We start from the raw sequence: 72,089 nt of genomic DNA, 5'->3' as shown, positions 1-72,089 counted from the left end.
GTCTGTTTCTCTGTGTGATCATTTAGGGAAGTAGGAAGGAAGGAGGTAGTCTATTAACTGTAGTGCTACTTGGCCCTGACACCTTTAAGACAGCTGATGATAATCTATTTTTCCCAATGGCCAGCAATTCAGGAACAAGAGGAGACGGGCATGTCATCGAAAGCTTTCAGTCATTTTGACAATTAGCTGTGCAACTGGTTTAAGAAAGCGTTTTTTTTTTTAGTGCAAGTGTTGGTGCTTCTGCCCTGTCAAATAGATGCAAGATGTCAGTTTTAGGCAGTGGACTCTTGCCTTTCAAAGCAAGTGACATCAAAAATATGTACTAGATCAGCAGTCACATGATTTACATGCCTTGTTTTCATTTCATTTTGTTGAAAGGACCTTTCAGGCATAATATAGCATTTTTATGGGGATCAGAGTTCAGGCTGTATGTGACACTTCAGGGTGTGATGAACAACATGCTGTATGTCCCTTTGGCAAAAAAAATAAAAAATAAAATTCATACTCAATAAGTCCAAACATGTTTCAAGTACAGGTCTATAGTTTTTATCTGTGTTGTCTTTTTTTTTAATAAGAAATGTTCAGACTTTGACATCTGTTCAGTTATTTGTTGACTAATGGTCCAAAAGGAAAACAACTAATAACAACGACCAAACAGTTAGAATGTTTAAATTAAACAAATATTTTAATGAAATATTTTTTAGCCTACTGTAATAAATTGTAAGCCTACTGTAAGCAAATTGAAAACACAAACTTGAGACCTTTTAAGACTTAAGGCCAGTGTTGGGGGTAACACATCATGTAATCTGATTACTTTTTTTGATGTAACAAGTAATGCATTATTTACTATTTACTATAGTTTTTTTATGCATTATGGAAAGTAATGCATGTTTACATGTATTTTTAATTTGCTTAAACGTTTTTTTTAACGTGAACATACTAAAAATAGCTACAAAACACATTACTTTCAACTTTCGATAAAGTTGTACAGGTAAAATAATATAACCTGTAATGTTAAGAGATGTTTTTTATGGGTTACATTGCATAGAAATATGCTAAATTTCAAAAGAACATTAAGGTTTATGTTATATAGGCTATGTTGTTGAATGCTGCGTTAAACACTAGCAAAATTTCTCTGTAAAAAAACACACAAAAAAAAACACCTGCAAGACTTGGAAGAAGGCCAGGTGAGAAGTAAAATACAAAATTAATTACTTTTTAGGGAGTAATGCAATATTGTAATGCATTATAAAAGTAACTTCCTCAACACTGCTTAAGGCTGGAATACACTACACAAATTTTTGTTGAGATTTACAATCTGGATAAGTCGAGATAGTGTGTATGAAGGGCACAGACTCATATTTTCTAGATTCAGACTATGATTCCATCCAGTTGTAGGATATCAAACATATTTTGAGCTGATTTTAGAACACTTTTTTTTTTTCTTCTCCAGGTGTCTTCTTGCAACAAGGTTCATGTTTTTATGTGAGTTTGTGTTCATAAAAACTTGAAAGTCTGTTAGTGTGTTATCCTCAGCCATTTAGTGTATGATTTCCAGTTTTTATCTGTAACCAATTACCGGTTGGCAAGTGTATGATAAAATCATATTTCCAAAGTGGTGTGGTGTATTCCAGCCTTTAGTTTTGATAAATATAATTTTAATATATGAACATACAAAAATATTAAATGATAAAAATATGATGGTACTGCTTTGTTGATATAGTTCTCAAGTAAAAGGTTAATGTTGCTTAGAAATGATTTAACAGAAGACATTGTGAGTTGGAATGAGTTCAGGTTATTTTTGCCTGTCTTGGTGCAAAGATTCTTGTATTTGCTTGTGTCCTGTGTCTATGTCCTTCTATATCCTGGCTTGTTCCATCAACATGGCCAAGTAATGACACTTCAGAAACTCCACCTAACACTCACCAGGTACTGTATGATGCCCATGCTCTCCAGGACCGAAGACAGAGGCCAGAAGTTTCTAGGCCAGTGAGCCTTCAACAGAGCTCTGAGTGAGCCAGAGTTTTACACTAAAAGCGTATAGCTGATTTTGTCTCGGGCCAAGCACAACACTGTAATGCATCTTAAAAGCATGACACGTTCAAAAAACTGCAAAGCCGTTGGGTGACTCATTGGGGCCTTTTCACGGGGGCCAATATTAAGATATTAAGACTCAACAGCAGGAGGTTTAAAGTAGGCAAGGCAAGTTTATTTATATAACACATTTCATACACTATGGCAATCCAAAGTGCTTTACAGAAAGGAATTAAATAATCACAAAATAAAAGCAAGGGAAATTAAAACAGTTACAAAAGAAATTAAGAGAGATATATGATACAGTTATAAGATGAATTAAAAGAGCAAAAAGATGATACATAGATTAACTTCTCATCTGGCAAAACACCGGTGTATCATATTTTTCACAACTCCCAGTTTTACTCTGAGATTTTCCCATGGTGATTACACTGTGTCTGTGGTGTTATTTCGGCGCCTAAGAAATCTATTGGACGTTTCCGATGGACCCGATTTGGTGTAACTGGTGTTAACTTGCAATTGCAAGGCTGGACTGGATGGATTCATAGTCTGAAGATAAAACATTACAGTAAGTGCCCATTATACACTATGCAATTTTATGTAAAATCCATCGACTCAAATCTGCAGACTTCTGACTTTGAGTCAGTGACTACAATGTAAAAAATAAAGTTATAAACTAAGAAAGTAAGAAAATACTATTTTAGTCTGTCTAATTCAAAATTTCATGTTTAATTCAACGTGTTACTTGCTAATTCTGAGTGAATTATTATTATTTATTTTTTTGGTGTATATCCACAATTCTGTCAGGACCATTATCGTCAAATACGATTGACAATTATGATACAGTTTGGATTGGCGGTATGGTTCTGTTCTGGGCAAGAACTCCCTGCACATCCATGCAGCCTATCATGGATAAGAGCTGGGAGAGCAGCCATAACCCCCCTTAGGGTAAACAGAACAGAACCAACATGAATGTACTGCAGATATCATTAATTCAAGATTTTAAAGTAGCCTACAACTTATTTTGATTCAAGGGGAATCCGAATCCCAAAACCTGACTGGACGAGAGGAGGTGCTGGGGATGGAGAAGGGTAATAGCTCCTGAGGAACACAATAGCTGTTAATAATACTTAAGGAGCTGACATATGTATACAGTGATAGGAGTGGTATTCCTATAGGTAGACGTGGATCAGCTGAGAGTCAGCTGATGCGAGCTTGACTTATGTGACCTGCCAGAACTGACGCTATGCTTAATAATATTTGTTTTTCTTCTGTTTTTAAGCAGGAGTGACTGTCAAACTGTCCTGTTTGCACAGCAGCTGACATATAACGTTACCATTACTTTACACTACTTTCAATCCTTTCTGTTGCTAACCTTAAATATAACTTGGAACTAGAGGTCTACACGGAGGACCCGGGACGCGTAGCCTACTTGTAAAATTAGGATAAGAAAAGTGTCGGGAAATAAGGGCTAATACAACAAGGGCTAAATAAAACACAAATTGCGATAAAAAGCTCTCCAGGTTCGGGCAGCTAACGCGAATGTGCAGTCTCAAGCACGTCATGTTTCTATGGCAACCAGAGCTTGTGCAGTGACACAATGACTTTACATTATAAAGTTTTGGTGGTCAGACTCGGCGCAGAGAGCACAGAGATGATAGCAAATAAATAATGCTGCGAACGCCAGCGGCCATGGCACTGAACGAGCAATCGATATTAGGCCTAGTTCAGCAAACAGTCAAAGTTATCATGCGAGTTAACTCCAGTCGAAATGCTAATCTGCAAAGTCGCATTTGTCATCCGTCACCGTGACATCAAGTGGACTTTTGAAGCTGAAATAATGAGTGGATTAAGTTTGGAATAACGAGAGGAATAACATGGATATAAAGTTTATTGTCGGAGGATTGTATGCATCAGGTCAGTCAGGTAACGTACAAGGAAGGGAGACAACGGCTACTAAAATTAGGTAAGTTATTTTTCGCAAATGGTTTATTGACTTAATCGCAATTTAGTGTGGAATATGTGACAATCGGGTCCAGTCGGATCTGTGTCTTCCCGCCGGGTTCGGGTCCAGCTTTCAAATAATAGACGGGTCCAGGTTGGGTAACGTTAGAACATTTATGACATTTCTAGGATCTGCACTTTCCGGGTCCAGCTTTTGAAATATTGGACGACTTTTTGTAACGTTACCTGTGTTGACCTCTACTTGGAACCTAGTGAGAGTGACTACGTTTTCACAACAACAATGTACTAAAACCAAAAAAGATTCTTTGCATTTTTCGTGTAGAGACGACAACGTTATCAGAACGATCCCGTTCACACAGATCCACGAAAACGTCTAAAAACGCCCCTCAAGTGAAATCAAAGATGGCGTCCATAACGATGGAACTGTGACACAAAGTGAGATAACAAAGCTAAGCACGCGCTGCTGTTTTGTCGTCTGCCGTTTATGGATTCTAATTGGCTGTCAATGTTTTTATTGTTTATCAGCTGGGAAAAAAAATAATTCTGAAAGGGATTCCAACTATAGCGTTTTTCGGTGCCGTTATCGTTATAGCCTAGCTGTGCATGGTGTGGAACGATTTTTAGAATATTTTAACTATATATTTATCTGTATTTATTGTTCTTGGTGTGAACAGGCCTTAAGTTACTGAAACACACATGAGACTATATGACCTGACAGACAACAAATTCTCTGCTACTATTAGTTTCACACAGTATGTTTTCACAGAGAATGAGCCGTGAAAATTCTCTAATTTACGGGTGCGAGTTAGGTAGTAAAATGCTGTTGTCACTCTCCTAAGAGCTGTGTGTGAACACAACAGTATTAAGCACTTAAATACCGGACTTACAACCATATGGAGCTGAAGTATCTCAATTTATTTATGGACAAAATATTATTCACATATATGCATAAATAATTAATGATCATAAAAAGCTTCATACATAATGTTTTTTTGTGTCATTTTACCAATTTGTTTCCCATTTCCTTTTGCCATTTTCTTTTAAATTACTTAATTCGTTTTCCAATGGAAAACTTGCAGTCTTGGAAAGAACAGGTTTCTCAAGCTTTCAACGTGCACAGGACATTCGAGATGAAAACAAATATTGCTGCATACAATATTTAATGTTGGGTAATTTGTTTACCTCATGACTATTTCCAGATGTTTTTTTTTTTTTTTTGTCCTCTTGATTCCTGTGAAATGGCAAAGAATACCAGGGAATTAATTTTTCTTGGAGTATATGACAGATGTAAGGGACATGTTCAAATATTGAAATCGATGTTCAAATATTGCTCTAAAAGCAAATCTTCTTAATAACAAACAAGGCAGTACCCCATAAAGCTATCTTTTCATCAAATATAATTTCAGTGCTTGCTCTTAGCAAAGTGAAGGACGTCCACACAAAGTATAAACTTTAATGCGAGATACTGATCGCTGATAATTTCTCACATGAGTAGAATCTATTTGTTGTGTATTTGCTCTCTATGTTCAATGTAGAGCACAGTAGTTCTGTATATCAGGAGCCCATAATTTCCTGCATTTCCTCTGGTACTTTGCTGGAGACAGCTGGCCTAGTCTGACGTGCATCTCAGCCATTGTTTCTGCAAAGGATCAGCTCCCAGCTGAACTCACATCCTGCCTGCGAAGGAAGCAAAAGGGACAACACAAGAATGTGCGCGCAGAAGGCTTTTCCCCCCCAGAACAGGAGAGTTTAATGAAGCCTAATGAAGATATATGCGAGTCCAAAGTGGATTTGACTGTTCTGTTAAAAGAGCAAGGCTGTTTGCATTCCTTTAAAGCAACATATTCCCAAAGTTGGCTCAGGTCAGACTTAGAACTTGTTTGCATCACCTGTTTGGAAGCAATGTATATGTTTGGATTTTGTCACACACAGCTATTGTGCATGGAATTGGTTTAAAAATTGAGATCAATAGTGCTGTTAACATATGACCAAAAAGTCCCTCTATCTGCTCCAGATTTATGTACGATGACAAAACATAATGGATCAAAAGGCAACTGTTTTGCTTTCAATGCGCTGAAAATAATTTAGAGCATGCAAAACACAAGTAACCCCCAAGAGTTCTGTGGTCTACACACTTTAGAACAAGAGTACGAAATGAGCAATATTTCATATGGCTTCCAATGCAAACAAGGACTGAATTTTGGCAGCGGCCGCATGCTTTGCTGATACTGTTAATTGTCCTATAAGGGACTTGGTGAAATCTGCACACTGTGTGGTAAGTAAGTGTGCGGTCCTCCTTCTTGCGATAGTACAGGCCTCCTTCCTTAAGCCTGAATAGCACTTTTTGGCACACGTGGGATCAGGTATAATGATGTCTTTGGCTGCCGGTACACTGTAAACGAACTCAAAGCGCTTGTGTTTATGAGTGATCCGGCTGCTTGGGGACAGATCAGAAGCAGGCCCGTAGCTTAAGCTAGAGGTACGTTATATTTTTAGTCAACTGATCTCATATTTTCAACTAAAATTATTTGAAAAGGAATGTCAAAACCGACCAAGCAGTGAAGGATCTATCAGAAGAGTTGAGCCTAGTGATGATAGGAATTGGAGGACCTCTTAGGAATTTTGCAGACTTGAACACCACAAAAAGCACCACATACCGGAGTATGTCAAGATTTGTGTGATGAGGGAAATTCCGCATGGTAACTCTGTACATGTGTGTAGCCTAGGATTTTAAGTTATGTTGAGGACTTGCTCGCATTTAGACATCTTAGAATACACCGTTGTTTTTCAGATCACTGTTTTCTGGCCATTCACTGCTATTTTTCTTCCTTCTGAAAGGTATATTTTTCCTAAAATAACAAGCGAGAGCTGCAGATTTGAGTCTTATTTTTAATAGTCCAGATTAATGTTTTGTGGACCCTTGTGAAGAAACTTAGGAAATTGTGGCATTTATAAAAAGCATGTGAGGTGGAGTGAAAAGACTGAGAGTGAGAAAGGAAAAAGACACACAAAAAAAAGAGAGAGGGGCGGTTTTTGTCATCATATCTCCAAAGCCTCAGTTCTACATTAGACTCATGGAAAACTACTTAGAACTCCAGACGTGCTAGTCTTGCCAGAATCAGCTTCCATTCCAAAAGGAATTAATATTAATATTAGAGAGAGTCGACCCTGACATGTGCAATTTAGGCCAGAACCCGTATAAATCTATCCCAGAAGCCCTCGCTTCCGGTTGGCCGAGACCTGGAAAGCTGCAACTTCGAGAGCTGAGCGTCTGAAATATCCATCGGCCAATTATCTCCCTCGCCCCACTCGGGCTCGGAGCTCCATAAAAACTTGTCTGAGATGGACTCTGAGGCATTTCTGTTCCTCGTGTGGATAGGGCTCTGTGCCTCATATCCCATCTGACAAGCACTTAAATGTGAAGGACAAAAAGAATTCTGCAGTTCATCTATCACCTGTTACAGATCTGGGCTGTAGCTGAAAAGTAATAGTGTAGTGTTACCCGCAGCTAGAAAGAGATCCATGAAGTCTATGTCGGCCTACAAGTGCTTCAGTGTTTATACATATGGTTAGACGTACATATACTTTTTGTGAGTTTGAATTTAAATGGAATTGGCCATGACCCACAGGAAGTTGAATTGGATACACAGGAAGTATAATTAATTGAATTACAATTTTCATAAATCAAGAAAAAATAAAGTAAAACATAATTCTATAGGAGACATTTCTATAAAACTTCAAGACTTTTTAAACGTCCTTAATGGTGGCTTGACAAAGCCTTGTCTGAAAGTTTTTTCTTCTTTCTAATTAAAAAATCATGACATTTCTTTAAAGGGTTAGTTCACCCAAAAATGAAAATTCTGTCAGTAATTACTCACCCTCATGTTGTTCCAAACCCGTAAGACCTTCGTTCATCTTCGGAACACAAATTAAGATATTTTTGATGAAATCTGAGCGCTGGCTCACTCCTCCATAGACTTCTAGGTGACCGAAACTTGCTGGCCCAGAAAATGTATTAAAGAGATCGTTAATATAGTCCAAGTGACTACAGTGGTTCAATCTTAAGTATATCAAGCGACGAGAATACTTTTTGTGCGCAAAAACAAACAAAAATAACGACTTTATTCCACTTTTCATTTCCTTCTCTCTGGGCCTCGAGTTGGTTCACGTAGTGTTTTTGCGCAGCGCGTCTGTGTTGTACGTCACACGCATCACACACATGACCAGCATCGGCCAATAGTGAGCCTACGTGGTGACGTGTAACACAAGACGCGCTACGCTTAAACACTACGTGAACCAACTCGAGGCCCAGAGAGAAGGAAATGAATAGTGGAATAAAGTCGTTATTTTTGTTGTTTTTTGCGCACAAAAAGTATTCTCGTCGCTTGATATACTTAAGATTGAGCCACTGTAGTCACTTGGACTATATTAACGATCTCTTTAATAACTTTTCTGGGCCAGCAAGTTTCGGTCACCTAGAAGCCTATGGAGGAGTGATCCAGCCCTCAGATTTCATCAAAAATATCTTAATTTGTGTTCCGAAGATGAACGAAGGTCTTACGGGGTTGGAACAACATGAGGGTGAGTAATTACTGACAGAATTTTCATTTTTGGGTGAACGAACCCTTTAAATCTCAGTTCATTTTAATTCTACTTCCTTAAATTGGAAGTATATAAAGAATTAAATAAACAAAAAAATTATTATCAATTCAATTGTCATTGGCTTTAATACTATTTTAATAGAATAGTAAATGTCATTGGCTTTAATGGATTTTGCGCAGTTAGTAACTTTTTTTTTGTTGTTGACCAAACTAGGAGAGATGAAACATATTATTTCTGTGCAATGGATGGTTAGTGCACTGTGCAGTCAGTGAATCGCTTCTTGTAGACTCCCATGAGAGACTTTATAAATGGAACATCTAGCTGTTGGAATTACAGTTAATGGAACATCTAGCTGTTGGAATTACAGTTAAAGAATCCGTTTCCACTGGAGTGTTATGAGAATGTGATTTTCATTTCCAGATTTATCGAACTTAATAGATAATATTCGGAACTTAATACTACATCTACAAAATCACTTGACTGAGCCACTAATGTTAGTAATTCCAGAGCTCCGTCAAAACCCTACTGTTCTCGGGCCTTGTTCCACAGCCTCTCTGCAGGTTCAGTGTGTAGCCAATGCTAATATTCTCAGCACCTGTGTAATGTGTGCTAGAGATTTGACTGCTCAAGTTAGCCGTGTCTGTCATGCTAGCTGTTTTCATCTTACCGTTAATTTATTTCTCTTTGCCTCTGGCATGCAACCGCTCGTGATGGAGAAAAGTTGAGGGTGTTAATGTTTTTTTTCTTTTGTGCAGCAGAACTGGCTGGCAAGGAGGAGAGCTGTCCGCCTTAAAACTCAAAATGACTAAGTATGACAAAGTGAATCAAGTGAGCTAATAGTTGAACTTTTTTGAGCCATGATGAATTGACTGTCCAACACTGAGAAATATTTTCATAATATTTACTCAAATACTCCAGGAAATGAATGTCTCCAAATGGCAGTTTCAATTTACACCCTCTAAAAAGTTTCCTTTGCTCCCACACGCTCTTCCCTTTACATCATGTTTTCGTTATATCTTTTTACTTTTCTTATAAAAGGAAATGCTAGATTGTGGGATTGTGCAGATACTTAAAGTGCCACAGCATAGTATAGTTGACATATATTTGAGTATACTGTAGATGACAGAAAACCACATACAACAGGTGAGAAATTCAGAATATAATATAATATAATTATTATTATATATTATATTATATTATTTACTATTACCTGAGTTTCCCCTGAAAATGCCTAAAAACAGAATACATTCATAGAGAGTTTTCACAGACCATCACATAGGAGTATGAAATTTGAGTCTAGTAATCAAAAAAATTTTATATTCATGAATACAGTTTCATATAGCCTACTCAGGAACTGTTTGGCAGTTGGAAATGTAGTTTACCCAGAGTTTATGAAACATAAAAATTACTTATATATGCTAGTAAAAAAAAAAAAAAAAAAAAAAAGCTAATTTAATCAATATTGAAATTATTTTTTATAACCAATTCTGATTTTTTTTTTTCTGTCAGTCCAAATCTGATGTTTATGCATAGGCTATCCAATTGGAATCTGGTCATATTTAGCAAGTGTGAATAGCAAAAAATCACATGAAATGCAGTTTTTAAAAAGTCATTTTGAGCTACATTCATGTGGTTTGATAATCTTTTCAAATTGGAAATCCTTTCAATGTCTGACCGCTCAAATCGGATTTTGCGTGGTTTATGTCACGTTCTCACACCGCGTAGGTAATACGTAAACATGATGTTGTTAAAGGAAACAAGTTGGAAGCTGAGGGTTGTTCTGTTGCAACTGTTGCAACTGCTGGTCGTACGGAAAATTACAATTGAATTACATTGATTTAGACGACAACAGCGTTTTGAAGTCCTGAAAAAAAAAAAAAAAAAAAGTTTACCATTATTATCTCTGCAAACTACAAAAACGTAAATTTGTGAAATCGTGATGATTTATTTTCTTTTTTTTTTACAAAGTGACATCACTAACTACTGGATGGCATTCATAATAGGCCTACAGCGTTTTAAGTCATTTCGCGGATCCTTGTGAACGGGGATCATTTTGACAACTTTGTCGTCTGTATGCGAAAAACGCACAAGAAAAACATTTACGTTTTTAGTACATCGTTGTCGTGTAAACGTACCCAACCATGAAATATGCGCCCCCCTCCCCCTTAAAAAAAAGAGCATTCCATAAAAAACAAACAGTGACACCCCCAGGTTGAGACATCGGGACCCTGTCAACAGCGTGGTAGTAAGTAGGCTACTCTCATATTTTATCTGTTTGTATTGTGAAGCGTTGTGTAGACTGTATTTATCAAACCTGACGAGTCAACTCTGTTATCAAACTTATTGCAAGAAAAATGATCAAATATAGTTATCAGTAAATCTAAACTAACATGTGGGCCAAACTCTAACTGGTTAAAAACTTATTGTAGGCTAAACAACCCTGTTACCCATTCTGCTGTGTTTTTCTAAATGTTATTAGAATATTTTACACACACACACACAAAAAAATCATTAATATGTTTTATTCAACTTTCATGTTAATTTAATGTTTATTGTGAGAAATAATTAGATCACACACTGTTATAATCTCGACATGTTGCTATATTTTGGTAACAGGGTTGTAAATATCCTAAACTAAACTAAAATGGCTTATTTAGCTTGACCTCCAGAGGTGGACAAACAACATCTCAGTATCAGTGTTGGCTGTACCCCAAAACAAAAAACAAATAAAACCATAAAACACAGAAGATTAATTTTTACTCAATGAAATAGTGTATCACAAAGAACATTTAGTATTTTGTGTAAAAAAGAAAACTCTTTCTGAGATATGTCAAACATGCTGTCATATATAAGTATGCCTGGAATGACATTGCATTGTGCGCTCAGTGTTTATCAGACATTTAGTGTAAATGTCTGATACAGTGTTGTGTGGCTTTGTGCTGTATACTGAGTGGTTTTATTAGATATATGCTATGTATGCTGTGTACCATGAGTTGGAGTACAGTGTGTAGTGATCCTGGTATAGGCTCGGGGCAGAGGAACGGATCCAGGGCAGAAATGAAGTGGTTTAACTGAACGTGTAACCTTGAGAATTCGGGTAGAATTACAGGTGTACTTCCTTTCCCAGGCTCAAAAGAGGGAGTGTAAATCTTTGTGACTGAGGAGAGATGCAGCCAGGCCTGCTATTGTCATACACACATTCACACACAATGAGTCAGGCAGGTGAGCGAGTGGGTCTTGAGATTTGGCGCGAGTGAGGGAGAAAGAATGAGAAGTGAAACCAGAGGCGCCTTGCTGAGGACCTCACCTGGGGATGGAGCGGCGTTCAGGCTTATTCAGGTGTGAGGAGGGGTGTGTTGCCTCACCTTCACACACACACAGATACATGATACTTCCTCTGGTCCCACATCCCCACATGGCTCATTTCGCATGAACACCATCTTGCCAAAACATCAATGCACAGATTAGCTCTATTCAGACGCATGTATTTATAGTTAAAGATATTATTTGGCACAGGTTTAAAGGGGAGAGTTCACCCAAAAATTAAAATGCAGCCACGTCATTCCAAATGTGTACGACTTTACTTATTCTGTGGAATACTGAGATATCTCAGTGTATTTGTTTGTTTTTTTTGTTTTTTTTTTTCATGCAATGAAAGTCCATAAAGTAAAGTAAGTCATGCAGGTTTGAAATAATTATGGTAATTAAAAAAATTTAAAGGCAGTTTAGTATAACTTTCTATAAAAATGTAACTTATACTGACAATTTAATGTAACTAATGTAAAGTTATTTTTTTTAAGCTGAATTTACTTGAGCCTTTAATATTTATGTAATTGACTCTCAATGTCAGTAATTATGTTTTATTTAATTGTTATCTTTATTACATTTTAATTGAGAGACAATGAGATCACAAACTCTTGCATATAATCAGGCAATCTTGATTTTTTTTTTTTTTTTGCATAAAAAAAGCACATGATGATGCATTATAAACATGCTCCACTAAGCTAAACCCTTTGTGATCATCTTCTTGGCTGCTGTTTGCAGTCTTTATGTGGATTGATTTCAGAAGAAACGTGATTATCCTCATCACTTTAGCGTCCACAGCCTCTGCGAGGCAGTTTCCCTTTTCTCAGCGCTGCAACCCAACACCAATATAGCTAGAGTTTATTTCACCCGTTTATTTTTACTAGCAAATCTCTTCCTTCTCTATTCCTCCCACTCGTTAGACTTCCATTGTTGGAGAGGAAGAACGGAGAGGATGAGAGTTTGCTAAACATGTGCGCTGTTGGAATAGTATTCTGGCTTCCCTTTCCCTCAAACTCTCAAACTTTTCTTTCTCGTCAAACATGTTGAACACAACAATACTTTTTTTTTTTTAAATCATGTAAAGTAAATTGAGTGAAATGTAGTGTTTTAAGTCACTATCTTCTTAGTTCACTTCACACAGATGGCCTATGTCTTTGAATTAACACTCAAATCATAGCTGTTTTCAGTATGTTTCATTGTGTGGTAATGTCAATAACATCTGACTAATATTTTTCCCTGAAAAGTGTGCTTCAGCAGGCCCAGATGTGCGATCTGTGGATGTTTATCACATTTTCTGTTGAATTTGGTAGAATGGATTTAAATAAATTTTTCACATTTTAGTTCATTCTACTGTTCAAAAGTTTGTGGTCAGTAAGATTTTTATTTTATTTTATTATTATTAAATATTAATTTAATTTAATTGATCAAAATTGATAGTAAATACATATATAATGTTGCAAAGAGGTGATATTTTAAATAAATCCTGTTAATTAAAGAATCCTGAAAAAAAAAAAGCATCATATCCAGACAGCAACATAGTGTCGACCCAGATCCGGCCCACATCTGGTACACGTGGATTGCACACAGCCCAGATGTGGGCCGGATCTGGGCCGACAGTCCCAACACTATGTTAATGTCTGGGTAGTTGCATCATATTAAGCAGCACGACTGTTTTTCCAAATTTATTATAATGTTTCTTGATCACCAAATCAGCATATTAAAATGATTTCTGAAGGATCATGTGACATTGAAGACTGGAGTAATGATGCTAAAAATTCATGTGAATAAAAATATTAAAATAGAAAACAGTTCTTTAAAATTGTAATAATATTTCTACTACTATTTTTTTTTCTATTAGCTTTGGTGAGCATAAGAGACTTCTTTTAAAAACATTTTAATTCCACAGAATTCAGCAAGTTTTCCCCTAGGAATTAAACCTATTACCGTGCAGTTTCTAGTGTGATGAACTGTTTGAGCTACAGAAATGCTTTTACTACATGCTTTACAATGCTATTCTGCACATTTTTCACCTGTATGAAGATGTCTGGGTTGGCCAGGAGTTGATGTGCATTTACATTTACATTTATTCATTTAGCTGACGCTTTTATCCAAAGCGACTTACAATTGTTATATATGTCAGAGGTCGCACGCCTCTGGAGCAACTAGGGGTTAAGTGTCTTGCTCAGGGACACATTGGTGTCTCACAGTGGATTCGAACCCAGGTCTCTCACACCAAAGGCATGTGTCTTATCCATTGCGCCACACCACCCCACAATGTGTTAGATTTTTTGTTGGTATGAATCTTACATTTGATATTTCTAGGCAGTGCAGATGATATTTAGCAAAAATAAAATACATGTGCGTCCAGTGGCTAAATAGAACAATTTATTGGAGATGATTATGTCAGTGCTTTGCTTTGTCACCAGTAGAGGGAGATGAAGAAATCAGTCTCTAGGGAGTTCAACAACACACTGTATGTGCTAAAGTGAGACGTTGTTCTTTCATGAACCAGAGGCCTTTGAGAATATAAGTTCTCAAAGGCCGCAAACATGTGTTTGGGAACTAGATGTCCTGTTGGGCACCTGAAAGACTGTCTGAGCGGCATGAGAGAGGTGTGATGCTTCCTGCATCAGAGTTTGTTCAGACTTGACTCTTCTGGCAGCTTTTCTCATCGGCTTGGATGAACTCTTGCTGACATTAGTCTGAGTGTAACGTCTGCCATGACTGCATTCGTATTTACACACTCACAAGACCAGTGACTGACTGAATGCAGGTGAGAGGAGAGCCTGAAGGTGGATCGTTTTAAGTAAAGATGAACAAAAGGCAACCGATTTTTAAAGAAGACAGACCCAGCAAAGCCTGCAAGACCTGTTAGACCTAACTGTCACCGATTAGGAACAAGGAAACGAGACAGAGTGTTTCCTTTTTGTCAAGCCAAATCATTTAAAGAGCGCATGTATGTCTGGAAACACATATTTGTACAATGAAGGTACTGTATATGAGTGTGTACATGCTCTTCTCAGGTTTCCCAGTCAAATTATTCAAACCCGGTGTCTGTTTCATAGCAAGAGACAATGTCTACACGAGATGAATAATAATGTCTTTGTTTGGCTTGTATCTGAGTTTTCAAAAATGATTGGCATATTAAATATTTTCGTTGAACATGCACAATGGCAACATAAAGTTTGGAGAGTAGAAAAAACACGATAGGCTTATCTAATTACCTCGCCATATGTCTACAAAAGTTTCACTCGGGATTAGAAGCACTTGAGGATCTCAGAGTTTAAAGAGGCTATAAGAGAGCTTTTAGGCTCCCGTATTAAGGGTGCTGACAGGCCGGAGCTCTGTCGTGTGTTGGAGTGATGGCGAGAAGTTAATGACTACCTGTTCAGGTGAGAACAGCACCTACTGTGAAACCAGTCTGAAGACTCTCACTGACAGCTTCTCATGGGAGGGTGGGCTGAGGCTGATAGGCCAGAACTTCCTCTGAAAGACAAGGTAAACAGCAGGGTGAGGATGACAGCACAGGAATGTGAAAAATGCACTTTAATGGATCCTCTAGTGTTCTGCAGGGCAGGTCAGTGAGGGAGAATAGAGACGTAAAAGTGATGGGCTGAGTCTTTGGAAGAAGTAGAAAAAGGGAGGATGGAGGGAGGGGCGTGTGATGAGAGACTGGCAGATTGTCAAACGCATCTACAGATGTAGGTGAGAAAGGAGGGACCCGCTAGATGTACCAGAGATGGGACTCTCTACACAGTTACTTATTGTTCAAAGGGAAACGGCTTTCAGTAGACCTTTCGCACACAGTCATGCTCGCTTTGCACTGCTGACAGATTTATCTTGGAGGACGTTAGCGAAAGGCTTAAGCTTTTGAACTCTGCTCTTGTGCCAAAAATATTACTCAGCTATGGCATTACATCATTAGGACTTTGTATTTTTAGGTGGTTGCAATGACTATGTTGGCAACTTATTTAGGAACATATTACAAAAAATATGCTTGAATTTAGCATGAACTTGCTTATATTTTTACTTGTTATGTAAAGACTTAATGCGATTTAAATTTGGCTCAAGAATAACAGCCTAATTCTGTGATTAACTATAAACATTTCAGTCGGAATTTCTGTGCAATTCTGATAAACAGAAAGACTTGTTGAAATGCAGTTAAAGGTGATTCATTAATCCATAACCAAGTTTAATATAACATTTTGCTGAAATCTTTGAATTCCCAGCTCTAATCCAAGCAGATCTGCTATTGTTAGAAATGTGATTTCAGTTGTCGACAATTGTGCTTAACCGCCACAGGATATCCAGTGTGAATGGGGTGTTAATGGGTTTCTTTATTGCTAGCGTAATACCATTGGTCTTTTTGTGTTCAGTGACACTTTAAAGAGACAAAGTGGAACTATTATGTACTAGCCTAATTCTTAAATTACATAGATTCCTAGGTGGCATAGAGCAAGACTTGCAAGACCATTTGATGGGTGTACAGAGTAATTGGTGTAACTGGTTTTGGTTTCTCTGACCTTTGACCTTTGACCACAGAGGGCTAAGATGCACCTGCAACTGTGTGTCACGACCCATGTAACCTCAGTCACGTAGGCTTCCCTTCCACATGAGAATACTGGTCAAGACAGCAGATGGATCCTAAAACAAAAATAGCTTTTAATGGTTTACTCTCTCCTCTGTCTGTAAGGCCATAAAATCAAAATCATGCTTGAGTCTGTTTTAAAGGGATACTTCACTTAAAAAAAAATACTGTCATCATTATTATGTCTTGTGTCATTCTAAATAAAGTGTTTTCTTCCAAAAGAAGACGAAAGTGAATTCAGTGAAAGTGAATTGTGATCAAACTCTGAAATTGTCGAAAACAGTATCATCAATGTAGTCCATACAATTCATTAATTATATTCCAAGTGCACTTAATCTATATAATAGCTATGTGTGAGGAACAGAATACTATTGCGAAATTCTTTCCTTATTTGAAAATTGGTATTGTCACTATTCACTTTCATTACATGGAAAAAGTGCTATACTTTTGAAAGAGGATACAAACATGTCATATAATAATTGTATATTTCAAGTGTTCTGAAGGCAAACAGTAGGGTTTGGCGAGAAACAAACCGAAAATGTAAATTATAATTAAGCACAAATCTTAAACTTGGCCGTTGCACTCATGTACGTTCATGCGAGTGTGCAGCAATTCCTCCCTGTGTGCCCAGGAAAAGAACACAAACAAATAATTTGAAGGTATCAATTATAATTAATTTTAATAAAACACGAGACGAAACATGAGGCCTATAGTTTAAACCTCAGTTGTGTCAGAATGACAGTTCTCATGAGAACGAGTTAGGGCAAATAATGTAGGCCCCTAGACCTATAGTATACATAACTGAACATATTATTGTTTTCTGTTTCTGTCTTTATTTAAAAAAACAACGAATTGAATCATTTATATCTTGATTCATTTTGGTATTTATGATTATTTCTTTAGTACTGACGTGTTTTAGTGTTTGTGTGATGGATCAGGGGATGTGAAGAGAGAGTGTGAGGTATTGGTTGATATTTCCATGGTGTGTGAGTGTTTGTGTGGAGTGAGAGAGAGAGAAGCAAGATGTGGAAGTTGATGTTTCCCTCAGGGATGTGACATCCCTGCAGAGGAACAAAACCAATGCAGTATTAGTAACAGGATACGCCGCTAGCGCAAACTGGAAACTTGTACCTCCTTATCTAGAGGGCAAGTGAGTCGCTTTGTATCGCTTTCCCATACATACCTGATCCACCCAATAAGGTCCTGTTTGTGTCTGTGAGCTCTCAATTTACAGAAAATTCCCCAACGATCAGCCAGCACACAAGGAAACAATATGACTTTTAGTCTTACACAGACAATAACAACTGTTTGTGTAATTGAAATCATTATCGATACCAGGCAGATCGCTACTTTAATAATGTTTGCACAAATAACACAATGAAATTCTATGTGAATGTACTAATGTGACTATTTTTTCTCATTTCTCAGTTTTTTTAACTAGTGTATCTTGACATAGCAGGTTTAACCTGACAGTCAGCTGTGTGTGGACATGATTGTGTCTATCTCCGTGTTTACCATGGCTGTTTCATTGCTTTCATTTCCTGAGTACTTCTGATTTCTAGTGTGAACAGTTGCAATGTTTGTAATAATGGTCATTTTATGTTTTTTTTCCCCCTCAGAATAATGGGTCAGTGATGTGTAAGAATGTCCATGATAAAGAAAACAAAACATATTTTAAAATTTTAGTTTAAATGACATGTGCCAGTTCTCTTTGTATTAGTTTTTTTTTTCCACTTTATACCATTTTCAAAAAGTTGAAATTTAATGTCATGTGGTGTAACCATCAAATAAAAAGTAACATTTTATCTACACTTTAAATATAAGAGATCATTAATATATGTCTTAACTCATAATATTTGTTACAAATTAATTTAACTTTCAAATTTCATTGTTTTTGGGGAGTCACATCACATGTTTTCAATCTGAACAATTTATCTGATATTTTAGGAGACTTCAAACTTAATATATAATTTCCCATATAGATTTTTTTCTGCTTGTTGCTTGCACCATTACTTTTTTGTTGCAGCACATTACTTTTATTTGGAGTTTTTCCAAATAAAAGCAGTGAAGCAGTTTTGTAAAAAAAAAAAAAAAAAAACATTATATATATATATATATATATATATATATATATATATATATATATATATATATATATATATACATACATACATTAGTGCTGTCAGATCGATTAATCGCATCTGTGTGTGTGTGTGTAAATATACATATACACGCATATATATTTATGTATGCATACATGGGTGTGTACACACACATATAGATATAATAAATATACACATATATTATATAAACAAAAAATTTTATGATAGATGCAATTAATCACGATTAATCGATTTGACAGCACTTGTTAACTCTACAATAATTAAATTAGTCTTCGACTCTTCGATGCCATTGAAATATATAGAGCTACCACAAAAATGGAAGTTCAAACAAAAAATTATACAAATGGCAGCGTGCTTGTTTCTCTGGGGCATGAGGTCTATAGAAGAGGTTGTTGGATGTTTGACTTGGACTTAAATAGATCAGACAAAAAAAAAAAAAAAAACGAGCATCATATCATTGACCCTAATTCTGTGCTACACTGAAATTACATCAGCTCAAGGTCTTCAGCGTTAAGCTTAAGGTGGATGTTGCTATAGATTATGATAATAGCAACCAGACGTTAGCAGGGAAGTTCTGTGGTGAGACACAAATTAAGACACAATTGAGAGCTCTATTTGTTACCTCGCCTGAGGTTATACTGCTCAACATGACATCTTTGTTCACCCGTTCTCATCAGCTCTCACTGCCTTCGTGTGTTTCTGTTTCACACCGAGTTCCAGAGGGTCTTTGGTTGCGTGTTTTTTCACCCTTTTTCCTGAAAAAGTAAGGCGATCTGATCCGGCTTTCACTTTTTTTTTCTCCCAGAACAATTGCAGAAGGTCTGTGCAAGTGCAGACGGTGGAAAGAGACAATGAAAGAGTTCAGGGCTCGCAGGCTCATCTGTAAAATCTCCCTCCTCTGGAGGATGTCCATCTGCCTAGTATCTGGTTGCAGAATGGAGACACACATTTTGTCAATTTTGACAGGGAATTTCACTTAAAGTTAATAGTAAATGTGTGTTCGGTCAACTAGAGCCTCGTGGTCCAACCTACCCCTGAATTCAAGACATGCTTCCTCAGATCTCAAACCCTGGGGTGCTCTCTATTCACGACTTTGTCATGGTTCAATTTAATTTCATGTATCATTCACAACTCTTCAGTTTGTCCGCTCCTGAGGATTTCAAGCATTCGTACTTGCTTCAGTGGGAAGGGAGAGTTTGTTGTTTGTGAAGTGATTTTTTTTTTATTGATAAGCGCCATGCTAAAGTTCCTGTATGAAGTGACTTGTACAATATAGATGTGTTTATGTAAATAGAGATTAGAATGAATATCCATACAGTGCAGGTTTATCACTGTACACACACACACACATTATCTATTAGTGCTGTCAATCAATTAAAAGAAATATCTAATCAAATTTTTGGCTACTCTAAATTGAAATGGATTAATATGTGTATATCAAACAAGTCGTTATACCAGTGTTTTTTAGTTTTTTTTTTCATGTAATATTTTAAGTAAATAAATGTGTTGACAACCAATTATAAAATCTTCATCATCTTAAATGACGTTTTTCTGTCATTACAAATCTCAACTGTTACATATCTTGTTTGACCTTTTTTTTTTTTCCTTTGAGGAATGTTCTCCGTTTGATGAATGTTCATTTGACCCAGAGTGTTCTCTAAATCTGAGCACATTTAAAGGGAGCGTGTCAAAAGGAGATTGATTTCTGTGCATTTGACTCCAGTCTGCTGTGTTTATGTCCACTATACACCCAATTCCCTACACAGTGGCCGTGCGAGGACTCTCATAGATTTGGATAGGCTAAATGGCAGTACTCTGTAAGTGAATGAAGCAGTGGTTAGCATCATGATAAAATATAAGACCCTTTTGGCCAGCTTGCAGGCAACATAGACAGACGGCCATGACTCATTGCTACTGGAGCCAACCTGTCTGCAAAAGTACTCAGAACCTGGACCCTGGGTCAGACGCCCCCCCCTGCCTTCTCCTCTGTCCCCCAGCTGCTGGCCCTTGACAGGACCATAGGCGGCCCCGTACATGGGGGTGTTATATGGGCTGTTTGATCGCCCCAGTTTCATTTGTGTGTGTGTGTGTGTGTGAAACGGAAAGTGGGTGTGATAAAGATACCTGATGTAATTTGCTCCATAATCTCCTGGTTTCCCCTCCTTCTCCTATGTCTTTATAATGAAGGTCTAAAGATTTTTTAAAACCCTTTCCCCTGGGTATTTCTTCAGTGCAGTAGAAGAAGGGTGTTAGGTCACAAACCACCATGTCCAATGCAGTCATGAGTAATGTTTCTATTTTAAACCACAGCTATAAACAACATGCATATTTTCTTACAGTGAAAACAAATAGACCAAGTTGCTGAGAAGCCATTAGCTATCAATAAACAGTGAGCGGCAATTTTTTTTTTTTTTTTTTTTTTTTTTTACTTTTAGCTGGAAGTACTTTGCAAGCAATATTTGTTTTTTTCCCTGGAAAGCCATTGGGAGATACCTGCTATCATTTCATCAATCAATCCTCAAACCAATAAGAACCTGTTCCGCATCTAACATGATATTTGTCTGTTTGATTTGTCTACCAAAGTAATTTAGTTGGAAAAAGCAATATCTAAAAAATCAAGGAAGTATTTCTCACTGCATTTCACCCACGGAATTAGCACTCACAGAACATTAGCATAATTATTCTTTATTCTGGTTTAATTTGGATGGCATTGTTTGAAAATAATTGGAAAAGAGAGAAAATTCACATTACTTAAGATAGTCTAAGAGTAGTACATCAGAAATGTTGTGAAGACCCAGGCTAGTTGTCCAACTTTTTACGACTTTTTAATATTTATCAGGGTACGTCAATTTCTGTAATATGACTGATTGACTCCTGTCTGAATTTGTCAGATTGTCAGTGATTTTTGTGTTCACTTGATTACACAACAGATATAACAAGTCTGATAATGATGATACTGAAATTTGTGTTCTGAGAACATAATTCAGAAAAAATTAGCTTAAGAAGGGTTTAAAATAGATGTTTGAATCCAACATACAAAACCATTGCTAGAGAAACATTTTTGCCTCAAAACCATATAGTTTCTGAGATACAGCCCTTTGGACAACTTTTGTAACAACTAGCCCCGGTCACCCCAATATGTGTATATCCCATAAGTGTGGAGGATATTTGCTTACAAAGATACGACCAGACTTTTCTTCATTTGCTTCTGCTGCTCTGAACCAGTCGGGGAAACTAGTCACAGCATTTCTAGTTTATTTTAAAAAAACACAGACACACACATTTAATAACTGTTTCACAATGAAGATATGCAAGAGTCGTAAAAACATGCATTAGAGTAGCATCAGCTGCATACTTTGTCAAATTAAGGATTGTCAAGGCGGCAGTGAAAAGAGTGCTAAAATCTTTTTTTTCTCCTTTATTTTTTACCCTGCATTCGAAATTCCAGGCTGGAAAATCTGAACATAATCCGAAAACATGAAAAGGAAATGAGTGTGAAAGTGAGACGGTGAATAAACAGGCTTGGTATATTTCCATAGGGTTCTACATTGCTTGCTGTGTGCGCAACTGGGTCCAGGCCACATATGTCAGGAATAATTAAGGCTCCGTCTCTCAGTCCACTGCGTCTGTCTACCCTTCTGTAACAGAGCTGATAAAGCCATGCCTCTCATGGTGTCCCTGATCATGACCTTTGGCCCATACCTGACCTCTACCTCCACATGCTACTACCAGCTATTCAATATCTAGCCTAGCCTGTGACTTCTGTTGGTCTCTGACCTTAGCTGGCACATAACCCTGATAAGCATCACTATTATGACAGCTTGATGATATAGATACAGCAGTACTTAGTACAACATTTGTGCATACTGATGGTAAGAAATGCATCGTCTCGGAATAACCTGACTCTACCTTGAAATACTCAATTATATGGGTCACTATAATTTAAAACAGACATTTAAAAAAATATATATATATATATGTACGTTATAGGTGCATTTCCGGTTGTGAATAATTATAGAGTAAAAAAAAAATTCTCATGTTCACCAAGGCTGAATTTATTTGATTAAAATACAATAAAAAGTAGTAATATTGTGAAATATTACTATTTAAAATGTAATTTACTACTGTGATGACAAAGCTGAATTTTCAGCATCATTACTCCAGTCTTCAGTGTCACATGATCCTTCAGAAATTATACTAACATGCTGATATGCTACTTAATTATTAATAATGGTTCTTATTATTATGTTGCTGCCTAATAACTTTGTGGAAATCCTGCTACTTTTTTTTGCGATTCTTTGACGAAAGAATCCTACGATTTATTTGAAATAGATTTTTTGTCACATTATAAATGTCTTTACTGTCACTTTTGAGCAATTTAATGCAAATAAAAGTATTCATTAAAACAATAAATTCACCCAAACCTTTTGAATAATAGTGTATCACGGTAAGCAGCAAAAAAAATTCAACATTGATAATAATAAGGAATGGTCCTTGAGCAGCAAATTAACAGAAAACAGTTTGTTATAATTGTAACAGTATTTCAAATTATTGATGTTATTACTGTATTATTTATCAAATAAATGCAGCCTTGGTGAACATGAGACTTTTTTCAAGAACATTAAAAAAATCTTAATTGTTCCAAATCTTTGACCCATAGTGTATATAAGTATTTTTAAATTAATATAAAATTCATAAACATCATTGTTTTGGGTATTCAAACCTCATGACAGTTTACAACCTGTCATAATAAGGTCAAATATTCAGATTTTTAAAGAAATTTATGGACAGTCATTGACTTGACCTTTTCTTTTCAAGAATTTTAAATAGGGATTTGTTCATTCATTATAATACCCTACACTGATTCATCAAGACATTAAAATGCACTTTATGAAGATAATTCAAGACAAAAAACGAGTGTCATCAACCCGGTTGTCACAGTTGCGACAATACGAAACGTTATGTGGACCTGTTTTTCACTCACGCACTGATGTCAGAAGACTGACTTGGACATTAGATACTAAAGGCTTGTAACAGCCTCAGCACTGGCAAATATTTTGCTTATAAGAAACACGCTGAAACATCATGTAGATGATGGGATCTCGTCAACAGTACATTGCTGTGCCCGCTCATTCCATGCAACCCGTCAGCGAGGTGATTGCATCACTGAGTCCTGGAAGACCCATCAGCCTCCTGGCTCTGGGAATAGTGGGGGCTTCCCTCTCACTGGCAACAAGCAACCTGATCAGCAGGCATTATCACCTCATAATTACAGTCCTTTTGGACATATTAGCGTAGGCGCTGTGATCCAGTTTCTACGCGGAACCCAATTCCTCAACACATTCCCCACCTCTCCAGTTTTTTACAGATGCCTTCTCAACAAACAAGCCTTGTATAAAAATATCCCCCGGCAGTAATGGTTCTCCGATGCGGTTGGCCAGAGCGTCAGGCATGTGGTGTGATGCGGCCAATGGGGAAGATGGGGTGAAACGTGTTTGGTTACCTGAGTGGGGCATGATGATTTTGCATGGCCATGGTATTTATATCAGCAGTGAAAGTGTCATGGCGAGAAGGTCAGAGGCTTGAGTAAACACATGGGTCTGCCGTATCAGAGAGAAATCTGCTTGTTAAATGTGCAAGGCCTGTGTGAACACATTTACACAGAGCACATATGCTCCTAGCGCTTGTGGTTTTCTCATATCAAGAGGCCTGTCTGACTCGATGAGATCACTCAAAGAGAAATCGAGAGTTACATTTCCCCACTTCTTTATAGCACAATTTATGTCGATTGAAATTGAGTGGAACCAAAATCAAATGTACTGAGTCTGACTGAGGTGATAAAGTGCATATTTCCCCAGTGTAGTAATATGGTAGAGTTTCTTTCACACTTTCTCACACACATACACACTTGTCTAACAAGTCACACATGCAAATATCTGACCTGCAGAGCGAGGATAAAATAAAAGCCATGAGAAATAGCAGGTTATCATCGTGCTCTCTATGGGGTTCGCATTTACTTTCTGTGTGCTTCCCTTGCGTATCAGTTTCAAATGACAACATTGGTGTAATTGCACCATTCCAATGTGTGATAGATGAAACCCTTATGTCTTCGCTCGGTTATATGATGAGAAGAAAGAAAAACCTGTGTTTATTTTCTCCAGGCAGCTTCTTGCTGTCTCAAATGGAAACTATTACCTAAAGCTGTGTTGGGCCAAACAAATATCTATTAAAGCGGAATAATAAAACAAACTTACGTAGGCTGTGAACAAAATTTTTGAGCCTTAAACACTAGTTTTGAACTCTAGATTTATGCCATGTTGGACTCAAAAACAGACTTTTGCCTCCAAAGCTGAGAAAGCATGAATCTCTGCAGTGTGTGTGAACAATCGCCTCCTTTTAAAACTAATTGCCACAATCTATATCCAAAAGCAGGAGATTTATTAATGTTATTACCTATATTTTCAGGCATAAATTATGAGTGGGTTTTCAAGCTTTAACGAGTTAAGCGTTTCAAGTTTCCTCGCCCTCCTCTCATATCATTCCATAGATGGCTTTCATATTTGTTGAGTTAAACGCGTCAATCCTCATTCAAGCTCTTGGACTCAAAGCAACTGTGGGCCTCCAGGACACCTGTGTTGACCATATCAAATGTGCCACTCGGTCTGTCTAATACACATACTGTACACATATGCACACTCACTTACTAAGACAAGCTTGTATGTATGTATGTATACATATAGTTCAGTCACATTCACTTTTTCTTAGTCAGCTTTTATTTACTTATTTGAATTCTCTGCTTTTTTTTTTTTTTACCAGTTTGTCATAGTTTGCTTTTTAGTGGTTGTATTGAGTTGCAGGTCTCTTGCCAGATTAACCACAGGCATAGTTCATTACATAAACATATTTCAACATTTGACAAAAATAATTATTTTGATTTGAGGGTTTGTGAAACATTTAGCATGAAAACTGTTTTTTGTGTTGTCTTTCAAATAAATGGCACTTGGATTGATATTTTGTAAATGAACGCACAGACGTTTTTCCTTGCAGGATAATCAAAATGCATATGGAAATCCTAAATCAATTGTAAGTGGGTCTCTGTTTCAGTTTGCAAAAATAAATTTTGGTTTTATTTTATTTGAGGACTTGAAAACAGACTAGTGCCTTAGTAGCTTAAAGGCAGAATAGAATGCTATATCAGATGACATGCACCCCACTGTGCATGTGAATTGTTCTGTTACCCAAATTTTGTAAGCAGTCAAGAGTTTGTTAATGACTCTTCCTTTACTCAGGCAAAATTTGATGGTGCTAGTCTGTATATTTAGCAATTATACTGTAACGGATCTTTATTTGTGGTGGTAAAATATACCATTTAACAAGTGCTTTGTAAAGTGTGCTAGAATTCTAACTCCTGAAGGAAAAAGCTTTCAAATCCAGAGAAATGATCTTTTTTCTTAGAGGTGGACAAATAAAGCTGTCTCCAGCCCACAGTAAAAGCTCCCGTTAGAGAGTGCGACTAACTCATCTTAATGGAGTGTTATTTTTCTGTTCCGTCTCTCTTGGTAACATCATAACATTTTCCTTTTCCTCCCACAAATGTGAGCCCTGCCGTTGACATGGTATTAGTCAAGGCTCGCTGTCAGAGTCTAGCTGTGCAAATTCAGACGCAGGTCTTCGGCACCTGTCAATCAACGCTGCAGCACTGTCCCGTCCCAGTCCAGCCACAACAGTACGTGCACACCATCTCTGCAGCTGCTTTGGCCTCTCCCACCTCACCAACCCCACCCTTCGCAAATGCTCGCTTTTTATTAGCAAAATAAGCACATTCTGCCAGTTCGCTGATATCTCTGTTACCTCAGAACAGCTGAAGTCAGGTGATAAGTTCATGTTAATGTGAAGTTTGAAGTTCATCTGTGGGAGACGAAAGCGCTAAAGCTATTTTTGTTTTTTCTTTCAGTGCTGAGTGAGTGGACACAGGAGTATAATCGCTCCATAAGGCGGTATATATATTATGCCGACCTGCGTATTCCACATTGTGTAGTTGCTCCCCCGTCGCTCATCTCTGGGTTGCAAATGTTCTTTTACTACTTAAATAGTTCCATCTCCTCCCAAAAAACATCCCATATGGTCCCCCCATTGTTTCGACTGCCCTACTCCCTGGTGTCATGCCTTGTCACTGTTATTATAGGCTTACACTCACAAGACGCTGTGATTTGTTGTACTCCTCTGGCTTTGAAGATCTAAAGAGTTGTGCAGCGTGAGATGAAGATGAAGTCGACAGCCGTGGCCTTTCCCTGAAGCTCGTACGGCCGCACACATAAACACACGACGGAGCATGACTATACACAAACTCTGACAACCCCGAGTCAAGAGGCGTGGGTCAAGTTACGATTTCCCCTTTGTGTCTTTAAAAATCCACAGATGACAATTACGGCAGATTTGATTAACTGAGAGGGCGGCGCAGATAGTCCGGCTTTTTTACTAAGGGCCGGCAGCTCTGGTTTCACTAGCTGTCATTTATACGGCCAGAGAAAGGCAGGGGGAGTCCCTTTACTGCTGAGCTGGGGCCTGGGCCCAGACTTCAAACACTACTCTCCATAGCTCTTCACTTTTATAATGCGCAGGGAATGAGAGAACGCGCATACACAGCACTTGAAAAGCTACATTAGGGGAGTTTTGAGGGATAGTTTTTGAACTACTGAAGCACTCGTGCTTTACTTGAACCATTCTAAGTGTAATTTCTTAAAGGAGAACTCCGGTCAATTTTAACATTGAGCTCATTTTTTTGTAAATTTGGAGTGCTGTCAGTACAAAGAACAACGACAAACGAACAAAATCGGTGTTGCCTACACCGTGTTATCCTCTTTTTTAAATCTGCACCCTGTTGACTTCAATGGGGCAAGTTTTAAACCTGCTTTTAGCCTCTTAACATCCTTGATGTGTCATTACAAGTGCACCAGCCATGTGAGTGATTCCTTCAGAGTGAACACGGGTGAATCTGACTGCAGTAGATGTGAAAGATATGAATAAAAGTTATGTTAATTCAGTCAGCGCACATACCTGTATTTACTTCCTGTTTTCGGTCGAAGTCCACAGTAGTCGATTGTCGAGTTCACGCGCATAGGTTTAGTTACCTATGATCACGCGCGTGAACTCAGCAATATGTCGACACACTTGTAATGACACATCAAGGATGTTAAGAGGCTAAAAGCAGGTTTAAAACTTGCCCCATTGAAGTCAACAGGGTGCAAATTTTAAAAAGAGGATAACACGGTGTAGGCAACACCGATTTTTGTCGTTGTTCTCTGTACTGACAGCACTCCAAATTTACAAAAAAATGAGCTCAATGTTAAAATTGACCGGAGTTCTCCTTTAAAACCTGTCCATGTGACATCTTTCGTCTCTGTCGTAATCCAGTATAGTATAGATCTTTATTTTATTTGTTTTTCTAATCTTTTTTTTTCTTTTTTTTCTTTCTTTTTTTCGACGGTCTCCGAGTTCCGCAAACAAACAGCAGCTGCCTTTTACAGTTTCTCCTGAACCAAAACAACGAGCTTATGCTGCTTTCACGCATGTTGTCACCGTAATAATGAGATGTAAACTTGCGGCGTTCTACCTGGAGATGTTTGCGTCCTCAAACTCGGAAATCAACGCCCAAATAAATCTACAGCAGTCAGGTGGTACAACTAGAATACAACTAAGTTGTTTGCATTTATTATTATTGTAATGTTATGTGCTTTGAGACATGAGGTAATTTAATGCTGTCTCTCGTGACACACTCTGCTCTGGCTGTGCACGTTCATGTTTTAGAGGAGGCGTGGCTTTGGAGACGCTCTGAAGGGAGGGTGGGATCTTGTGCTTTCAAAGCTAGCTTACTATTGCTAGCCTCTCTGAAATTGCCAACTATACCTTTAAGATCAAATGATTTCCGTACTTCCCTCTAATCAGCAAACAGCAAATCCAATCTCTTCTTAAAGCCCCTTTTCTCCTCTCTCTAAACCAAAACCCCCTTTTGCCAGACCGTCTGTGACAAAGGCGGCCTGTAGTCGCTTGCGTTCAGTCACGAATGGTTTGGGCCCACTTGTTTTTACAAGCACCCCGTGTCAATGGTCTAGTTTATTGAGACAGGTCTCCCCTTGGCCTGTGAGGCGCTCAGCCGATGGACGGCACGGATGAGTTACCCTTGTGTATAAATAGCTTCCTTCATTAAATCAGTTGTTCTCTTAATTGAACTTAAATAAAGAATGACTTATGCCGGCCAGCTGGTTTTAATAGAGCAGACCGGCTTGTGGTGTATAAGAGGAGCATTATTTCAGTGCACCGGGCCAATTGCAGGGTGTACTGGGTGTTATCAACATAGAAGGTGAAAACAGCAGAGGCCACCAGCCAGCCTAATGCATTCTGAGGTTTCATTGGTTTATTTTCCTAACAATGAAATAAATGGTTTGGTAATTAAATATTCGCCACTGGCTTTAGACCTAATGGGAATCTATGACAAGTGTTAATGTATGGTGAAGAGGCTGAAGGGTTTGACACGAAACACGCCGTCTTCGTTTCATACTCTCACACTTTTCTCTGTCGTCTTCTAAACCTGCAAGCAATTTCGCCATGGAAGGCCAATCAAACCCCTCTGCCAGGGCACAGTTTGCATAAATCTGCTAACCTAATGCACCGAGCTCACTCAGCTGCACTGTGATACTTTTCTCCAGCCATCTTTTTTTTCTCTCAGTCTTTCTCCTCCCTGAGACAAGAATTCTTGAAGTGAGCCGTTGTTTGAAAGCGTTTTGTGGTCTCTGGCAGCAGCAGCTGATGGAAATTTGCTGAGTTGGAGCCCTGAAATGTTGCAGCTGTCTCAGAAGAGCTCGGCCACAGCTCTGAGTCTCGCTGCTTGGCCGCTGGTCAAACGAAGGGAAAGCATTGATTGACTTTCTCCTACCCTCTCTTGATTATTCTCTTTCTTGGTATCCCTTTTACGGCCAATCCCACTTTATCATATAACACTCTCTGTGTCTTTTTAACTTTCACGTTTTCAGACCCCCAGTCTAGTCCAGCTTGTAAACCAAGTAAAGCCATTACCTCATCCGTGGGTCAAAAAATGATGAAGATTCCTTCCGCCCCCTCGTATGGTGGAAATCGAATAAGGTTGCATTACTTTACCCCATGTTAACAGGACCTCCTGAACCACAGAAGGAAATGGAGAGCCATTTCTTGACCATAACTCACTCCAGAGAGATTTAGAGTTTAGGGGGAGATGCTCCAAAATAGTGTGAACTCATTTGTATGTGTGCTGCGCTCCACTAAGAGGAAAGCAGCCACTTGTCGTCTGGAGAGATTGAGTAATGCAATCCTTCACAGCCCAGCAGCACCACTGCTACATACCTCACTAATAGCAGGTTGATTATCAACAAGACTGTCCTTTAACACATTCCCGACATCTGCTTTCTGTCTAAGCGTGGAGGGTGGATACACATAGACGTTGCAGAACACTCGCACACACCACTTTCATTGTAAGTGTATTGAAAAAACACCTTCTGGTTCAGAAATTATATATACGCACATTTACTGCATGTTTGTAAAATTGTGCACACATTTACACTCAAACACTTTCATGTGCTTAAATTTAAGTATTTAGACTGTCAAACGCTGCTTCTGCTGTAAAAGACACTCACACACTCTATTTCATCCATCTATAGTATACACACTCTCAGTGATATCCTGTAGACATTGTTTGACACCATTTTGATTGAGAGAGTTTTAGACGTGCAGATAACGTGCCATATCCTCTCACTGATGAGCTCTGGGTTTTGTTAGTGGTACTTAATGGGTAGAATTTATAAACTTCAGAACTGTCCTGGAAGACCCTTTGGTCTAAGAGCAGTTATTGCAATTGGTGGGATTGAAGTCTTTTTTTGTGTGTGTGTCTTTTTGTTAAAAAAATGTTTGGTCCAATGTCTCGGTGTAGGACTGCATCCAGTGTAACATAAATTCACTCAGGCTAAAACATGTATGTAATCATGAACACACACACAAACTTTTTACCAAATGGCTCCAAAATGTCAAAATAATTTGGTCCTCACTGTGTAGATTAAATAAGCACATGCGCACACACACATACACACATTTGTATCACTATATTAGTGAGGACATTGCATAGACGTCCATTGATTTTATATCAGGTTAATTATTTTTTCTGATATATCGTGTAAGCCAACCCCTATACCCATCACAGAAACATGCAAAACACTAGATTTAAATAAAAATCGATTTATAAGCCTTTTAAAATAAAAATGTGTTCACTAGTCGGTTACCATAATATTTCACTATAGTTTAGGACATTTGGGCCTCACAATAGTTTAATCTGTACACACACACACACACTGACTGTATATACAATCTGTGTATATATAAATATATATATTAATGCATATAATTTGCTTTTTAAATGCTGACATTATCAGTCCCCTCTTTTGTTGCCTCAGACTCAACAAAATGGCAAAGCAATTTGGATTGTTTACCTACACATCAACAATGATATCAGACTATTCTAGCACTCTACCCTGCAGATGTTCTATGTAGACTTTTTTCCCCCTCTTACCCATCATAATTTTGTCTAACGCATTAAGTGAGCCAAAACTGCCATTGGTGTCCCATCCAACAAACAAAATCAAATAGTGCAAGATGCCCCTGGTCTTATGGTATTATTGACAGTCATATTAACATTAGTGCAGCAAAGCATCTCTCAGTTTTGCTTTAATGATGGCTTAAAAGCCTTACTACTGATTTACTGGTTCCCCACAAACCCACATCCGTTTGATTGACACATGCCTCCCTGGTTGTTGGGACATGTTGCTGATTGAGGCATGGCATGCGATTTCCCACTGAACCCCATCCCTGATTTTCACTCATTACAAAGCCCTCTGAAAGTCCACCGTGTCTCTTCTCAGAACTGATTTCTCCAGCTTCTCGGTTTTCCTCTCGTATGGCTCCCGCGGCCGAGGCCAGTTGCTTGGGCAGGCAACAAATGGAATCAATGTATACCCCTGGAGCAAGGTGGTTTTGATGACATTTAAAATGTTCACAACGTAAACTCTGGATATAAACATTTCAGGTCAGGAAGAGTTTAGAAATGTCTTTCATAAACATACACAAGGAAGATTTTTGACTTGTTTTTGATAGATGGCCAGTCGTGTGTTCAAAATGTAATTCAATTTGTCATCCTATGTCCTGACAGAGAGAGAGGAAGGGTATGGAAGATGCAGGAATAAATCGGAACTTATTAGATCTGACCAGATGTGTGTGTATTTGGAAGATTAAAGCAGATTGTGATATCGGCCTTTAGAGAAACTCAAAGTGCATACATATATATGCTCAAATAGAGGTTGAAAAATACAGATCTTATACATGAAGGGGATAGTATTGTTCGGTAAACACAGAAGAGTGATATAAGCAATGAATCTTTCAGTGAAAACATGAATGTTTATTTTAGCAATGTAGCCTCCTGCGACTTAGAAACATTCCATTGATTTATTTTAATTTATTGAATTTGTTGTCCAAGTTTTCTCTGATACAATGTTTAAAGTGTTTCATTTTATTTCAGTATAATGACAATTGAAATGAAATAACTTTTATGTTAGATCTTTTTTATTATTAAATAAAATGTAAATGTTTAAATCTAAACTAACTCTTATATAATGCAAGCTACTCTGTAATAAGTGGATATCATAAAATCAGTATATAAAACATTAGTTGCTGATGTCACTAGGGGTGTGTGTGTGTGTGTGTGTGTGTGTGTGTGTGTGTGTGTGTGTGTGTGTGTGTGTGTGTGTGTGTGTGTGTGTGTGTGTGTACACACAAACATAACTCCCAAAACAAACAATAAAAATGGCATAGGTATAAAGTAAATACAGTTTTTATTTACATTGTAAAAATGCAGAAAGTTTTCTGTTAGGGTGTATACAGTTAGGGAATAGAATACTGTATACAGTTTGTACAGTATAAAAGACCATTGTCTATGGAAAGTCCCCATAAAACATGGAAACCCAACTGTGTGTGTGTGTGTGTGTGTGTGTGTGTGTGTGTGTGTGTGTGTGTGTGTGTGTGTGTGTGTGTGTGTGTGTGTGTGTGTGTGTGTGTGTGTGTGTGTGTGTGTGTGTGTGTGTGTGTGTGTGTAAAAGCAGCATATTGTATCATTTTTATTCTATACTAAAGCAGGTAGGAATTCTCCTCTTTTATATTCTTATACAAACAAATATACTATATCTTATAAATAGCTTATACTTTTTTTTTTTACTGTTACAGATCATAAGATATTGGTGATGCATTGGAATTACAACTAGGCTTAATTTCCCAGCCTTGTGGTTTTAGCGTAGTGTTAAAGGACAAGGTTAGTGTTAAAACCCTACACTGTAAAAGTCTCTTTCTGCAGCTTGACCATCTTAATTGATCCTCCATTAGTGCTTTATAGACACTGTGTCCTTCGTCCTGTGCCTCTTTTATAGATACTAATAAAATGTTCAAAGTCCCTGTGCAGCTCCTTATCATGCAGCAGTGTTTTTATGCCCTGCTTACACCGGGAGTGTGACTCTGTCTCTCTACTGTACAGTCTGATGATGAGGGTACGGTTTCACGGCCCCTGCCTTCATGCCGCAGCCTGGCACCATTTTATGACTGGAAAAAGAGAAAGAGGAAAAGAGAGAGGCATTAAAAAAGAGATATATAAAGACGGGATGGGGTGGGGGGATGCATGGAAAAATAAGCAAACTTTATTTTCTAATTTGTACAAATATGTTTATGCTAAATGATTTTATTAAATACACACATTTCACAAAAGCATTTACCGTTTTCCCAAAGTTATATAAATAAAGCTTATTTCATATATGGCTGACTCTGGTTCCTTGGCCAAGCAGCGCACTGGAGGAAATAGTGATTATAATGACAGGCCTCTGATTTCAGTCTGTGCGCATTGAGTTACTTGTTGTTATTGGTTTAAATCCTATATTTCCGTTTCTACAAAAAAAAAAAAAAGTGAAATATGGTGGAATTAATAACTCTAGAAGGATATGATGTGAGCAATTCCTGTATGTACACGACTGTAAATGATAAAAGCGGACCTTGTCCTGTGTATCAACAAGTGTAGTATCTCCAGTGCTGCTGCAGGGAATTATGAAGTTTTGTGGCTCAGTTATGACAGACTAAGAATAAGATCATAGAACATCATTATATCACATTTACGTATTTATATATTTCCAATGCGCAGCTGCATGATGACAATGTTCACAATGATGCATTTTGCTTGAATGTTTTTGCAGATGGTGAGACTTGTTTTTAGGTCAGTCACTGAAGGTTTTGAACTGACTTTTAGATTTTTAAGTTTGTTCACAATGAGAAATGCGCTGTAGATCACTGAAAGTTATGCACTTGTTATTTATTTTTATTATTAATTTATTTATTCTGGTTGCATAAACTGCTTAGAATGGTTTTACGAGAGAGTCATCTAATATTTTTCTTTAAGACTGGTCACAAATTTTAAAACTCAATAACATAAAAAGGTAGATTGGTCTAATTTGAATCTGAAAAGTTAGACTCATTATCCCTAACCAACTGCTAGCTGGTCTGACTATAGTTCTTAAGTCACAGTCTTAACATAGTATGTTTATGCAACTGGCCCCAGAACAGCAAATTGTGTGGAAGCAACAATGTGTAATCAGTGTGTGTTTGGTATTGAACAACTGTTTCTGTGAATTTTATGTTTTTTAGAAAAGTTACAATGTTTATCAAAATAATATTTATGCATTGTGGGGAAAGAAGGGATGAGAAAGTGTTTGTAAGTGTGTAAATATGGTGCATTGGGTGTAATGTTTTGATTTATTAACCCAATCTCCTTTGTTATATCAACTCAAATTTTTTATTTCAATGAACTCAAAATTTTAAGACAACCAGGTAACTTACTTTAAGTTAAACCAACAATATTTTTTTTAAGTGTAGTTTTCTGATTTGGTCCACAATCCAACAACCTATAGCAGCCCTGTAGCACATATAGTAGGCTATATTAGAGTATATTATCTTGACGTAGTCTTGCTTTCCAAGAAGAGATGCAAGAACAACTAAACCTAAGTGAATAATTTGCTTAAACACCTTAAGCCCCTTTCAAACTAAATTACAAAATCAAAGTAGCACTTACAAATAATTATGCTTGTGTTTTTGAATCATAGTACGAAGGAAAACAACAATTAACAGTGAAAGTTCCCTCATTCACTAACTTTGTCGATTCGCTCTGATAGGAGAGGAAGTATCTGTTTACATTGTGATTACGACAATTTTGCTGTCGCGAGGCAGCAAATTCAAACCAGTCGCGAGGCTAGATTACTCCAGACAACATGAAGCCCGTATACGGCCGCGCACATCCAGTCCTCCGCCATCGGCTGCGATTTCTTCAAAGTAAAATAAACCTTTATACATAATTACAGAGAATTCTGTATATTTTTCTGTCCGTTCCCCTCTAACAAAAAGGGTATATTTTAAGGGCCAAGCATGTCACGCTTAACCACCGGCCTACAAAGTAGATCACACATCGGAGGACCTGACCCGAGTCTCTTGTTTATTCAGAGCAAATTCTAGAGAGAGGGTAAAAGGAGCCCTATTCAGTGCACATTCCAAATCGCATGGACTGTCATATTTAGACAGTTCATATATCCCCGCTTCAGAGTTGCCATGTCGTGAAAACATTATCAAAGTAAATATTATGACTGTAGACAGGTTCTTTTATGCAAAGAGCGCTAGTGTGAAGTCGGGTCCAATCTTCGGGCCTTGGGCCGTGAACATGAAAGCACTGAGGTCGCTTAAAAGCATCACTGAGTAATCAGCCGGGTCTTGATTGCGTTATTATTCTGTGCTACTGTTTTTCTTATCAGTCAGTCAACATTTTATGTCAGGAAACAAGCTGGAGAGACGCGTTTGGCTGTGTGCCACGTAGAGCTGTAAGCATGCACCTCAGAAACCCCACACGTGTGCGTACGGTGAGATCTGGACAGTGTCCCCGTGACCAGAGAAGGATGTGAACAATTACCAATTCTCAAAACACTACTTTACCGTAGTTAAATGTATTACACGCCTTACACCCGCGGCTGCGGCCCTCTCTCGCTGCAGCCTGGGATACGTGGACCTTACAGAAATCCAGCCACCTTCAACAGGCACAGTCTACTGCAATTAACCAATCATCATAATCATCATCATCATTACCATCATCATCATCATAATCATAAACTCACTGAACGTGCTTTGTACAAGCCAATGTTAGTTTTTGTTTTATTTTCACTTCTCTTATTGGGAGAGAATTTTTATATATGAAAATATCCAAACACCGTTTTGGTTTTACAGACATGGTGTAACAAGGTACAAAAAAATATATATATATATATATCTTGCTTATAGTTTGATTTGACCTATTAATGGATGTTTAATTATAACATCATCCTTTATATTTAAATGTTAAGTATCACGGCTGAGCAGACGGAGAGGGTTTATAACATTACTTTATGTAAATTTACTGGACACACTGAGATAATAAGTGCATAAACTACATTTGACAGAGCTCTGAGAGTGACTAATACATACACACACATCGGCTGTTATGTACGCCTATATTTTAGAGTTTGTTAGCCTGTTTATGTATTTGCATGTATTTTATTGAACCAAAAATTTACTCACCCTCATGTTGTTCCAAACATGTATGACTGTCTTTCTACTATACGGAACACAAAAGAAGATATTTTGAAGAACGATTCAGCTGTTTTTGTCCAAAACAGCATTAGACCCCCTTTGACTTTTTGGTCAAGAAAAGACATCTTTTATGTTCCACAAAAGAAAGAAAACGTTGAGAAGAGTTGTAAATCATGACAGAATTGTCATTATTGGGTGAACTCCCTGTATTTTACTTACTTTATGGGGATGGGGAGGAGATAAAAAGTACAAGTGACTACCACAATAAATGAAAGCACAAAATGTATTTGTCTATCATTTCCAGTTCGTGTTAACAACCCAGTGCGGTATTGTAACACAGCACTCTACTTGATGCCAATTTACACAGTTTAGAAATATGCAGTATAGATTTCTAAAATAGGCCTTGTTTAATTTGTAACAAGCAAATAGCCTATAGGAAAACTAAAGTTTGACGCATAAAAAAAGGGGAAACCACACATTGAAACACCACCCTTAAACCCCGCTCTCCACGCAAAACGGGCTAATAATTAATTGTTGATAATAAGGCTATTCCATACACAGCACTGAGAGTTTTATATAACTTAATCTTGTTCGGGGGAAAATATCCACAATATTCTATATGTTTCGGAACTGCATCTGCGTGTGGTAGACATGGCATGCCCCTGCACATAAAACCTCTGCAATAAGTCCGCATGAAATAAATACAGACACAATCCCTCCGGCCACGTGGGTGTCCAACTGTAATCCCAACTGACTGATCCACTCCGTATTCAATATGGGGAGTAATTGGCCCTCAATGCGAGGAAATGCGCGGCGCAGCACACAGGCCCCAGTGACACTCGCTGCTGTAGCGCTGGAAAAGGCGGAACTAGCTCATTTCGATCCTGGATTTAAGAGATGAAACTAATCCTGGTTGCCACAAATCAAAACCTGGACTGTAGCCTAATTAGTGAACGCGGATATGGCTCCATGCATCAGAGACAAGTTAAACAAACAATTATATCTGTACTACAGAACCGCTTCTCGGAAGCTCAAGTTAAACCGTCGGTCGTCTGACACACGCACATTAATAAAGCTAATTTACTGAAGCTGGCAGACGCAATAAGAAACGAAACGCAGCAGTGTTTATTGCGATTTTTTGGTGATGAATATTGGCGCTTTTGGGAATAGAATGAACATTTAAATGACAACAAACAAACAAACACTGAAAATAAATGGTTTTAATCTGGTAAATGCTCTAAAAAAATGGTAAAAAAGCAAATTGTTTAATAATAATGTAACAATCATTTAAAATAATAGCTAATTATAATGTCTATATAATTATTAGGCTATTCAGCATTTATCCTATGTTTCTAAAATTACGTCCAACCTACGTAAGCAAAAATGCAATAATAATAACAATAACCTATTAAAAAACAGGCTATTGTTGTTGTTATTATTATTATCATTATTGCATTTTTGTTTACGTAGGTTGGACGTAATTTTCTATCAGTTTCTATGTAACAGATCTCTCAGGTTTAAATGTGGGCATTTTAAATGGTCGCAATCTGAGGTCGTTTCTGATTTATGGACAGTCAACGGGATTGCGGGCGCCGTTTACACTCAATCACTAGTTGAAGCTCCTCCGACAGCACGGTAAACTGAGGGCATAATGTGTCCACTTGGGCTAAAAGCCGGTGTACGGTTGCATCGCAGTAGCATCTGCCTAATAGATATTGCAGAGACTGAACACAAATGGGCTTCGTATATCACTTCACACCGCTCACAGGTAGAGTCTGTCTGTATAAATGCTTTATCTTAAGTTATCTCTAAATGGCCCGCTTTAACCGTCCTGATGAAAACAATCACTGAGAGTAATGTGTTTAGCTTTAGCTTATTTTACAATTTAACATCCGCTTATACCGAAATAAGGATCCACGCTGTAGTCTAAACATTGCACGTGTTATTCACGATTCTTGAAAGATAAACTAGGCGAAATCTACATGTAGCAAATATAAGAAATCCGCTTTATTTGTCGTTCGGCTGTTAATATCTAAACCTAAACTCACTCATTCAGTTAGACGCTTTCCAGAGCGCAGTTTTAATGATTGTTGTCAAATCATATGATTAATGACTCCACAACTGCAGCATTAGCTGGAACAGTGAGTTTTTTTTATTTTTTTTACTTTTTTTTGTTCTATGGCACAGAGTAAGAAAGTATTTGCTTATAATATAAAACAAAACCAGCAAAAATATATAATTACATTGAAAAGATTGGAATAACAAAATTATTAATTTTGAGGTGTGTATGTGTGTGTGCAAAAGTTTGATTTAATTAATCATCCTCAAATCACTAAACCTCTAAATTAGAGCAATTCTGGAGATAATTAGTCATGCATTAAGTCCTTTGCTGAGACCAATATAATCTGGTTTTATTGCTTTACATCTGTGGTACAGAGTTACAAATAATTCTCATTTGAATATTATGCAAATTCCCAGCAGGCATCACACACATCCTCAGGGTAGCTTTGAGAAATAATTAAAACGAATGAATACATATAAACACTCATTGCATACAATAAATTTAAACAATATTTTCAAAAACACAATTCATGATGATGATTTGCATTGCTGCAGGCGGCAATGGTTTGTAAATAAAGGTGTTTGTGAGCAGGTGTAGAGGGGGAGTGTTAGTGTGTGTGTGTGTGCGTGTGTATGAGAGAGAGAGAGAGAGAGATGCTTCACTTGTGGTATCCATGGTCATGTACAGGTTACTGAAGGTTACTGTCTCTCTTGTGTCAGTGTGCAGGTTACTGTTTCTGTGGTCACATTGGCCTCTATAGGTTTAAGTGTGTGTGTGTGTGTGTGTGCACGTGGCCTGGTAAATCCTTATTGTCCTAGGGACAAAATGTGTGCACAAAGATGGCAATATCCGAAATCCTTGTCCTTGTGGGGACATTTTTTGGTCCCCGTGAGGAAAACGGCTTATGAATCATACAGGCTAAAGTGATGTTTGTTTTTTTTAAATGTAAAATGGGTAAGGGTTAGTAAGGAGATAGAATATACAGTTTGTACAGTATAAAAATGATGGAAAGTCCCCATAAAACATGAAAACACAACGTGTGTGTGTGTGTGAGTGCAGACTTTGGCTCAGTCTTATTCTGATATATTACCATTTGATCCTTCAGTTTCCTGCCATTGATCAAGCCCCACCTATTCAGCTGATGGGCCAGAGGAGAAACCCGATCACCTAACAAGAAAGAAGCAGAGGAGAGAGGAAGGAGAAAATGAGAGAAATGGTACAAGCCTTCACCACAGCCTCCTTTTCCCTTCTTACCTAAAATACATCCCACTCTGTGCATCTCAGTGTTTCTGTACCGACTTTAGATTTACACATAATTCATCAGCGGCAGCTTGTCACCATAAGCTGCCTGTGATTCACATTCAGAAATGCTACCAGGCGACTAAAAATATTATCCTTATTTAGCATCTTCCCAACTTGTACGAAGTGTTGCAGTGATCGCACACAGCAAAACTGTCTCGTATATATGTCGCTAAACCACAGACAGGCATTTCGGTATCATATTAACTCGATGATTATTAGCTGACACATCTGTCATTAAGTCAAATATCAGGAGAGTGGCAATTATAGTCTGTGGATTCCTTTTACACTGACATACATCATCCTCATCTTCTCTTTTACACATACACACACACACAAACACTGAGAGACTGAGTGACAGTAGATCAACTAGCCTGGCCCCGTGGAGGTCATAACCCACACCATCTGGATCTGATCGAGCTGTGCACAGAAAGGTGCTGCGTTTGCAAGGTATAGCCCCTTTAGCAGTGGGAACCTGCTACGCTCTTGCTCTCATATTCGACTGTTGAAGCTGGGCATCCCAATGCATATTCATACTTTGGTACTACTGAAAGACGAGTGTAATGTTTGGAACTGCTAGTGTATGGAAAATTCAGATGCTGGCAGGTTTAATGTGATGATTTAGCCATCCAATGTAAATGTACAAAACATTATATTCTCCCATGTGAGGGGATAAGAAAACAATGACAGACTTTTAGGTCTTTTTTGTGTAAAAGAAAACGTTAACGTGTGTCTGTCGGGAAGCTGTTCAAGTCTATGCTTGGCCTGAGAGAGCTCAAGTCATTCACTCCAGCGGTGTAGCTGTCAATTACTGTCCTTATCGGCTTACAACTGGGGAAGGTGAGCGAGCGACAAACCTCTCTTTGAGGTTTTAGGTTACACAATATGGTAACAACAAACTGTCACTGGGCTTGAGAGGCCTCATCGAAGAACCTGGGGAAATTCCGCCCCGGGTCAATGCACGTAGTGTCTGATTCCAGGAGTTTTGGGTGAGATTATCTCTTTGCAATGAACTTAAACTTCAAAATCTGCGCTAGTTGACCAATATCCACAGTGTTGGATTGAGCTAAAGTCTTTTTTTCCCCTCTTGTTGACCGGATTTTTTTTTCTGTGGACTGATTGAGCACCACTGAAGTAAATCTGTGGCACTTTAAATGCTGACGGATACGTCTCACACCCGATGATATATAAAGTTGGGTCTCAGTGGACCATGTCCTTCTGTGGAGTCTCGTGGTGCCCTTGTCACAACGCCACTGACAAATGATCAGGCTCAAATAACGGCACACTGCCGCTGTCAGTTCCACAGAGACATCTAAACAATATTTTGATGAAACTAAATTAAGCGTGTAAACGTTACACTCTATTCTACCTGTCACTGCTGTTGCATTTCACATTTCTTTCTCTTTGTATATAACTTCTGAATTACTTAGCCTGAGAGTAAGCGAACAGAGTCAGGCTCTCGGGAGGGACATAATGCATGTAGATGGGAAAACTGTGCCAATTTGAATCTTAAAAAAAATGAACTCATTAAATAGGGTAGTTTTGCCACTATAGTTTCGCCAGAGTTCTAGATAGCTATTTTTAAGATGAATATTTTTACTATAATATGCTGATGTTTATGCTTTTTGTAGCATTTTTGTACAATTACATCCTAATTAAATCTTTAAAGACTTATAGGATATAGCCCACACTATGAAAAATGAAAACTTCTGTCATCATTTACTCTTTCTAATAATGTTTGACTTTATTTCTTATGCAGAACACATAAGAAGATATTTTGAAGAATGTTGAGCAAACAAACAACATTGGAGCCCATTGACTTCGATTGTATGGAAGAAAAAACACTGAGACTGTTTTTAAAAAAAAAAAATATATATATACTTTTATATTTCACAACAGAAAGAAAATAATACAGTTTTGAATCAACAGCAGGGTGAATAAATGACAATAAGGTTTGTTTTGGGTTGCAGGAACAGCTTAACTGGCATGATGAAGGGCATACATTATTATTTAGATAATGAAACTCACAATAAATCACATAAAACTATGATAAAGTCAGATACTGGTGTTTAATTATATATTGTTTAGCAAAGAAACCTCTTAATTGTGCAGTATTGTTGTCATATCAGATTATTTCCTATTATGTAAAGACGTAAGAAATACTTTTACTAGTATGTTTTTGGTATTTAAAGGTCAAAATATGAATTCTTGGACAAAATAAAGCATTTTTTGAATGCATTTTTTTACAGAAAGCAGTAAATTAAAATGTTTTTCACTAACAAGCTATAAAGTATATCAACTTTTATGTTTGCTAAATTTATTCACTAGTGATTCCTGCCAATGTCAATGTATCAAGTTATATGGAAGATATGAAGGTACAATTACCAGATACAAACCATCTCAATTGTATATTTAGTTTAAAACAAAACATTGCTGCAAATGATCTGTCTGCAAAGGTCTGTTAATAACCTGTTTCTAATTGGTTGAAAAAAAATGTCGCCGTTGACCAAAGATCACTTAGTCTAAAGCATCAATGGTCGCCATTGTTGGTGAGGAAAAGCTGAGAGCGCATGAAAGACATGGGAAGCAATAAAACCACCCAAGGGCTCAGATTTCTTCCTCTTTATTCATATCTCCCTCCAAAGCAATTATCCATTTAGTTTGCTAATTTAGCTTTTCCTTTAAGTCTAGCATGAAGCAGGGTTGAAATTAAGACCTCAAACGGAGAAAATACATCTTATCAGAACACACCAGCCTGCCCTCACAATGATAAGTGATGGTTATTACTCCAAGGGTCATTTCGCTGTTTATGCTATTTCACAATATTGTTAAGCGGCTCGTATTTTACATGTGACAAAACATGAGTCTGTATCTTTTCAGCAGAATCTTAAAGTAAATAAACGGGGCCCTACCATAGCACTCCCCTACTGAGAGCAGCTAAGATTGCCCCATCACTCTTTATTATTTTTTCTACTTCACTCCTTGCTTTTATGCATTTTATTAAGAGCTGTAAAGCTAAGCGTCTTTTGTATAAAATATATACAAACTTCATTTTATGAGACCACAAGCCACAATTTCACTGTTTAACAAGAAAATAAGTTGAAGTGAAAAAAGTCACATTGCTCAGCTCCATCTAGAAGGCATTTAAAATGTCACTGCATCTGACCAAAGATATCTTTAACAGCATCGATGCATCAACAAAGGCCGGATAGTCGGGCTAATGTAAGACTAATGCAGCATGCGGGAGCTTGTTTTTATTACCGCGCAGCCCAGTGTTTGTGCAATTTCTCGATTTTCTAAAGCCCACGTTGACAGGCCCACTCTTTGAGCCAAGCCCCAGCAGATGTCCAAACATCGGTTAAAGTAACCAGCAGGACCCGTGCACCCAGTGCACAGAAGAAAAAAAAACATGGTGGCCAAAGCGGAATAACTCCAATGGAATAGCCAATAAGTTCACACATCCAGGAAACAGAGAGTTTAATGTAATGTTGTGGTTTAACAGATATAAACAAAGCAGACATCTTCAGCCCAGCGTAATCCTGAGAGGACTCCTTTATGTGACTTTCTTTGCAGGAAACGTTGTGATGAATCACTTGACCTCTGATCCGTAGGCAGCGAGGGAAGTGTGTGCGTATGGGTTTCTGAGCCGTTCAACCAAAGTAAGTGTATTGCAGTATGTAGAGTGTGAACAAACATTTTTCTTGTTCCATAAACAAATACTTGTATACACTCAAAATACCTGTTCAATATTTTTTTGTGGAAACTGATACTTTTTTGATTGATCTAATGGGTTAGTTTTATCATTCTAAAAAATGAAATCATTTTACTCACCCTCATGTCGTTCCATATAATGGTGTCGTTCATAAAATTGAGGTTAAACCACTGGAGTCACATGGAATACTGGATCTCTATGGAGGGACAGAAACCTCTCAGATTTCATAAAAAATATCTTCATTTGAACAAATGGTCTTACTGGTCTTAATGGCCGAAGATGAACAAGGGTCTTACTGGTTTGGATCGACATAAGGGTGAGTAATTGATGACAGAATTTTCAGTTTTGGGTTAACTAAACCTTTGCTGATTTATAAATGTTACTGACCCCAAATGGTAGTGTGTGTGTGTGTGTGCGTATGTACTTCTATCTGAGATGCTTTAAATTATCTATAATGTGCCTTAGACTTATTTTGAGCTTTTTGTAGTGTGTGTCATAATACAGGCACTGTAAAAAGTGAACAGTTGGATCAACTTTAAAAAATTACTTCAATTGGTAACACCTAAAGAAATTAAGTTTTCTCAACTTAAATTATCACGGTTTATCGTGAAAAACGTGATAATTTAAGTTGAGAAAACTTAATTTCTTTAGGTGTTACCAATTGAAGTAATTTTTTTAAGTTGATCCAACTGTTCACTTTTTACATTGCAGAAAAACTAAGGTCTGAATAATGAGAAGTTCTATTTTTGTCTAATTGCTAAACATTACTTTTTTTGTGTTCCCTTTTTTCATGAAAATAAATATATAAACAAGAAATCATTAGAGTGACCTTTCTTGGTGTTTGCTTTTGATCCTGTCTGCCTCCTAATGTAGAGTTTGAGGAAATGATCCAATAAAACAGGATCGTCTGTCTAAGAGCAAGACAGCTATGAGCAAATCAATATGATACTGTATACTTCAGTGTTGACTCACCTCAGAGCAGTTCTTCAGCCTGTGCTCCTATCTGAGGGATTAATAAATGTGTAAATGTTATACTTTACTTCTACTTACACATCTATCTATCTATCCTTACAAAAACCCTGGGTTGATGTACAACAAATATATTTAATTGATATGTATAATGTCATACAATGCCTTTTGCTTTCTGCTCCCTTGCTGTGAAAAAAATTATAATAATCAAAACAAGAGGTTTTAAGTTTTATGTAGTCTAGTCCAGCAGGTCTAGTCATCCTATGGTCAACAGTTTTTAACATTTTGTTTATGAGAAACAGGAAATAATGATATAGTTCAGACAAACAATCTGATTTTCAAACTCCCTTTGCAAGTTATCATCATCATCATCATCATCTTTTTTGATGAAGTCCTAGTCAGACTTAATTATGGCATAAATATACTGATTGTTCCATACAGCAGATTTTTCCGTTTAGGAGGGAAACTATATATCAAAAGCAGAAATTTTCACTCTTCATAACCAATTTATGGTAATTGTCATATTGATGAAAAGGCAGTTATGAAATCTGTTTTTGTAAATGTCAGGTTTTCATTTCAGTGCAACCCACTGCACAGACTTTCATGTCATGGTTCTCTATTATTTGTTTTTCCACTGCCTGTTGGGTATCTCGGCACAGGACAGTGATGCTTTCGTTTGTTTGGGCCTCCACTGAGGATGAGAAGCTCGTCTGAATCAGTCATTGTTTGTTTAGTCGCTATCTACCCTCCATATTTGGTTTACAACTAAACTTTGCAACGTGAACTCTCTGCATCAAAATGATGGTTCACTTGAGCAAACCAAAAACAGATCTGAAACAAATTTATGTGATGTTAGTTTTCAAACTTGCTCTCTTAAAAAGCACAAAAACATGCAATTGTAAAAGCCCCAGGTTTGGATGTTAACCAAAAATACTCTATAATAATCTAGCCTTACTTCAAATATCTGTACATGTTTTTTGCTATTGCATTGGAGAATGAAATAAACGCAGAGAGAAGTGTAACTGTAATCTTGGCTGTAGGGACCCAAGGCCGTGCCGTTGTATCCCCAACAAGTCATCAGGATCAAGTTGCTATCCACTGAGGGGATTCAGAGAGGATTGAGTGTTAACCATCATGGCTTCCCTATAAACATGCAATCACACTGACACAGAGCCTATTGTGCAAAGGAGCAGAGAAAGTATGGACAATAGGGAAATGTTGGATGGAGAGAGAGATTGCAAGAAAGTGAGAGTTGAAAAAAGCTAAAAAAAAAGACGATAGGAAGAAAGTGAGAGAGTGACTGAGACAGAAAGGGAAAGGGAGCTCTGTGTGGATGGATGGGCCTGCAGGCCGTAGGGACTGGTGTAACAGCCTCTCGCTCTCAGGTGTCCAGTCGATAACTGATGCATTAGTCTAGAGCTCTTTGCCGGTTTTGGGTTTAAACACACATTTTCTTAATACAACATGACCCCATTTCCCTCTCTCATTAATCATGAAACACAGTTAGACTGGCCCATTCGGTCTCTGACAAAGGGGGCAAACCTACTGTTGAACCCCTTTCACACTGCTCACATTGACTCTTATGTGCCTGTTGACTGATGTTCTTCTAATACACAGAGTAACTCAAAGTTAAACTATGCATTCATTTATGTGCTGATTTGTGACCTCAATATACAAGTTTTCATATTTGTTTATATTTATATTTCCTGTTAAGCCCAAACCTGGACATCCATGAAGGGATAATACGGAGCAACTGGCTACAGCATCTCTTAAGGTACAGAAAAAGTCTTAAAATACATCTGCCTCATAAACAAATTCCTGTGGTTTGTAAAAGTTTCATGAAGGTTTGTCTACAGACATCCGTGACACATGCACATAGCTATAAGACACAAGTGAGCGAGGATTTCAGGTCAGACTTTGTCATGGATTCTAGTTGTTTGCTGTTTGCCACTGGTGTATTTCCAGCCACCCACACAAGCTCTTACCCAGCAGCCCTCAGTCCTTTGGTATAGTCACATGTGTCAGATGTTCCACTGTGACTAAACATTTCTGCTCCCATTGGTGTACACAGTTTGAATTCCTCACTTCATGTTATAAACTTGTTTATGAAAGTAAACACTGTGCCTTACGGACACAGGTCATGATCATTATCCATAATTTCAACAAAATGGTGCAGGCAGGACTTCAGAACAGAGAGTAAAATGAATTCTGCTAATTCATAAAGAAAAATCCCCATGTTGCCAGTGACAAAAGTCTGTTGTTAATTTTTATATATTTTATCAAAAGACCACAAAAAATGCCAAAACCATAAAAATAAAGTGAACATACTATACCAGTCAAATGTCTGGACACACCTGATTTATATATATTTTATTATATTTTTAATAATAAAATAATTTTAAATAAATTGCATTGTTATTATTATCAATTATTAAAAATTTATATAAAATATTTTTTTTTTTGTCAAGGTAAAGGTTGGCTTTTTTGCAGAGTTAAAATGTTTTGGTCATTGCATAATGTCTATACTTCCATATGTGTAGTTTCATAGCTTGATGATTTAATAGCAAAAGTAATAGCAAAGAATTTTGTATCTAACTTTTTTTGGTAACTAATCAAGTTATGTATTGCACTTGCATTTGTAATATACTTTATTTTTAATATTTTAATTATATATATATATTAAAATTAAAAAAAAATATTTAAAAATATTCATAATTTTTTATACATTTTTTTCAGTAATACCTATTTGTAGTGTGCTGTTGAAAAAGACATGTAAACACATCAGTCTAATGAGCTGTCATTATTCCCACAGTATAGACTGATGAGAGACTGTGACCAGTACATTCATCTTGTGTTCTCAAAGACTACAGAGCTGAACCTGGGTGAGGTCAATACTGCCGTACTCTCTGTGGGTTAAAGCTGCATGTGTGAGTGACTAGCGGCAGCTCTATAAAGGCTTGTGAGATTGTGCAGGAAATAGAGGAAACTGGAGTCTGAGGGAGACTGGGAGACGGAGGCCACAGCAGAGCAAGGAGGAACAGGTCAGATTGGGTTTACTGGCCTGTCAGTCTGTCAGTGATACCCCCACTGCATCAGTCTGTCAGCACTGCGTACAACACACACACACACACACGGGACACGTGCGCAAAACTTAAAAATACCCTTTTCATAACTAATTTTCAGAGTGCTGCAAAATGTCATTTTCCAGCTAACCTAATTGAGATATAATATAATATAAAACAGAGCTTGCTGATTAACACCCATTCTGAGTAGTTGCAAATATTGTGGATTTTAAATTTGTTTTGGAAAGCTGTGTGTGTCATCATCAGTGGCAAAAACTTTGGAGAAATTCAATCCAAAACTGTGGCCGTATCGATGAGAGACAGGATGTTGCGGGAGAAGCAACACCATGTACACAGATACCTTTCGTGATACTGTGAATGTCTTCCAATATACACACTCATACACACACCCCCACAACACACTCTCAGAGATGGTATTTCAATACACAGACTGGGCAGTATGGAGCGCTTTCTGTCTGTGTGGTTTCCTGTGAAAGTTTAGCAGCTGATTTTACCATCGACCACAACAATAGGCCTGACACCAAATACTCCTAAACACACACACACACAAACACACACATACAGAAAAGATGAGACCGAGAGAGAGCTCAGTGGATGTGTGTTGTTTTACAAGGTCAATAAGATCAGAATGTTATCTTGATATGTAGCCGACCCTTCTTTCAAAACATTGCTTATTACCTATTAAGGCATTAAGTTAAATAGTTCATAATTGTCTGATAATCTGCCCTCTGCCACCATATTCAATATCATGATTTGTGAAGTTCCATCATTGTTGTCTTCTGTCTACTCAGGGACACTATCTGGCTGTGAACCTGCTGGACAGATCAATTTAGACCTTGAGATTCTATCGATACCAATCCCCATGTAGCCTCTTACCCAGTAAAGGCCACTTAAGCACAAGAGGTCCCATCAAGTTAACATTGATTCCATCATCAATCACCTTCTGGATGGACGGACAATGGGCTATTTTAAAAGTTGCAAAGCCCATGTGTAATGTCGGATGGCCAGACACTGAGGTAACAGTGGCAGTATTTTAAGCATGGTGCTGTGTCAATAGTTGTAATGTTAGCTACATGCTACGTACGTGTACATGTACATGCACTTTAAACGATTGATTTCTGTCAGACTAAAGCGATAAAAAATTTAAATAATTTGAAAAGCACTTTAGTACTGTATATATTACAGATATTAGGGGTGTAAGAGTACATGTATTCGTCCTGAACCGTCACGGTACGGTCGATCCACACTCCAATCCAGAAGTAATGCAACACTGTTTGCTAACCACCACAACAGGAAAAAGAGCAGAAGAAGAAGAAGAAGAGACGATCTACGGGCCAACCCAAAACCAGCGTTCAGGTGGCAAGCAAGAGCTTGCTATATACACTGAGTTTTGATTCATTTTTGTGACGCACTCCACAGACTTCACAGAAAGAAAACCAGGACGACAGACAGCTGTGTTTTTTTTTTTTTTTTACAAAAGCACAATGTTTCATTTTTATTGTGAGTATACACAAATAAAAATAGACCCTTTACAGTTTCAAATGATGTTTATCTGAGTATTTTAAGTTGTTTCCGCTGTCATAATGAGACAAAATCATTTGGCATTGTGCCGAATTACTACTGTCCAGTGATGAAATATGCTTATCCTGGAAATGGGAAGCTTCATTTGCCGCTTCATTCGCTGTCTCCTCATGGGAATGTGAAGTAGACTCAGATGTAGATGGCACTTTTTCTTCCCCTCACTCATCTTTCCGTGATTTCTTGAAAAAGTATAATATTGAACTGTGTGTATCTACCATTGTCACCGCATGTTAATGAACTCTCACATGCAAAGAAAGCTAATCCTTACACAAGTTACTGTACTGTATCAACTACCTCAGGGGGGACTAAATGCCGCTCGGTGTAAAAAACTGTAATTTGCACTATTGTCTGTTCAAAATAACTAACTTTTACTAGCATTGGGGATTTGTTGCTTTTTCCCGTTGTACCTGCTGTACCATTGTACGTACATACCTCAGGCCTCAGTGTTGTGTTTGCTTGCTCTTGAAGACAGAGGTCCTGCGACTGTCCGAAAGATAATCCTTTCAATATTTGTTTATACATTTATGTCATGTACACTTGGACAGACAGGTAGTAGCTTGACAATGCAAAAACCCACTGTAGCTTGAATATATCTGTGCATATTAATGTATTTATTATAATGGTGGATGACAGATGTTGTTGCAGCTGTGAATGGCGATCTTTTAAATCAATTGCCTGATCATTAGAATAGTGAACAACTAGTTACCGCCTAATTCATCATTCTCTCTCACAAGTTATGCTTTCACCCCACATCTTCACGGAAGTCTCTGTTTTCTCTCTCTTCTGGAACTGGGACTATCCTTCTCGACCCCCATCCGTTTCCCTTACACAAACTGTACCACTGCTTCGTTTCTCTTTTTCCCCTTGCTCTTTCTCTCTCTCACTCTCCCTCTCTGCGTCCTCCCTTGGCGCTCACTTGGGCGGGCAGCCGAATTCCTGTGGGGTATCCGGTTACCGGTTGCCGTGGAAACCAGTGGGAAGGCAGCTCCATTAATCATTTAGAGCGCGCTCGAAGTGGAGGTCAGCCTGATTGCAGCGGATAGGGTATCATCCCTGTGTCCCACCAGGGACCTCCTTGATTTGAATTAAAAAAGATTAAGCTCGCCCCCCCATGCACCCCTACCACCGTGGCCCACCATCATCATCGGCCCAGCCGTATCATGTGACCATGCTCCACGGAGCCACGCGGATTAAGAGATCGGAGCTGTGCGTTTGTTTTTCAGAGACTCGCTGAAACATTAGACGCGCACAGGTGTCTACAACAAGGAGTCCAGGAGCTTGTGTAAGAAACGGACAAAGACCGCGCGCACCCCTCCTGGGCTTTCTCGTCTTATCCTCCTATATTGTCTTTCTTCTTATCCTTCTTTTCTTATATTCTATCAGTTACTTGTTGGAAACTGGAAGCAATAACTCAGTTTTACTCTGCCACTGACATTTCCCTCTCTTTCAAGCCTATGAAATGGTGCATTTGTTGCAAAACCTTTTTATAACTTAATAGGAATATGATTTTTACGAGCGTGTAGGACAGCTGCCGCTGGCCAGGGAGAACCGAGGCAAGACGTGTGCGTGGGCGAAGTCAGTGTGACAGCTCTAGGGTCACAGTCTACCAAAGCCTGAAGCCTGTCTGGTTGGGGTTGGATCACCTTGTTGAAATGTAAAGAGCAGTGAAATGACCGAAAGCGTTAGTCCATGTGAAGTGGCCCTTGGGCCTCTGCTCGCTAGCCCCCTGTTCCCCAATGACGGCAGCATGAGTTTAGATTTACAGGGCCTCTGTGGGAACGACACGGAGAGCCATGAATCATCCAGGCTATGAAATAGTGGCACAGCCAGCTCCGCTGCAGTGGCTCCCAAAGGTGCCCGCCAAATTTACAGGCGCCTGTAGCACTTCAAAAACGTACCATAACTTAAATCCAGACGATTTTATCGTTCCGTAGAAGCAGAAAGGGAGATACGAGGAAGGTGAGGGGGGAAGATAGATGGGTTGGGGGAAAAGTACAACCTCCTTCATGTTAGTCAATTAAAATTCCAATGACAGCCACTTTCAGGAGTTTGGGATTCTGCATTCTGTAATAGAGCTTAAACTAATACTCATACGTAATGAGTACAAGCTGTGTTGCCTTGATAAGCTGAGGGATTTATCCTTGTATCCCAGTCATATGGGGCTAGCCCAGGAGAGTCATGTCAGTAAAATAAGAGCTCCAATGAGATTATTATCGGCTCTCCTTGTTAAAATTAATGATCTCGACACCTTGCTCGTCCAAGTTACAAGGAGTTTGGCTGGTACACCGCCTTGTTAATGTCCACTTTAATAAGTGTTTCGGTAGCACCAGCCTCACAGGGCTTGAACAGATGCTGGCCAGCAGGTCAAGCTGCTATGAAGAGACAGAAATCAGACAGGCAATGTGAAATAATGTCTGTGACTTATGACCTGTGTGAGAATTGTTCAATTTTCAGATTTATGCATTTATTTAAGTGAACATTAGTAAGATTGCAGATGCGATGTAACAGAAGTAGCGACATATTTTTCTTCCATATTGTGAAGTACATCCGAGTGCAACAGATTATCGAAAAAGAAAAAATGAAAGGAGGAGACTTGGTTTAATCCATCTGTTGTTGATTGGTCGAAGGCTGATCTGAATGTGAGCTTGCAGTCGATGTATTTGAGAGGACTAAATGATTGAAAAAAGTTTGGCACACATCACCACAGATAAGTCTGAATGCATGAATGAATTGTTCAGAATGTGATCAATTACATGCAATTAGAAAATAAATATGGCTAATTTTCATTTCATGCCGACTAATACACTAAAACTCTCTTTTTGTTTCAATCAAGTTGCAAATCTATTAAACCTTTTCCCCAAAAAACTTAGCATATATGCATGTAAAAAGTACCATTCAGAAACCATCATAATGTCTTCACGGCCTGCACAGTTAACACCATGTGTTTGAAAATTGATCACACTCCATTCTGAACCTCAGGATGTATAAAAATAGCCACATTTGGTTAGTTGGTTTTGCATCCTAACGATGTTCAAATTACATGAAGAGTACAAGTACTATAAAGTAGAGGAGGAAGATAAAGACCAATGAGAATGTTCTCTGCTAAGATCTGAGTTACTGTAGTTGAACATGTACTTTGCTTTGGAACATTGAAGATATATGACAAATATCCATATGAGCAGGAAAATCTTCTCCAGCCAGTGGAGGTGCCTTTTGAGAAGAGTGGAGCTTTCCTGAAGTTCATAAAGCATACAGAAGCTACTTCTGCTGTCTAGCCAGATAGTTCCTGCTGTCTATAGTAACATTGCATGTGATGGAAATAATTTTAGTTTTAGTTTTTGTTGTTTATTTTTACAATTTTCATTCAGCGTGAAATACACTACAGTGCATTCAGGATGTTTTGATGTGCTTATTCACATCCAGTTTTTTTTTTCCAGTAGTAAAAATACATTTCCTCAATTGATTCTTCATTGTCCCAGAACAATATTAATATTGTGTTCAATTGATGTATTTGTTACCAGCATCCTACTGTAATTTATGTTGATTAATTGTAGTAAAATGTTTTAGGCTATGTGATTAATTAAGACTTTGTGTTGAACTTGCATCAAGCCAGACACAGATGTCTTTTCTCAAACTATTGTAGTTGTTCGCTCCAGTATTTTGTTCCGTTGCAAGTCGAAGAATATTCTGTTGGTAATGAGGTCTACCGTTGCATTTATTTGCATATTTTTGAGAAATGTCCCTCTCAGTTGAGAAAAACGAACTAATATTTACTGATGTGTGCTACACGTGGAGTCATCACACCTGTCTGAGCCAGGCATGTTTGATATCTTGTTAAGCTGTTCTTTGTTGTGGATGGGACAGGTAGTGTCAAAGCGTTAGCTGACATTGGATGAGCAGCAGATGGCCTGTTATCTCTGTGAACTAGAACTCTGTTGCTCTGATCACTTTACAAATACTTCAGTCCACCCACTGAGTTGGTCACTCAAACTGAACATGAGCTGATAAGATAACATTTACCGCCAGACAAGCTGTAGGTTGACCCTTGTGTTGATTGAACTAGAGCAGCAATGGTAAAAAGAGATAAAGGGGGACCAAAAAGAGATTGAGAGTGTAGCTGCAGTGGAAAAATGTTTTTATAATTCGAACATCGAGATGTTCTGAATACTGTGAGCCGTTATTCATAATCTTTTTTTTTTTTTTTTTTTGAGTAGCCTAGTATGGGTTAGTTTATTTCAATAGTCCTCTTTAGACATTCTACTAACTATACAGTAATAACTTCACAACTGTCAACAAATTCATCATTTGCACCTACATGTCAACTAACTCATTAGAGTATTAGTAGACTGTTAGGTTACAGTTAGGGTTAGTAGAATAAGTTGGCATGTAGGTGCAAATGAATCAGTTAGTTGACATAGTTGCGTAACTAGTAACTTTTTACATAAGTAACTTTTCAAGCAGCCTGCATGTCAACTAACTCTCATTAGAGTATTAGTAGACTGTTAAACTCACTAGAGTTACACAGCTAGGGTTAGTAGAATAAGTTGACATGTAGGCTACTTGAAAAGTTACTTATAGTCAGTACTAGAAAGTCTGTTGAGGAGCTTAGAAATAAAGTGTTAGCAGATATTAAGCACACTCTACTAATACTCTAATGACTGCTAATGGGCATGTAGTTTCAAAATTACTTATAGTTAGAATGAATGAAAGTGAGGACTTAGTTTATGAGGACATCAGGCTGTGTTTCTGAAAACGTGATGTATGTTCTGGTCTTCATCTCCAATTTATTTGTTGAGTGCTATTAAAGACTAAGTAGAGGGGGAGGCTTGATTTTCTGAACAGGTTGATAAAAGACAGAGACCAGCCGAGCAGAAGGGAGAAGAGTGCTTTTTCTCAGCATTGTGGGGACATTCCCGTAGTTCAGCTTTAATTGAAATGAATTTAAACCGCACGAGCGACTAAGGAACAATGAGACATCTGTGTGTGTGTGTGCTTTTGTGATTCTGCGGTTAAAAACCACAACCAGGAGCAGGTCTGCTTCAGTGATCGCAGGTTGCTGTTACATAGATTCTAAAGCCATGTAGGTGTTGCCATACTTGTTTAACTGAGTCATCGAGACGTGATTCACAATTCACAAGCCGAGACAGAATGTGACGATAATGGCCAGCGGTTCCTGTGCTTGTGAAGTCTGTAGAGTAGATGTGTACGCTGTGTAAAAGATGGGTGGATGGGTAAAATCCGACTTGTTTTATGTCTTTGTGGTGGTCAAAACTATTTTTGATCCAGTGAACTCCTAGAGACCAGACTGAACGCTGATGACAGGCCCTAAAGCTACGACTGCTATTTATTACCGCTGTAGCATTTCAGCACTCTGGTAAAGTGAATGTGAGCAGGTAGAGCTCAAAAATGTATCATCCTTTGACTGATAAAACAACAGAGAGCAGAAACAGGGCGGCTATAAATCGCAGATTGATTCCAGACCTGGATTTTATAGTCCAACGGTTATAGAATATCTGGTCAGCGCGATTCTGCCGTGCCCCGTCTATTATCCAGATGACCAAGTCCCATAAACCGACTTTTCACGTAATACTTCATTCTTTCTTTCGTGACAGATTTTTTTTTTCTTTTCCAGGGTTTATCCTCTTTTTCCTTTGCTGTCCCTCTAGTGGGATCAATGTTCTGTATTGACTTAGGATTTTAAAATCCTGCCTTTTGTTGCATGGACTTTGCTTTTATTACAGGATGGGTCTCATTTTACCTATCAATCACTGAGATGTCACAACAGCTCTGAGCTCTTTAGCCTTCTCAGAGAGAGGGCAGGAGGAGGAACTCCTTTAGGCCAGGATCAAGACCAGACACAGAACATCGCTTTAGCTCTCTCTCTCACTTTTCCCTCTGCTCTCAGTTCATGTGAAATGTGCATTGCAGTGGCATTCGTATTGGTTGTCTGTTCCTATATTAGATGCTTGCTAAGTAAAATAATCGTTTTGATATAAATTTGCATCATTCAGGCCTTTTACGTGTGAAAGTTGTAAGTTGCAATAGTGAGTATTACGTGTCACAGAGTGTATAACTTCATCTCAATACATGTTTTTGGAATGAGATCCTATGAATTAAGTTGAGCTTTCACAAATTGAACTTGACTCGCCAATAAACCCCCCCTATTCTGCCGTCAGGTCGACTGCAGGACAAGCCCCTCTTGCCAATCAGGAGAGACTGATCTGACTTAGTGTTTTGCAAAAAACACAAACGGTGAAATTCATACTTCAACAATGTCAGCTTTCCTCCGCTTGCCTGTCACTCAACGGAAAAGGCCGCAAAGCTTCGGTTGCAGCCACTGAAAAAAATACAGATGCTCGAAAAGAAGATCCTGTGTCATTTCCTGTTCCTTCATTCACTTCCTGACCTTTTCTGTGATCGGCTCTATGTTGCTCGCCTTCCCACCCTGCGCCATCTGGTACTTCCTGTGCCCGGTGCTGGCTTGTTTGGTGTGGCGGTCGCCTCTGATAACCTGACGGAGCGAGTCGCTTGAGCTTTTTGCTGGGCAAGGTGCCAGCCTCCTCTCCACTGAACCTATGTTTGACCGAAAGCATGAGGGTGTTTTTTTTTTTATTTCTCTTGGAGGCCTCACTCAAAGGCCGGTTCTCACTCTGTCTAACCTGCACCGAGGCCTTTCGCAGCTCACAGAACAAGCCCTGACAGAACAAGCCCTTCTGTATGCAGAGAGTCTTGCAAAATGTTGTCTTTTTAAAATGTGCAAATCAAAGAAACAAAATAGATCCTGTCTTTAATAAATGCAGCATTGAAAGCTGTGGCGAATTTAAAAGGTGAAAAACAGGTGAAGGCCTGTCTTCATTAAATTAGTATTGACACACATAACCCTCCATTTACGCTTTTCTCAACTAAGTCAATGTCTTCCTTTCCTGTTCCAAGCAGTCCTGAATGATTGAATTAGTGACTAGATTAGACCGGACAAAAACTACAAATCTGCTGATCCAAAAGCACTTTAAATGCTTATTTCCAGAAAGGACACTTCAAAGAAACCACTATTTACTGCTCAATTCTTTATTTAAAAACAACAACAACAATAATAATAAATGTGCATTATTGCTGATTAAATAAAAAATGCTATTTGATTTGCCTTTTGACTTTTTTGGCTGTAATTTAACAATCCACATTGATTTGTTTTTTTTGTTTTTTTTTGATAATGGATCAGTTCTTGAGTCTAAAAATCTATTGTATAATTGGTGGTACTTACATTGTAAGCAGTGCAGGATTATTATTTTTTTTACACATATTTACATAATTGATAGTCCTATCTTGCTGCAATCAAATTGGTATTTTGAAGATGTAATCTCAAGGAAAATAAATGTAAGGCATATTAAATAAAGCACAAATTAGTACCCTTGTATCTATAGGCATTTACAAGCTCACGAAAACAGCACCAGGCCACGCAAATAACACCCTTGATGCTACAAATGCCCACGACTGCAATAAACACTCTTACGCCCCTTGAAAAGAACCGAGCATTAATGAGTTTGCCAAAGCGTCAAACTCCAATGTTGTGTTTGCTTTTCCGCTCCATCAGGGAATATAAAGTTTAAGGGCCTTTCGCTATCAGTGACCCAAGAAGAGGAGGCATTTGTTGAAGAAGTGGCTGTTTAATTGCGGAACTGCAAGGCTGTGCAGAAGGTTGCTAATGCGCCTCTGAACAATGACACCTTTGGAAGTACAGTTACAGGAGAACAAGGCCCCTAATTTATGTCAGCACTATTGCAGGGTTGAATTTATTGATGGTAATGCAAGCTGGTGAGATCTGCTTAAAAAGCCCCAAGGCCTCTTATTATACAACTTGTCTGTCTTTCACACTAACCTGAACTGTAACTGTAGAATCTTAGCTGACGTGAAGGACATATGGCATCCAAAGAAACCATTAGAAGGACAGTACCCCTCTCGCTCAGAGGAACGTTAATGAACCCCCCTTCCACTCTCATACTGTTGAAGTGTTGCTAAAGTTAGACTGTGCATTTTTATAAAAGGAACTGTGGAAGTCATTTGATGGAAAGTGAATGCTAATTTTCTGGTCGCTTAAGGATTATTATTCAAACACGGGGAGAGGAAATATCAGGATGGAACTGGAGAACAGGACGAATGCAGAAAGCATCTGGCCTGTAACCGAGAGGTCAGCTGGGAAAGCCACAGTCCCACATACACGGCTGGGTGTATATATATATTGTTTTAATGTGCAGGCCTGCACTCTGTCTGCATACACTTTTTTTTTTTTTTTTTTGGAAAAGTGATTTTTGTCAAGGGTTAAGATGAAGACGTGTTCTATAGGCATGTTGACTCTGAACCCCTTTGACCCTCTAAAAGACGCAAGAATGTACTAACTCTCAATAATTTCACCTTTGTGTTTTACTGCAGTGGTGGGAGAGGAACATCCAGCTTTATTGGCCATTAGAGGCCCTAAAATTTACCCAGTACCAGTCACTTTGCTCTTTGAATATTAAAGTTCCTCTCAGAACCTAATCAGGAAGCACTGGGCATCCATTTCATATATTCGTATCACATTAGAGGTCAACCTCATCGTGACTGTGAGGTTATCGCAACAAATACAGACATGTCGATACCAGTATTGGTTATAGCTTGTAATCTGCCGACTCAACAGTTCTGTGAGGTGTAACTTACTACAGGCACTGCAATCAAAGCCATAGTGTCTCTAGAGGACAATATTGATATTTTGTATATAGTATCCACACAAGTGTAAAAGCCATATACTGTTAAATGGATAGATCACCCAAAAATGAAAATTAATTCATCATTTACTCACCCTTGTGTTGTTCGATACATCCTTGGAAAAGATATTTTAAGGAACATTTTAACTGTTTTTGTCCATACAATAAAAGTCAATGGGGTTTAAAACAACACTGGACCCCACTGAGTTTCATTATGTGGACCGATTTTATATTCTACAGAAACAAGAAAGTCACTGAAGTTTTGGAATGACTTGAGAGTGAGTAAAGGATGACCGAATTTACATTTTTGGGTGAACTATCCCTATGGCCTAGGCTTCTGAACTCTCTGCTGTAACTGTACATCTCCTCTAGTGCAGACCAAACCTTCCCCCATTCTTCACAGGACGCCAGGAAGCCTCTGAACAGCTGCTTAGACACTTGTCTGAACTGAGTTACTGCAAGGTGCCTTTCTTTCTGCTTTTATTGATAATATTACTGTAGTTGATGTAAATATGGCTTTGGCGTAGTGTCTTTATATCAGCGTGGGCCACGGCTGGCCGGCAGACCAAAATCATGACCCCCGTTCCTCTCTCCCTCAGGTGAGGCTCAGGCAGGGGTCTGCAGGAAGCCATAAGCATGCTGGGCAACAATAAATATCCAAATGCTCCCCTTTCATTTTTTTATATGCTTGTAGTTGATACTCGGTCATAGCTTCATACAAGAACATAAATAACTCCACAGGCTTTATCTTGAAGGGCTAGTTCACCCCAAAATGAAAAAAGTCATAATTTACCCACCCTCAAGTTGTTCCAAACTTGGATGAATTTCTTTCTTCTGCTGAACATAAAAGAAAAATGTTTTGTTGATGGGACCCATTGACTTCCATAGTATTTTTCCAGCAACTGTTTGGTTATCAACATTATTCAAAATATCATCTTTTGTGTTCTGCAGAAGAAAGAAAGTTTACATTCAGGTTTGAATACAGGTATTTTTTAAATACAGGTTTTACGTTTAAATACAGGTTTGGAACAACTTGAGGGTGAGTAAAAGATGACAAATTGGTGAACTACCCCTTTAATTAATCATTTAGGAATTTTTCACACAGTGAGGATTTTTGTGTGTGTGACATAAATAATATAGATAAAATAAATCATTTTACTTGAGATAAATTGTACAGGCATTATTAAATCTTACTTGAAATTAATTTGGAATGTCATATTCAAATTAGACATTTGTTGCTCTTTTTCACAACTTTCTCAAATGCCTCTCTTTAGTGGAGGATCACAAAATTATTACAATTATGTTAAATTATCAAAATGGTTTCATTTTATTTTGATGGTCCCTTTGACACATTCTATTGACTACTGTATAAGTAACGTTGCACCTACATGTCTACTAACCCTCATTAGAGTACAGACTCAGAGTAGGGTTAGAATAAGTTGACATGTACTTGCAAAGTTACTTAAAGTCAGTAGAATGTCTGTTGGAGGATCATCACAATAAAGAGTTCGAGTATAGACTGTCTGCTTAATATCTGCTGAGTTAGTTGACATATAGTTGCAAAGTTACTTATTGTCAACAGAATGTTCAAAAGGGACCGTCAAAATAAAGTGTTGCTATTAAAATAAATTCTAATGGGGGTAAATAGAGAATATATTATGTGTAAGGCTGCTGTTCACTCTCTCTTCTGTAGCATATACAGACACTTCTTTCTTGCAGTGCACCATCTTACAACCATCAAGCCTTTTATCTGCCCTGACCTGCGGGTGTAAAGTCCTCTTTAATGCGTGACTGCTGAGGACACTTGTCCAAACGTCTGCTTCAGCTGCCATGAATTATGATGGCAAAGTTGTTGTTGTCCTGCACAGTATCTGTGCTACTGTGCTTAGTAATGCACGGCTGCATTGTGCAATGAACAATGTAGCTGCTTCCTCTTTATGATATTTACAGTTTGAATTGGTTGGATTAAGTTGCCATCTGATCAAAATGGAGGAAAACAGGCATTTTTATGAAATCTGTCACCAACGTTTGACATTTTTCTGCGCATTTTTCTGCGCATTTTTGCTGCATTTTGCGCATTCACAGTTGTGTAGTCTGCTTGGTCTGAAATGTGCATTTATTCTAAATTTGATAGAAATCAAATAGAAATCATCAGTGAAATCAGTGATTTTTTTTTTCCAGGTTGTGCTTGCAAAATAACTAACAAAGAGGGCAGTATAGTTACACAGTCTGTGTACCAACCACTAGCAAATGTCTTCATTTTAGCACATGGATGAAATTAACAGTTTCCATATAAACCATGGTAATATTTATCACATTAACAATATAAACGATCCAACAAGACATTGTGTCTATCGTGTACCAGTTTTGCTTTATTATGGAGATTAAAAAGACTGTATGTATTTGGTTTATGTCTATACAGTTTTGTGAAATATAGTCTTAAGATTTTACATTTTCAGATTAAAAAATAAAAAATAAAATAAAACCTTTGATAAAGATAAAACCTTTGCACAAGAAAATATTTTGTAAAGTTGTAATCAAATGATTCCAGACGGTTCCAGTTAGGTCTAGTTTGGGGAAAATTATAACTGTAAGTGACTGAAACATTACAGACTGACTTTCTCCTCTGGAATGGACACATGTAGCCATCCATCAGCTCTGTGTATTTGAGGGTATATGTGCATGAGTCTGTGGGTGGCCTGGACTGATGGTAATATTGCAATTTGTAATCAGTTGACAGTAATTCCACTGTCCCCAAGGAGACGCTTCTCCAGCACATCCACATACACACACACACACACACATTGGGTTTCCATGTTTTATGGGGATTTTCCTAGACATAATGATTTTTATTCTGTACAAACTGTATATTGTTTCTCATAACCCTACACCTAAACACAACCCTCACAGAGAACTTTCTGCATTTTTACATTTTCAGAAAACATCATTCTGTAAGATTTATAAGCGGGTTTTCCTCAAGGGGATCAAAAAATATTCCCACACAAGGTCAAAAATGTCTGGTATTACTGTACTTGTGGGGACATTTCACACAACCCAGAACGTAGGGTTTACTAGGACCACACACACACCTACAGCCAAAAGACATACTTGTGAAAACTACACCTGATTGATATTATTATAAGCAAATGCAAACACTGAAGTAGGCTTGTATGTTTTGTATATTTAGACAGGCTGGATGTATCCTTTTTAAAATATATACTGTATATTTAGTAGGCGTAAAATAGTAGGTGTGTTCTATTTAATATTTTTTTAGGAATAAATACATGCATACATGTTGTTGCATATAATGTTATGGTGTGTTTAAAAATATTATCAGACTTTTTCCATTATATTAGATTAAGTTGTCTTTCATGCAATGTAATCAGAGATATTTAATTGATTTAACTAAGTGTGTTTATTCTGACACACTTTACTTTAACATTGGCATATATTTTTAAAAGCATAGAGTATTTCAACAGTTCATTCAGTTCTATATTCAGACACTGGTGGCTTTAATAAACAAATAGTGTTATATTTAATTTTTTAAACCCTAAATTATTTTCTGAACGTTTTTTTTTTTTTTTTTTTTTTTTGCTGACGTCATGGAAAATAAAAACGCACATTAAGAATGTTTAAAAGAAAGTTTGTCATTATTATAGTCCCATATGCTTTATTGCCTCGGAGAGCTTTATTGTGCTCTTGTCTCTCTTATATTTTCATGTATATGTATTATATTAATTAACAACCAGGTTGTGGTAAGTGATAAAAGATGTAGGCATAGGTTAAAGTAATGCCATAACACACAAGAAATGCATGAAATACTTGCATATCCTGTTTTGCACCTATTTTGTCTACAAGTGCAAACCAGCAGCCATCAGACCTTTCTTTCAGTGATCTTGGTGTTGATAGAAACCTGGAGAAGTGTGAAACATGGAAAAACTGAGGCAAGTAATATGAACATATGTTCATACTCTTCAAAAGCAGTTATATTCAAACTGGGCAAAAAAAAAATTTCTCTGGAAAAAGCCTCCTCTCTCAGCATCAACCAACAGCCACTTTTCAAAGGTCAAGTTCTGTCAAAACTCACTGATCACACTTAGTTTACCATTTTATTAAATATATTTTCCAGTCATTTGTTATATCACATTTTCCAAGACAGAGATGCATATATGAAGTTAAAAATAACTATCAATTAAATTCTATGACCATTAATTTAAATGGTGCATATGCTGAATCTATGAGTCTTGTTACTGCAATAGTGAGGCAGTAATAAAATGCAAATAACATCAATCACATTGTAAATGTTCTATCATAGACAAAGATTAGCATTTTACAGGCGTTTCCTTAACCTGAAAGTCTGTTAAATCGTAGTCATGTACCGAGAGCCAACGATATGTAAACGTTTGTACACACATCTAACCAAAATGCAAACAGTTGCCATGTAATCTTTGCAATATGTGATTTCATATTGCCACCTTTGAGTAATTCTACAAATACAGCAGTTTTTATACTATAAACAGGCAAAAATACTTTATTATAGTTACAGAAAATGTATATATAATTGCCATGTCTGGGTAAATTCATTAAGCACAAGCCATAATTGAATTAAATGCATTTGGAAAAATAGCCAACATTGGAAAAACATGATACACCTTCACATAAGGTATAAGGATCACACCATCCAGCACAACATTAATGTATGTCACCTTCTGTCTTACCTCTACAATTCATGAGACAACTTACTTTTATGCATTCAGCTGTTATTTTTTTTATTATATAAATTCAGTCATGTAGTCCATTGTAAATCGCAGAATGTAACTTTCTGATTGTTTTAGTAATCACAGTAATGTTACAGTAAGCATGGTCCTTAGGGACCTCTGTAACCAATGCACACTTCTAACACTTCATAACAGCAATATTAATACTGATATCAGGTAGCCTAGCATATGATGTATTAAATATTAAACTATCATACTTCATACCACAATGTTTAAAAAAAAGCTTCAGAAAATGTATGTTTTTGCACGCACACAGCCCAAGCAGTGAGATTCCTCAAATACTTTTCTATTCATTTTCTGTAATTCATCTTTATAAAACTATAAATGACAAATTATTGACTAAAGGGTCATTTTTTTCTTTCTTAAATACTCTCCTACAATATCGATCGAAATGTCAGCATTGAATTGACCTGTTTTGACCTGATTTGTTGTTTTTGTTCCATCTAAAGATTAGCTGCCTAGCTATTTATTTCACTTGTATGCTCCAGTAATTATATAATTTACATTCAGATGATTTTAATATGATTAAACACTTGTATGCATTAATGCTTATGCTAATTTCTCCGCTGCCGTTCTCATTATTTTATCATGTATGATTTCTGCTATTTTCATAACGAATTAAGCTTGATATTATTTTGAGCTAATCTTTCATTTGTATCTCTGCATTCTTGAGTTGAGAGACTGGCGCAACTGGCGTTTCAAACTAATCAGAGAGACAACCAATGCCACCGCTCAGACGCGCGCACGACACAGTCTCCTGGGGGAACACAATCACAATAAGTTGTGCACCGATAAACCAGACAAATTTCTAATAGTTCCAATTCAAGGCAAAAGCTAATTAAGTGTACAGGAACAGCCAAAAATGGTCAAATGTGTTGCATACATCACCAATAATCCGTTACGCCTCCAAGCCCGCATTTGAAGAAACGCACTTGTTGCATAGATGGCAACATCATCGTTCTTATTAAGGATCTCATCGGTCTACAATAGAAAATTATCTGGAGCATATACTAAATTTCGTTACCAACCGAATAAAATGTAGGCTACATTAATTGTGAGAGTTTTAATATTTTTAATAGGAGGTGTGCGCTGTAATACATTTATGTTTCGATTTATGTTTTGGGCTTTGTCTCGAACTTTGATAAAATACTAATATTTATCTATTTTCGAAATCTAGTAATCATCTCCAAACTGAAAATTACTGGCAAGTAAAATGTGCTGTAGTACTTAACAGTATAGTTACGCAATCGTTTTTTTGTGCATTAATGCATTGTGGTCATCAAATGCAAGTTCAAAATGATTATGTTCCATACACACAACCTTAAGCATTATAATTTAAAAGGGTAAACAAAGAAAATATCTTTCTTTACAAACAGCAAAAAATGGATCAGAGGTATAAAACAAGTAGCCTACATACAATTCTGAAAACATAAGAGACATTGTGTGTGCACTTGTTTTAGTCACTCACTATATTGTATCAAATAGGCCTATAAATTCTCTCGTTATGTGTGTTTAGAAGTAGGCTACATTGGAAAGTGTTACTGTGCTTCCTGTCTCGTGATTGATTGCATTACGCACACTTAGCCTATATCGACTAGCTGTTTTTTATTATTAGACTATTATTAGACTATTATTAGATGCAACTAATGTATCTATTCGCGCTGAAACGTTATTTCAATATTTAATTACGACGGGTGTCTTGTTTTTCTTCCACCGAACCGCACATTGACACCACAAGTCTGGGTTTAATTCTTTCTATTCCCGCTTAACATGACATGTCTGAAAGAATGTAACTCATCAGGTCTTGTGGTGCAAGCCACGGAGCAGCCGCGCACTGCCGCCACCCTGCGCTTTCCAGAGAGGAAAAAACATCTTGCAATAATCAGTCCAATTAGTGGAGGTCGCGGCTGCGCGCTCTCCGGTTAGCTGTGGGAGGTTGTCAAAACAGGGGGCGGCTATTAGACGAAACGCGATCCCCATTCATCAGCATTGTAATAATCACCATGCAGACGAGCAGCGCAGGTCCTTCGAAGTTCTGATCAAAATGATCCGTGGAAACAAGCCGTTTACAAACAGTGTCAAGGCGAGACGAGTACCTTGATTTGGCCTGTCAGTGACATCCCCCCCCCCCCCCCCCCCCACACACACACAGAAAGCATCCAAAATCCTTTCAGTGTGTGTTTTCCATTGCTTCACTGTACTGTTTTAGTTTAATCACAAATGTCACAAATAGAAAAGATTGGTAAAATACCTCAATTTGTGACTATCTCTGAATAAGATCACTATAGCCTTGGGTGTTAAAGTGTATTTTATAGATTATCATTTTATGTAAATCAGCATTAATTGGTGGAAATAGTCTTAAATTCGCTGTCATCAACAATCATCAACAATATATTGGTAATAGTTTCAGTGTCCAGGGAATGATCCGCATGTAAGGATATCAAAGTAGCATAAGAAATGTTTCCTCACAGCAAAGTGCAACTTAGGCGCTTTGCATTCATATCAATTTCCAAGGGCAGTGGCTGTCTCCGAGGTTGGCATTAATAGCTTTGCTTTTATTTTATTTATTTACTTATCATAAGATCAACAACAGTAATTTACACTAATTGCGTACAATTCAACATTAAACATTTTAGCTGTAATCTGAGAGTAGATTTTGGGATTGTTGTCGTTTATGTTAATTATATGGCTAATTCTATATTTTATATTTTGTGTAATAATAACAATAATAATTGTTGTTGTTAAAAAAAATCTTGATTTAGGGCCTATCAGGTCACAATAATGTATTCAAAGTGCGTCACAAACATTGATTACTTGTTTATCATTTATTCGTCCGAACTTGCATCGAACGTGCAGTATAGATATTACGAACCAGTGTAGCTTGCGACTCTATTACGCAAAATTGCCAGTTAAAAGGTTTGATGGGAACTTTAGCATTGTAATCTTTCCACGATAGAATGTTAAAGCGTTGACGTGTTTTGAATAAGTTCTGAAGTCTTTTTCACTCACAAGCCACATCACAGGCCTTCACTGCACCAGTGCAGTATAAAACTGCAAAGACAGTAGACCTTAAACGAAGCAATTTTCTCTCTCTCTCTCTTATAACAAGGCATGTCTCAACAGTGTCAGCTTTTTTATTTCATGTAATATATGATTTTGCTTAACTTTCTTGTGGCCTCAAGAATCTTTGAGTTGAAATCAGAGTGTTCCTGATGAAAGCAGAACTTTGTTTCTGTGCCACGGTACACGGTGAGTTAAAGTTCAGTCAACAGACATCGACTGATGATATGCCAATAATGGTGTGAGTAACAGATAGGCACCATTAAAAGATGCGCCTCTCTCTCTCGGAGCTGTGATACATTCGCTAAATATGTTTTAAGAAAAACAATGTTCTATAGCCTTGGTTCAAGTATACATATAATGTACATGAACATCTTATACTTCGATTAACTTTAGTCAACAGCATTTTCAATAAATCTAAATTGTCTTACCGGCACAATCGTCCCTCGCAGTGTTTCCTATCCCTATGATCGTTGTTCATTCTAACGTGTATCCTTGAAACCCGCTCTATACTTAAAAACGCCCTCCAACCCTGTTCAACTCTAGTCCATAATGCCTGGCATCCACGCGTGTGCACATGGAGAAACATACCCCCCTGTTTATCTTCAACAACTGCTAAATAATGCATAACACGGGACAACTAGTCCGATTAAGCTACTGAATTGCAAACTAAATAGATAAATGTAGGCCGGACGTGTTTGCAAAAATATTGTGTCATATTGTGATTTTCTTTTATTACATTTGATAGCAGTAATGATAATGTCCTGCAAAAGAATTAGAGGGACTTTGTGAATGATTTCTGAGAGTTCCCCAAACGTTTAAATAGTTTTGGTGTGATCGCCTAGTTACAAAGTAAAAGGTTTGCATAGGCAGGGTAAATTGTCTGCTTATGATCACTCACTTATGGACTCCGGGTTCTTGGTTTGGAAAGCATCTGGAGCGCAATCCTGCTCTGACACTCTCATCTCAACTGCTGCTGCCTCACTACCTCACAGATCAGCGCTCTTTGGTTGCTAGAAGTGTCTGTCAAACCCCCGCTTTAAAAAAAAAACCCCTAATATACAGGGAAAATCGAGGCTATATTTCGATGTCGGTGGGCGGGCTCAAAATGAAGGGAATAATCTGTCAGCCAGCCCAAGGAGCCACCTCAAAGCATATCAGGTTACTTTGAATGACAGCGTAACCATGGCAAATAATTTGACTAAAACTATTGTCTTATCCTCATCATCCCCGGGTCAGATAACCAACCAATCACAGTTCACATAATCGCTTTTCTTGCCAGCTTAGAATAATATTATTAAAACAAGAGAGCGAGGTCTTTCTTCGGGAGTGCGTTATGCTGAAACGACATAGAAGAGGTGTCGAGAGACTCGCGCAGGAGGAACAACTTTCTTTCGTGTGCTTTAGATGGATATACGGTGTATTATGCTTGCTTGAACGGATCTAAAGTTTTGTGCCTCTCTTCGCCAGGAGTGGGATTTGATTTCGTCTACTCGAGAAGTCGTCCGAAAATTTTTGCCTCCAAAGGGTTTACTTTAAATCTGTTGAAGAACTGTCGCTGTCATCGGTAAAATAGACATAAGTAGAGAAAGTGGACGTTTATTCGTGACAAACCATGTCTATGCTTCCAACATTCGGCTTTACGCAAGAGCAAGTGGCGTGCGTCTGCGAGGTCCTTCAGCAGGGTGGAAACATTGAACGTCTCGGGCGCTTTTTGTGGTCTCTGCCGGCTTGCGAACATCTCCACAAGAACGAGAGTGTGCTCAAAGCGAAAGCTGTGGTCGCTTTTCATAGGGGAAATTTCAGAGAGCTTTATAAGATTCTCGAGAGCCACCAATTCTCTCCGCACAACCATCCGAAGTTGCAGCAGCTGTGGCTCAAAGCGCATTATGTCGAGGCTGAGAAGCTCCGGGGCCGCCCTCTTGGGGCTGTTGGGAAATACCGCGTCCGAAGAAAGTTTCCGCTCCCTCGCTCCATTTGGGACGGCGAGGAGACAAGTTACTGCTTTAAAGAAAAGAGCAGGAGTGTGCTGCGGGAATGGTACACTCATAACCCCTACCCTTCCCCGCGGGAGAAGAGGGAACTAGCAGAGGCAACGGGGCTAACAACGACACAAGTCAGTAACTGGTTTAAAAACAGACGTCAACGCGACCGAGCAGCGGAAGCTAAAGAACGGTACGGGTCTATGGTCTGCAGCTAAATAACTGTTTATTATTACTATGTGTTTAAACGTAATTAGAAAGCATTATTTGCATGGAATGCATTCATTCATGCCGTGAAATTAAGCCAGAGGTGAGTAGCTATAATATAAGAAACTTGCATAAAAGAAAATTCCCCTTAGATCGATAGACACACAGTCAAATGTCATTTGTTCTCTAGTTCTGTTAATGTCACTTTATATAGTTATTTATCAATAGCCTACTATTTTTCACAATATAGGCCTACTTTTCTTAAACGACATTTTTAGGCTATATCCTTTTCTAAAAAAAATGACACAAAACCCGTAGTGTGTGTATTATGGTGTAATTAACTTTAGGGGAAATCGTCCATTTTTAATTAATTGGAATGTTCTTCGAATTGTAAGAGTTATCTGTACGTAGATTCTTGTTTAGAATGTGTGCAGTTGCAATCTCCTTCTTAACGGGTGTCTTGTTTCACCCGCAGGCGAAGTAGTCAAGTTGAAACCACATTGTAAACCATTAAAAAATATCTCATACGTTTCCCGATTCTTTATCCTTAATTAATATTTAATGAAAGAACCTTTATTTGACAAGTTGTGATTGAAAATCAGTAGCGGATACGGTTCTTAACCTAGACGATTTAAACCGTATTAATAAATGATTAGGGCCTATCCTGCATTAGCTCGATAATATGCTTGAACGTTTTTTATTGTAAATTATTAATATCGACACGAATGAGAACAAATGATTGATAAAGACACATACACACAAATGTACACCAATCGTTTATGCCCTATATTTGTGTCAAGGATATAGCCTAATTCATGGGCACATACTTTTTAAAAATGTCCTTTTATTTGATTTTATTGATTTTAAGATGCTTTTTCCTAACACATATTTACAAAAATATTTCACACCTACATAACCAACCCGCTGTCTTCAACTTATAATAATATGAATTGTTGTTTTAGAATTAAACGAATTTACGAATTAGCCTATGAATTTTTTTTATATTATTATTATAAGAAGAAAAAGATGTTAACCACATAGGCCTATGTTAATGTTTGTTTGTTTGTTTGTTATTACTCCTGCAATGTCAGAGATATACATTTTAATTATAGCTTCATACAAAAAAAATTAATAAAAAAAGTTGCTGCCTTAAATTAAGTACAATGAACTGGGATGTTTAAGTAATTTCAACTTAAATTACATTAAACTGACTTAAACAATTAGCTGAATCTTGTATAACTTGTAAAAAAGTTGAACATTGCTGAACTTATTTTTATTAAATTAAAGCAATGTAAAAACACATGTTGTCATAACTTATTGATCATATCATTTTTTACAGTGTATAGTTTTGAATACTAAAGCTCTTACCCTAACTCTACATTTTCATTTTCACAGAGAGAATAATGAGAACTCGAACACAAACAGTCACAACCCATTAACGTCTTCCATGAATGGAAATAAGACTATTTTAGGAAGCTCGGACGACGATAAAACGCCGTCTGGTACCCCAGATCACACCTCGTCAAGCCCGGCCTTGCTCCTCACGTCAAACTCCGGACTTCAGTCCCTCCACGGCCTCGCACCTCCACCTGGTCCCAGCGCCATCCCAGTGCCTAGTGCTGATTCCGTGCATCACCACCACCATTCATTACACGACACTATACTGAACCCTATGTCATCAAACTTGGTCGACCTTGGCTCTTAAACATGTGGACCCTTTCAAAAGGACGCTTGTACGTGAACGTTTAGCGTAAACATCTCAAGACACGTATAAAACAAAAACAAAAGAGACAAGCAATGGACAAAGAGAGTTATGGATGTTTGTCGGCTGACCTACTTGCAAAGCTGATATGGAGGGCCTTGATAGAGGTATTTTTCTAGAATGTAATGCCATGATCTATTGTTAATAAACATGATAAAAACGTCTTAATCGTTGATATCAACATTATTTGATATCGTTATTAATTTAGATTGCAATTGACCCAGGAATCCTCAGTCGCATATTCCGTTTGTTTACATTTTAAAAATGTTTTAAAGGCCATTCATCGTTTCATTTGAATGGGATTTCGTTTAATGCAATGCTTTAATACCAACGACTATGGGGCATCTCTTCGTTTTTATTTGTATGTTACTTTTGGAAAGCGACTGCATGTAACCTTTGGGATCAATAAACAATAAACTCCAAACTCATCATATAGTTTCATTCATATACCCTTAACAATAAAATCAGATGCATTTACCGAGCAAAGTAAATGTTTGAATTGTTTTGTTTTAGCCTACATGCTGTGCAATGGTTTGTTTAGCAGGTGTCCAGATTTGATCGTGAAACACTGTTTACTTTGACATGCATTTGGTCACTTGGTGGTATCGAAAGTTAAACTAGTTTTAAATTGTGATCTTGATTCAATCTTATCATTAGACTTTTGGAAGTTATAGTTTTTTGACGTTATAACAGTTTATGCGATGATGGTAAACAAATATAAAGTCAAAGTATATTTGACCACTGTGCACTGATAGTAGGCTATAGCTTACTAGCTTTCAAACTTTGAAGTGTATATATATTGGACTAAATCCTTTATGCCTTGTTTGTTATGTCCAATTTTCGACAAACCACAAATACAAGCGCAGCCTGAATGATTTTAATACTTTTTCAGTGTTCAGAAATTTCAGTGTGTTTCTATAGCTAATCTGATATTCAGATATTATTTCACTGTACTCCATAGTATCCATATTACAAATACATAAATACTCCAATGCCGCACATTTACACAGAATGCTCCTTCTTTTAATGAACATTTTATTCCTACACTGTAAAAAAAAAAAAAAAAAAAAAATCTAAAGATAGATAGATTATATATTTTCTTGCTTTTATTATTATTATTATTAATATTATTTAGTCAGTGAAAGATTTAGTGGGTCATTCAGTTGCAGTTTGTGAAAGTGAAAGTCATTCAATTGAATGTGAATCTAAATTATCTTAAAGTTTAATGACTTTTATCGACGTACTTTCACAACATCAAAATGTTTTGCAATGCCATAACACGAACCGCTCAACATTTAGATGTAATATCAATCAATATTAACACTCTAACCAGTTCTTCTGAGGTCTACAAGTACGCAATAGGTAATATAACCAAACAGTTATAGACAAATCTGTTGACACTCATCCAAAAATGAGCTGATGTGATATTTCATAGGCTATCGCTTTGCTGCATTCTTTATTTCCCACAGGGTTAGGGTGTAATTCGCTTTGGACGAAAGGATCTAAATGCATAAATGTAAAAGTTAGTCTTTTACTCTCATAAATCTACATGTTTACAGTTTTTGATCTGGTATTAATTAGTACGTTAGTGTCCACATTAGTTTTCAACTCTGTTCACTTGCAAAGTAGGCTATTTCTTTCTTTCAAACAGGATGGTAGCAATTATTTTGAGCAGCCCCATGAACCTAGGAGACATCAAGTTTGTTGCATTATAGCATTCTCAAAAAACAAGGTTTGTATCCCCAGAGAATAGCTAAATTAGCCTACAATAGGCTAATATTGTCCATGTCCTTTTTAGAATGCTACATATAGTATGTTGTCTATGCATGCTTTGGGAGAGGCGGACAGGTCGTAAAAAATTCGGGCATAAGATGTAAAGAAAAGCTCTCTCAGTAGTGAGGCTAATACGCTATAAATGCAATCTTATACGCTGAGTTAATGCTGGAAAGCTTGTTTATGAGGAGATGGCGTTTAACAGTCTTGCAATTTTGCGTTAGTTGCATTCCTTCACCAGTCTCCTTCACTACCTCTCTCAGTGCTGTTATCTCTTTCTTTCTTTCTTTCTTTCTTTCTTTCTTTCTTTCTTTCTTTCTTTCTTTCTTTCTTTCTTTCTTTCTTTCTTTCTTTCTTTCTTTCTTTCTTTTTTTTGGAATGTTCCTAAAAGCGGCAGTTTTTAACTTTGACTTTCCACAGAGCTGCATTTTTTTATTTTAGCTTGTTCTGTCAAAATAGTTCGGTCTCATGGAAAACTAAAATAAGATTGCCTATAGATGAATAAAAATGAAAATGTTACACTAAATCACAGGCACAATAAATCATGCAATTGGTCACATAGCCTACTATACCTGGCTTTAATGTTGCAAGACTGAAAAACGACTTTCTTTCGTCTTTTTTAAAAACTATTTTATTTTAGACAGCTTAAAAACGTGGGGGGGGGGGGGGGGGGTTTGTATCTCATTTTATTAATTCTACAAATTACATTGTTTAGAATTGACTCAATTAACCAATTAGTCTAGAATTCGGTAG

The 72,089-nt window shown here is 37.7% G+C and overlaps 1 protein-coding gene and 1 long non-coding RNA gene across 2 annotated transcripts; one reads left to right on the top strand and one right to left on the bottom strand.

The window, feature by feature from the left end:
- Positions 1 to 32,743: 32,743 nt before the first annotated feature.
- On the bottom strand, positions 32,744 to 66,105 carry LOC311279848. The gene is made up of 3 exons (XR_014625592.1): positions 66,044 to 66,105; positions 39,486 to 39,562; positions 32,744 to 33,282 (listed from the first exon to the last, which is right to left on the bottom strand). It is a non-coding gene; the product is annotated as an uncharacterized lncRNA (long non-coding RNA).
- A 651-nt stretch (positions 66,106 to 66,756) lies between these two features.
- six2a (SIX homeobox 2a) lies at positions 66,757 to 70,613 on the top strand. The gene is made up of 2 exons (XM_084391617.1): positions 66,757 to 67,787; positions 69,197 to 70,613. The coding sequence occupies exons 1-2, from the start codon at positions 67,228 to 67,230 to the stop codon at positions 69,504 to 69,506; spliced, it is 870 nt and encodes a 289-aa protein (XP_084247743.1). The 5' UTR covers positions 66,757 to 67,227; the 3' UTR covers positions 69,507 to 70,613.
- The last annotated feature ends 1,476 nt before the right edge of the window (positions 70,614 to 72,089 follow it).

Source organism: Rutilus rutilus, assembly GCF_951802725.1.
Source record: "Rutilus rutilus genome assembly, chromosome: 20".
Classification (NCBI taxonomy): Eukaryota; Metazoa; Chordata; class Actinopteri; order Cypriniformes; family Leuciscidae; genus Rutilus; species Rutilus rutilus.
Note: the sequence above shows the minus strand (reverse complement) of the source record. Positions and strands in the feature narration are given on the sequence as shown.

Coding starts and splice junctions, on each gene's coding strand:
- six2a (XM_084391617.1), top strand. CDS start 67,228: ATGTCTATGCTTCCAACATTCGGCTTTACGCAAGAGCAAGTGGCGTGC. Junction 67,788..69,196: donor GCAGCGGAAGCTAAAGAACG/GTACGGGTCTAT, acceptor TCATTTTCACAG/AGAGAATAATGAGAACTCGA.